Source organism: Leptodactylus fuscus, unplaced genomic scaffold, assembly GCF_031893055.1.
Source record: "Leptodactylus fuscus isolate aLepFus1 unplaced genomic scaffold, aLepFus1.hap2 HAP2_SCAFFOLD_389, whole genome shotgun sequence".
In the NCBI taxonomy this organism is placed as follows: Eukaryota; Metazoa; Chordata; class Amphibia; order Anura; family Leptodactylidae; genus Leptodactylus; species Leptodactylus fuscus.
The window spans coordinates 7,997-80,085 of NW_027440412.1; the positions used below are offsets into that span (position 1 = coordinate 7,997).

General features: G+C 50.4%; 2 protein-coding genes and 1 long non-coding RNA gene across 3 annotated transcripts in view; 1 reads left to right on the forward strand and 2 right to left on the reverse strand.

Moving 5' to 3' along the window:
• Window positions 1-14,335: 14,335 nt before the first annotated feature.
• Window positions 14,336-18,196, forward strand: LOC142188167 (uncharacterized). Its single transcript, XR_012712770.1, has 3 exons — window positions 14,336-14,469; window positions 16,482-16,591; window positions 18,163-18,196. It is a non-coding gene; the product is annotated as an uncharacterized LOC142188167 (long non-coding RNA).
• Window positions 18,197-27,073: 8,877 nt separating this feature from the next.
• Window positions 27,074-44,311, reverse strand: LOC142188170 (phospholipid scramblase 1-like; the record flags this gene model as incomplete). Its single annotated transcript, XM_075261781.1, has 5 exons — window positions 44,191-44,311; window positions 39,241-39,287; window positions 38,917-39,167; window positions 30,120-30,162; window positions 27,074-27,300 (listed from the first exon to the last, which is right to left on the reverse strand). Coding segments are annotated over exons 2-5 (534 nt in total), but the record flags the coding sequence as incomplete, so codon positions are not given.
• A 6,491-nt stretch (window positions 44,312-50,802) lies between these two features.
• LOC142188168 (placenta-specific gene 8 protein-like) overlaps window positions 50,803-72,089 on the reverse strand; it is a 29,874-nt gene continuing 8,587 nt past the window's right edge. Inside the window, exons 2-4 of the mRNA XM_075261778.1 lie at window positions 62,294-62,405; window positions 51,086-51,264; window positions 50,803-51,007 (exon numbers count right to left, since the gene is read on the reverse strand). Coding sequence (XP_075117879.1) covers window positions 50,831-51,007; window positions 51,086-51,264; window positions 62,294-62,405 — 468 coding nt within the window. The 3' untranslated portion in view covers window positions 50,803-50,830. The remainder of the gene's footprint in view (window positions 51,008-51,085; window positions 51,265-62,293; window positions 62,406-72,089) is intronic.

Here is a 72,089-nt window from a genome sequence, read left to right on the forward strand (position 1 = left end):
GCAGGATGGAGGTGTAGTGTAGGGTTGTATGGGAGGTCAGTGGGGGATGGAGGTGTAGTGTAGGGTTGTATGGGAGGTCAGTACAGGGATGGAGGTGTAGTGTAGGGTTATATGGGAGGTCAGTGCAGGATGGAGGTGTAGTGTAGGGTTGTATGGGAGGTCAGTACAGGGATGGAGGTGTAGTGTAGGGTTGTATGGGAGGTCAGTGCAGGGTGGAGGTGTAGTGTAGGGTTTTATGGGAGGTCAGTACAGGGTGGAGGTGTAGTGTAGGGTTGTATGGGAGGTCAGTACAGGGATGGAGGTGTAGTGTAGGGTTGTATGGGAGGTCAGTGGGGGATGGAGGTGTCGTGTAGGGTTGTATGGGAGGTCAGTGTGGGATGGAGGTGTAGTGTAGGGTTGTATGGGAGGTCAGTACAGGGTGGAGGTGTAGTGTAGGGTTGTATGGGAGGTCAGTACAGGGTGGAGGTGTAGTGTAGGGTTGTATGGGAGGTCAGTACAGGATGGAGGTGTAGTGTAGGGTTGTATGAGAGGTCAGTACAGGATGGAGGTGTAGTGTAGGGTTGTATGGGAGGTCAGTACAGGATGGAGGTGTAGTGTAGGGTTGTATGGGAGGTCAGTGCAGGATGGAGGTGTAGTGTAGGGTTGTATGGGAGGTCAGTACAGGATGGAGGTGTAGTGTAGGGTTGTATGGGAGGTCAGTACAGGGTGGAGGTGTAGTGTACGGTTGTATGGGAAGTCAGTGGGGGATGAAGGTGTAGTACAGGGTTGTATGGGAGGTCAGTGCAGGATGGAGGTGTAGTGTAGGGTTGTATGGGAGGTCAGTACAGGGTGGAGGTGTAGTGTAGGGTTGTATGGGAGGTCAGTACAGGATGGAGGTGTAGTGTAGGGTTGTATGGGAGGTCAGTGGGGGATGGAGGTGTAGTGTAGGGTTGTATGGGAGGTCAGTACAGGGATGGAGGTGTAGTGTAGGGTTGTATGGGAGGTCAGTGCAGGGTGGAGGTGTAGTGTAGGGTTTTATGGGAGGTCAGTACAGGGTGGAGGTGTAGAGTAGGGTTGTATGGGAGGTCAGTACAGGATGGAGGTGTAGTGTAGGGTTGTATGGGAGGTCAGTGCAGGATGGAGGTGTAGTGTAGGGTTGTATGGGAGGTCAGTACAGGATGGAGGTGTAGTGTAGGGTTGTATGGGAGGTCAGTACAGGATGGAGGTGTAGTGTAGGGTTGTATGTGAGGTCAGTGCAGGGTGGAGGTGTAGTGTAGGGTTGTATGGGAGGTCAGTGGGGGATGGAGGTGTAGTATAGGGTTGTATGGGAGGTCAGTACAGGGTGGAGGTGTAGTGTAGGGTTGTATAGGAGGTCAGTGGGGGATGGAGGTGTAGTGTAGGGTTGTGTGGGAGGTCAGTGGGGGATGGAGGTGTAGTGTAGGGTTTTATGGGAGGTCAGTACAGGGATGGAGGTGTAGTGTAGGGTTGTATGGGAGGTCAGTGGGGGATGGAGGTGTAGTGTAGGGTTGTATGGGAGGTCAGTGGGGGATAGAGGTGTAGTGTAGGGTTGTATGGGAGGTCAGTGCAGGGTGGAGGTGTAGTGTACGGTTGTATGGGAGGTCAGTGCAGGATGGAGGTGTAGTGTAGGGTTGTATGGCAGGTCAGTACAGGGTGGAGGTGTAGTGTAGGGTTGTATGGGAGGTCAGTACAGGATGGAGGTGTAGTGTAGGGTTGTATGGGAGGTCAGTGCAGGGTGGAGGTGTAGTGTAGGGTTGTATGGGAGGTCAGTGTGGGATGGAGGTGTAGTGTAGGGTTGTATGGGAGGTCAGTAAAGGGTGGAGGTGTAGTGTAGGTTGTATGGGAGGTCAGTGGGGGAGGGAGGTGTAGTGTAGGGTTGTATGGGAGGTCAGTACAGGGTGGAGGTGTAGTGTAGGGTTGTATGGGAGGTCAGTACAGGATGGAGGTGTAGTGTAGGGTTGTATGGGAGGTCAGTACAGGGTGGAGGTGTAGTGTAGGGTTGTATGGGAGGTCAGTACAGGATGGAGGTGTAGTATAGGGTTGTATGGGAGGTCAGTGCAGGATGGAGGTGTAGTGTACGGTTGTATGGGAGGTCAGTGGGGGATGGAGGTGTAGTGTAGGGTTGTATGGGAGGTCAGTGCAGGATGGAGGTGTAGTGTAGGGTTGTATAGGAGGTCAGTGGGGGATGGAGGTGTAGTGTAGGGTTGTATGGGAGGTCAGTACAGGGTGGAGGTGTAGTGTAGGGTTGTATGGGAGGTCAGTACAGGATGGAGGTGTAGTGTAGGGTTGTATGGGAGGTCAGTACAGGGTGGAGGTGTAGTGTAGGGTTATATGGGAGGTCAGTGGGGGATGGAGGTGTAGTGTAGGGTTGTATGGGAGGTCAGTGCAGGGTGGAGGTGTAGTGTAGGGTTGTATGGGAGGTCAGTGGGGGATGGAGGTGTAGTGTAGGGTTGTATGGGAGGTCAGTACAGGATGGAGGTGTAGTGTAGGGTTGTATAGGAGGTCAGTGGTGGATGGAGGTGTAGTGTAGGGTTGTATGGGAGGTCAGTACAGGGATGGAGGTGTAGTGTAGGGTTGTATGGGAGGTCAGTACAGGATGGAGGTGTAGTGTAGGGTTGTATAGGAGGTCAGTGGGGGATGGAGGTGTAGTGTAGGGTTGTATGGGAGGTCAGTACAGGGATGGAGGTGTAGTGTAGGGTTGTATGGGAGGTCAGTACAGGGATGGAGGTGTAGTGTAGGGTTGTATGGGAGGTCAGTGCAGGGTGGAGGTGTAGTGTAGGGTTGTATAGGAGGTCAGTGGGGGATGGAGGTGTAGTGTAGGGTTGTATGGGAGGTCAGTACAGGGATGGAGGTGTAGTGTAGGGTTGTATGGGAGGTCAGTGCAGGGTGGAGGTGTAGTGTAGGGTTGTATGGGAGGTCAGTGGGGGATGGAGGTGTAGTGTAGGGTTGTATGGGAGGTCAGTGCAGGATGGAGGTGTAATGTAGGGTTGTATGGGAGGTCAGTGCAGGATGGAGGTGTAGTGTAGGGTTGTATGGGAGGTCAGTGCAGGATGGAGGTGTAATGTAGGGTTGTATGGGAGGTCAGTACAGGGTGGAGGTGTAGTGTAGGGTTGTATGGGAGGTCAGTGCAGGATGGAGGTGTAGTGTAGGGTTGTATGGGAGGTCAGTGGGGGATGGAGGTGTAGTGTAGGGTTGTATGGGAGGTCAGTGGGGGGTGGAGGTGTAGTGTATGGTTGTATGGGAGGTCAGTGCAGGATGGAGGTGTAGTGTAGGGTTGTATGGGAGGTCAGTGGGGGATGCAGGTGTAGTGTAGGGTTGTATGGGAGGTCAGTACAGGGATGGAGGTGTAGTGTAGGGTTATATGGGAGGTCAGTGCAGGATGGAGGTGTAGTGTAGGGTTGTATGGGAGGTCAGTACAGGGATGGAGGTGTAGTGTAGGGTTGTATGGGAGGTCAGTGCAGGGTGGAGGTGTAGTGTAGGGTTTTATGGGAGGTCAGTACAGGGTGGAGGTGTAGTGTAGGGTTGTATGGGAGGTCAGTACAGGGATGGAGGTGTAGTGTAGGGTTGTATGGGAGGTCAGTGGGGGATGGAGGTGTCGTGTAGGGTTGTATGGGAGGTCAGTGTGGGATGGAGGTGTAGTGTAGGGTTGTATGGGAGGTCAGTACAGGGTGGAGGTGTAGTGTACGGTTGTATGGGAGGTCAGTGGGGGAGGGAGGTGTAGTGTAGGGTTGTATGGGAGGTCAGTACAGGGTGGAGGTGTAGTGTAGGGTTGTATGGGAGGTCAGTACAGGATGGAGGTGTAGTGTAGGGTTGTATGGGAGGTCAGTACAGGGTGGAGGTGTAGTGTAGGGTTGTATGGGAGGTCAGTGGGGGATGGAGGTGTAGTGTAGGGTTGTATGGGAGGTCAGTACAGGATGGAGGTGTAGTGTAGGGTTGTATGGGAGGTCAGTACAGGATGGAGGTGTAGTATAGGGTTGTATGGGAGGTCAGTGCAGGATGGAGGTGTAGTGTACGGTTGTATGGGAGGTCAGTGGGGGATGGAGGTGTAGTGTAGGGTTGTATGGGAGGTCAGTGCAGGATGGAGGTGTAGTGTAGGGTTGTATAGGAGGTCAGTGGGGGATGGAGGTGTAGTGTAGGGTTGTATGGGAGGTCAGTACAGGGTGGAGGTGTAGTGTAGGGTTGTATGGGAGGTCAGTACAGGATGGAGGTGTAGTGTAGGGTTGTATGGGAGGTCAGTACAGGATGGAGGTGTAGTGTAGGGTTGTATGGGAGGTCAGTGGGGGATGGAGGTGTAGTGTAGGGTTGTATGGGAGGTCAGTGGGGGATGGAGGTGTAGTGTAGGGTTGTATAGGAGGTCAGTGGTGGATGGAGGTGTAGTGTAGGGTTGTATGGGAGGTCAGTACAGGGATGGAGGTGTAGTGTAGGGTTGTATGGGAGGTCAGTACAGGATGGAGGTGTAGTGTAGGGTTGTATAGGAGGTCAGTGGGGGATGGAGGTGTAGTGTAGGGTTGTATGGGAGGTCAGTACAGGGATGGAGGTGTAGTGTAGGGTTGTATGGGAGGTCAGTACAGGGATGGAGGTGTAGTGTAGGGTTGTATGGGAGGTCAGTGCAGGGTGGAGGTGTAGTGTAGGGTTGTATAGGAGGTCAGTGGGGGATGGAGGTGTAGTGTAGGGTTGTATGGGAGGTCAGTACAGGGATGGAGGTGTAGTGTAGGGTTGTATGGGAGGTCAGTGCAGGGTGGGGGTGTAGTGTAGGGTTGTATGGGAGGTCAGTGGGGGATGGAGGTGTAGTGTAGGGTTGTATGGGAGGTCAGTGCAGGATGGAGGTGTAGTGTAGGGTTGTATGGGAGGTCAGTGCAGGATGGAGGTGTAATGTAGGGTTGTATGGGAGGTCAGTACAGGGTGGAGGTGTAGTATAGGGTTGTATGGGAGGTCAGTGCAGGATGGAGGTGTAGTGTAGGGTTGTATGGGAGGTCAGTGCAGGATGGAGGTTTAGTGTAGGGTTGTATGGGAGGTCAGTACAGGGATGGAGGTGTAGTGTAGGGTTGTATGGGAGGTCAGTGGGGGATGGAGGTGTAGTGTAGGGTTGTATGGGAGGTCAGTGGGGGATGGAGGTGTAGTGTAGGGTTGTATGGGAGGTCAGTGGGGGGTGGAGGTGTAGTGTATGGTTGTATGGGAGGTCAGTGCAGGATGGAGGTGTAGTGTAGGGTTGTATGGGAGGTCAGTGCAGGATGGAGGTGTAGTGTAGGGTTGTATGGGAGGTCAGTGGGGGGTGGAGGTGTAGTGTAGGGTTGTATGGGAGGTCAGTGGGGGATGGAGGTGTAGTGTAGGGTTGTATGGGAGGTCAGTGCAGGGTGGAGGTGTAGTGTAGGGTTGTATGGGAGGTCAGTGGGGGATGGAGGTGTAGTATAGGGTTGTATGGGAGGTCAGTGCAGGATGGAGGTGTAGTGTACGGTTGTATGGGAGGTCAGTGGGGGATGGAGGTGTAGTGTAGGGTTGTATGGGAGGTCAGTGCAGGGTGGAGGTGTAGTGTAGGGTTGTATGGGAGGTCAGTGCAGGATGGAGGTGTAGTGTAGGGTTGTATGGGAGGTCAGTGGGGGATGGAGGTGTAGTGTAGGGTTGTATGGGAGGTCAGTACAGGATGGAGGTGTAGTGTAGGGTTGTATGGGAGGTCAGTACAGGATGGAGGTGTAGTGTAGGGTTGTATGGGAGGTCAGTACAGGGTGGAGGTGTAGTGTAGGGTTGTATGGGAGGTCAGTACAGGATGGAGGTGTAGTGTACGGTTGTATGGGAGGTCAGTGGGGGATGGAGGTGTAGTGTAGGGTTGTATGGGAGGTCAGTACAGGGTGGAGGTGTAGTGTACGGTTGTATGGGAGGTCAGTGGGGGAGGGAGGTGTAGTGTAGTGTTGTATGGGAGGTCAGTGCAGGATGGAGGTGTAGTGTAGGGTTGTATGGGAGGTCAGTGGGGGATGGAGGTGTAGTGTAGGGTTGTATGGGAGGTCAGTACAGGGTGGAGGTGTAGTGTAGGGTTGTATGGGAGGTCAGTACAGGGTGGAGGTGTAGTGTAGGGTTGTATGGGAGGTCAGTACAGGGTGGAGGTGTAGTGTAGGGTTGTATGGGAGGTCAGTACAGGGTGGAGGTGTAGTGTACGGTTGTATGGGAGGTCAGTGGGGGAGGGAGGTGTAGTGTAGGGTTGTATGGGAGGTCAGTGGGGGATGGAGGTGTAGTGTTGGGTTGTATGGGAGGTCAGTACAGGGTGGAGGTGTAGTGTAGGGTTGTATGGGAGGTCAGTGGGGGATGGAGGTGTAGTGTAGGGTTGTATGGGAGGTCAGTGCAGGATGGAGGTGTAATGTAGGGTTGTATGGGAGGTCAGTGCAGGATGGAGGTGTAGTGTAGGGTTGTATGGGAGGTCAGTGGGGGATGGAGGTGTAGTGTACGGTTGTATGGGAGGTCAGTGGGGGATGGAGGTGTAGTGTACGGTTGTATGGGAGGTCAGTACAGGATGGAGGTGTAGTGTAGGGTTGTATGGGAGGTCAGTACAGGGTGGAGGTGTAGTGTAGGGTTGTATGGGAGGTCAGTACAGGGTGGAGGTGTAGTGTAGGGTTGTATGGGAGGTCAGTACAGGGTGGAGGTGTAGTGTAGGGTTGTATGGGAGGTCAGTACAGGATGGAGGTGTAGTGTAGGGTTGTATGAGAGGTCAGTACAGGATGGAGGTGTAGTGTAGGGTTGTATGGGAGGTCAGTACAGGATGGAGGTGTAGTGTAGGGTTGTATGGGAGGTCAGTGCAGGATGGAGGTGTAGTGTAGGGTTGTATGGGAGGTCAGTACAGGATGGAGGTGTAGTGTAGGGTTGTATGGGAGGTCAGTACAGGGTGGAGGTGTAGTGTACGGTTGTATGGGAAGTCAGTGGGGGATGAAGGTGTAGTACAGGGTTGTATGGGAGGTCAGTGCAGGATGGAGGTGTAGTGTAGGGTTGTATGGGAGGTCAGTACAGGGTGGAGGTGTAGTGTAGGGTTGTATGGGAGGTCAGTACAGGATGGAGGTATAGTGTAGGGTTGTATGGGAGGTCAGTGGGGGATGGAGGTGTAGTGTAGGGTTGTATGGGAGGTCAGTGCAGGGTGGAGGTGTAGTGTAGGGTTTTATGGGAGGTCAGTACAGGGTGGAGGTGTAGAGTAGGGTTGTATGGGAGGTCAGTACAGGATGGAGGTGTAGTGTAGGGTTGTATGGGAGGTCAGTACAGGATGGAGGTGTAGTGTAGGGTTGTATGTGAGGTCAGTGCAGGGTGGAGGTGTAGTGTAGGGTTGTATGGGAGGTCAGTGGGGGATGGAGGTGTAGTATAGGGTTGTATGGGAGGTCAGTACAGGGTGGAGGTGTAGTGTAGGGTTGTATAGGAGGTCAGTGGGGGATGGAGGTGTAGTGTAGGGTTGTATGGGAGGTCAGTGGGGGATGGAGGTGTAGTGTAGGGTTTTATGGGAGGTCAGTACAGGGATGGAGGTGTAGTGTAGGGTTGTATGGGAGGTCAGTGGGGGATGGAGGTGTAGTGTAGGGTTGTATGGGAGGTCAGTGGGGGATGGAGGTGTAGTGTAGGGTTGTATGGGAGGTCAGTGCAGGGTGGAGGTGTAGTGTACGGTTGTATGGGAGGTCAGTGCAGGATGGAGGTGTAGTGTAGGGTTGTATGGGAGGTCAGTACAGGGTGGAGGTGTAGTGTAGGGTTGTATGGGAGGTCAGTGCAGGGTGGAGGTGTAGTGTAGGGTTGTATGGGAGGTCAGTGTGGGATGGAGGTGTAGTGTAGGGTTGTATGGGAGGTCAGTACAGGGTGGAGGTGTAGTGTAGGTTGTATGGGAGGTCAGTGGGGGAGGGAGGTGTAGTGTAGGGTTGTATGGGAGGTCAGTACAGGGTGGAGGTGTAGTGTAGGGTTGTATGGGAGGTCAGTACAGGATGGAGGTGTAGTGTAGGGTTGTATGGGAGGTCAGTACAGGATGGAGGTGTAGTGTAGGGTTGTATGGGAGGTCAGTACAGGATGGAGGTGTAGTGTAGGGTTGTATGTGAGGTCAGTGCAGGGTGGAGGTGTAGTGTAGGGTTGTATGGGAGGTCAGTGGGGGATGGAGGTGTAGTATAGGGTTGTATGGGAGGTCAGTACAGGGTGGAGGTGTAGTGTAGGGTTGTATGGGAGGTCAGTGGGGGATGGAGGTGTAGTGTAGGGTTGTATGGGAGGTCAGTGGGGGATGGAGGTGTAGTGTAGGGTTTTATGGGAGGTCAGTACAGGGATGGAGGTGTAGTGTAGGGTTGTATGGGAGGTCAGTGGGGGATGGAGGTGTAGTGTAGGGTTGTATGGGAGGTCAGTGGGGGATGGAGGTGTAGTGTAGGGTTGTATGGGAGGTCAGTGCAGGGTGGAGGTGTAGTGTAGGGTTGTATGGGAGGTCAGTACAGGATGGAGGTGTAGTGTAGGGTTGTATGGGAGGTCAGTACAGGATGGAGGTGTAGTGTACGGTTGTATGGGAGGTCAGTGCAGGATGGAGGTGTAGTGTAGGGTTGTATGGGAGGTCAGTACAGGATGGAGGTGTAGTGTAGGGTTGTATGGGAGGTCAGTGCAGGGTGGAGGTGTAGTGTACGGTTGTATGGGAGGTCAGTGCAGGATGGAGGTGTAGTGTAGGGTTGTATGGGAGGTCAGTACAGGGTGGAGGTGTAGTGTAGGGTTGTATGGGAGGTCAGTACAGGATGGAGGTGTAGTGTAGGGTTGTATGGGAGGTCAGTGCAGGGTGGAGGTGTAGTGTAGGGTTGTATGGGAGGTCAGTGTGGGATGGAGGTGTAGTGTAGGGTTGTATGGGAGGTCAGTAAAGGGTGGAGGTGTAGTGTAGGTTGTATGGGAGGTCAGTGGGGGAGGGAGGTGTAGTGTAGGGTTGTATGGGAGGTCAGTACAGGGTGGAGGTGTAGTGTAGGGTTGTATGGGAGGTCAGTACAGGATGGAGGTGTAGTGTAGGGTTGTATGGGAGGTCAGTACAGGGTGGAGGTGTAGTGTAGGGTTGTATGGGAGGTCAGTACAGGATGGAGGTGTAGTATAGGGTTGTATGGGAGGTCAGTGCAGGATGGAGGTGTAGTGTACGGTTGTATGGGAGGTCAGTGGGGGATGGAGGTGTAGTGTAGGGTTGTATGGGAGGTCAGTGCAGGATGGAGGTGTAGTGTAGGGTTGTATAGGAGGTCAGTGGGGGATGGAGGTGTAGTGTAGGGTTGTATGGGAGGTCAGTACAGGGTGGAGGTGTAGTGTAGGGTTGTATGGGAGGTCAGTACAGGATGGAGGTGTAGTGTAGGGTTGTATGGGAGGTCAGTACAGGGTGGAGGTGTAGTGTAGGGTTATATGGGAGGTCAGTGGGGGATGGAGGTGTAGTGTAGGGTTGTATGGGAGGTCAGTGCAGGGTGGAGGTGTAGTGTAGGGTTGTATGGGAGGTCAGTGGGGGATGGAGGTGTAGTGTAGGGTTGTATGGGAGGTCAGTACAGGATGGAGGTGTAGTGTAGGGTTGTATAGGAGGTCAGTGGTGGATGGAGGTGTAGTGTAGGGTTGTATGGGAGGTCAGTACAGGGATGGAGGTGTAGTGTAGGGTTGTATGGGAGGTCAGTACAGGATGGAGGTGTAGTGTAGGGTTGTATAGGAGGTCAGTGGGGGATGGAGGTGTAGTGTAGGGTTGTATGGGAGGTCAGTACAGGGATAGAGGTGTAGTGTAGGGTTGTATGGGAGGTCAGTACAGGGATGGAGGTGTAGTGTAGGGTTGTATGGGAGGTCAGTGCAGGGTGGAGGTGTAGTGTAGGGTTGTATAGGAGGTCAGTGGGGGATGGAGGTGTAGTGTAGGGTTGTATGGGAGGTCAGTACAGGGATGGAGGTGTAGTGTAGGGTTGTATGGGAGGTCAGTGCAGGGTGGAGGTGTAGTGTAGGGTTGTATGGGAGGTCAGTGCAGGATGGAGGTGTAGTGTAGGGTTGTATGGGAGGTCAGTGGGGGTTGGAGGTGTAGTGTAGGGTTGTATGGGAGGTCAGTGCAGGATGGAGGTGTAGTGTAGGGTTGTATGGGAGGTCAGTGCAGGATGGAGGTGTAGTGTAGGGTTGTATGGGAGGTCAGTGGGGGTTGGAGGTGTAGTGTAGGGTTGTATGGGAGGTCAGTGCAGGATGGAGGTGTAATGTAGGGTTGTATGGGAGGTCAGTGCAGGATGGAGGTGTAGTGTAGGGTTGTATGGGAGGTCAGTGCAGGATGGAGGTGTAATGTAGGGTTGTATGGGAGGTCAGTACAGGGTGGAGGTGTAGTGTAGGGTTGTATGGGAGGTCAGTGCAGGATGGAGGTGTAGTGTAGGGTTGTATGGGAGGTCAGTGGGGGATGGAGGTGTAGTGTAGGGTTGTATGGGAGGTCAGTGGGGGATGGAGGTGTAGTGTAGGGTTGTATGGGAGGTCAGTGGGGGATGGAGGTGTAGTGTAGGGTTGTATGGGAGGTCAGTGGGGGGTGGAGGTGTAGTGTATGGTTGTATGGGAGGTCAGTGCAGGATGGAGGTGTAGTGTAGGGTTGTATGGGAGGTCAGTGGGGGATGGAGGTGTAGTGTAGGGTTGTATGGGAGGTCAGTACAGGGATGGAGGTGTAGTGTAGGGTTATATGGGAGGTCAGTGCAGGATGGAGGTGTAGTGTAGGGTTGTATGGGAGGTCAGTACAGGGATGGAGGTGTAGTGTAGGGTTGTATGGGAGGTCAGTGCAGGGTGGAGGTGTAGTGTAGGGTTTTATGGGAGGTCAGTACAGGGTGGAGGTGTAGTGTAGGGTTGTATGGGAGGTCAGTACAGGGATGGAGGTGTAGTGTAGGGTTGTATGGGAGGTCAGTGGGGGATGGAGGTGTCGTGTAGGGTTGTATGGGAGGTCAGTGTGGGATGGAGGTGTAGTGTAGGGTTGTATGGGAGGTCAGTACAGGGTGGAGGTGTAGTGTACGGTTGTATGGGAGGTCAGTGGGGGAGGGAGGTGTAGTGTAGGGTTGTATGGGAGGTCAGTACAGGGTGGAGGTGTAGTGTAGGGTTGTATGGGAGGTCAGTACAGGATGGAGGTGTAGTGTAGGGTTGTATGGGAGGTCAGTACAGGGTGGAGGTGTAGTGTAGGGTTGTATGGGAGGTCAGTACAGGATGGAGGTGTAGTATAGGGTTGTATGGGAGGTCAGTGCAGGATGGAGGTGTAGTGTACGGTTGTATGGGAGGTCAGTGGGGGATGGAGGTGTAGTGTAGGGTTGTATGGGAGGTCAGTGCAGGATGGAGGTGTAGTGTAGGGTTGTATAGGAGGTCAGTGGGGGATGGAGGTGTAGTGTAGGGTTGTATGGGAGGTCAGTGGGGGATGGAGGTGTAGTGTAGGGTTGTATAGGAGGTCAGTGGTGGATGGAGGTGTAGTGTAGGGTTGTATGGGAGGTCAGTACAGGGTGGAGGTGTAGTGTAGGGTTGTATGGGAGGTCAGTACAGGATGGAGGTGTAGTGTAGGGTTGTATGGGAGGTCAGTACAGGATGGAGGTGTAGTGTAGGGTTGTATGGGAGGTCAGTGGGGGATGGAGGTGTAGTGTAGGGTTGTATGGGAGGTCAGTGGGGGATGGAGGTGTAGTGTAGGGTTGTATAGGAGGTCAGTGGTGGATGGAGGTGTAGTGTAGGGTTGTATGGGAGGTCAGTACAGGGATGGAGGTGTAGTGTAGGGTTGTATGGGAGGTCAGTACAGGATGGAGGTGTAGTGTAGGGTTGTATAGGAGGTCAGTGGGGGATGGAGGTGTAGTGTAGGGTTGTATGGGAGGTCAGTACAGGGATGGAGGTGTAGTGTAGGGTTGTATGGGAGGTCAGTACAGGGATGGAGGTGTAGTGTAGGGTTGTATGGGAGGTCAGTGCAGGGTGGAGGTGTAGTGTAGGGTTGTATAGGAGGTCAGTGGGGGATGGAGGTGTAGTGTAGGGTTGTATGGGAGGTCAGTGGGGGATGGAGGTGTAGTGTAGGGTTGTATGGGAGGTCAGTGCAGGGTGGAGGTGTAGTGTAGGGTTGTATAGGAGGTCAGTGGGGGATGGAGGTGTAGTGTAGGGTTGTATGGGAGGTCAGTGGGGGATGGAGGTGTAGTGTAGGGTTGTATGGGAGGTCAGTACAGGGTGGAGGTGTAGTGTAGGGTTGTATGGGAGGTCAGTGCAGGATGGAGGTGTAGTGTAGGGTTGTATGGGAGGTCAGTACAGGGTGGAGGTGTAGTGTAGGGTTGTATGGGAGGTCAGTGGGGGATGGAGGTGTAGTGTAGGGTTGTATGGGAGGTCAGTACAGGGTGGAGGTGTAGTGTAGGGTTGTATGGGAGGTCAGTACAGGGTGGAGGTGTAGTGTAGGGTTGTATGGGAGGTCAGTACAGGGTGGAGGTGTAGTGTACGGTTGTATGGGAGGTCAGTGGGGGAGGGAGGTGTAGTGTAGGGTTGTATGGGAGGTCAGTGGGGGATGGAGGTGTAGTGTTGGGTTGTATGGGAGGTCAGTACAGGGTGGAGGTGTAGTGTAGGGTTGTATGGGAGGTCAGTGGGGGATGGAGGTGTAGTGTAGGGTTGTATGGGAGGTCAGTGCAGGATGGAGGTGTAATGTAGGGTTGTATGGGAGGTCAGTGCAGGATGGAGGTGTAGTGTAGGGTTGTATGGGAGGTCAGTGGGGGATGGAGGTGTAGTGTACGGTTGTATGGGAGGTCAGTGGGGGATGGAGGTGTAGTGTACGGTTGTATGGGAGGTCAGTACAGGATGGAGGTGTAGTGTAGGGTTGTATGGGAGGTCAGTACAGGGTGGAGGTGTAGTGTAGGGTTGTATGGGAGGTCAGTACAGGGTGGAGGTGTAGTGTAGGGTTGTATGGGAGGTCAGTACAGGGTGGAGGTGTAGTGTAGGGTTGTATGGGAGGTCAGTGCAGGGTGGAGGTGTAGTGTACGGTTGTATGGGAGGTCAGTACAGGGTGGAGGTGTAGTGTAGGGTTGTATGGGAGGTCAGTACAGGGTGGAGGTGTAGTGTAGGGTTGTATGGGAGGTCAGTACAGGATGGAGGTGTAGTGTAGGGTTGTATGAGAGGTCAGTACAGGATGGAGGTGTAGTGTAGGGTTGTATGGGAGGTCAGTACAGGATGGAGGTGTAGTGTAGGGTTGTATGGGAGGTCAGTGCAGGATGGAGGTGTAGTGTAGGGTTGTATGGGAGGTCAGTACAGGATGGAGGTGTAGTGTAGGGTTGTATGGGAGGTCAGTACAGGGTGGAGGTGTAGTGTACGGTTGTATGGGAAGTCAGTGGGGGATGAAGGTGTAGTACAGGGTTGTATGGGAGGTCAGTGCAGGATGGAGGTGTAGTGTAGGGTTGTATGGGAGGTCAGTACAGGGTGGAGGTGTAGTGTAGGGTTGTATGGGAGGTCAGTACAGGATGGAGGTGTAGTGTAGGGTTGTATGGGAGGTCAGTGGGGGATGGAGGTGTAGTGTAGGGTTGTATGGGAGGTCAGTGCAGGGTGGAGGTGTAGTGTAGGGTTTTATGGGAGGTCAGTACAGGGTGGAGGTGTAGAGTAGGGTTGTATGGGAGGTCAGTACAGGATGGAGGTGTAGTGTAGGGTTGTATGGGAGGTCAGTACAGGATGGAGGTGTAGTGTAGGGTTGTATGTGAGGTCAGTGCAGGGTGGAGGTGTAGTGTAGGGTTGTATGGGAGGTCAGTGGGGGATGGAGGTGTAGTATAGGGTTGTATGGGAGGTCAGTACAGGGTGGAGGTGTAGTGTAGGGTTGTATAGGAGGTCAGTGGGGGATGGAGGTGTAGTGTAGGGTTGTATGGGAGGTCAGTGGGGGATGGAGGTGTAGTGTAGGGTTTTATGGGAGGTCAGTACAGGGATGGAGGTGTAGTGTAGGGTTGTATGGGAGGTCAGTGGGGGATGGAGGTGTAGTGTAGGGTTGTATGGGAGGTCAGTGGGGGATGGAGGTGTAGTGTAGGGTTGTATGGGAGGTCAGTGCAGGGTGGAGGTGTAGTGTACGGTTGTATGGGAGGTCAGTGCAGGATGGAGGTGTAGTGTAGGGTTGTATGGGAGGTCAGTACAGGGTGGAGGTGTAGTGTAGGGTTGTATGGGAGGTCAGTGCAGGGTGGAGGTGTAGTGTAGGGTTGTATGGGAGGTCAGTGTGGGATGGAGGTGTAGTGTAGGGTTGTATGGGAGGTCAGTACAGGGTGGAGGTGTAGTGTAGGTTGTATGGGAGGTCAGTGGGGGAGGGAGGTGTAGTGTAGGGTTGTATGGGAGGTCAGTACAGGGTGGAGGTGTAGTGTAGGGTTGTATGGGAGGTCAGTACAGGATGGAGGTGTAGTGTAGGGTTGTATGGGAGGTCAGTACAGGGTGGAGGTGTAGTGTAGGGTTGTATGGGAGGTCAGTACAGGATGGAGGTGTAGTATAGGGTTGTATGGGAGGTCAGTGCAGGATGGAGGTGTAGTGTACGGTTGTATGGGAGGTCAGTGGGGGGTGGAGGTGTAGTGTATGGTTGTATGGGAGGTCAGTCCAGGATGGAGGTGTAGTGTAGGGTTGTATAGGAGGTCAGTGGGGGATGGAGGTGTAGTGTAGGGTTGTATGGGAGGTCAGTACAGGATGGAGGTGTAGTGTAGGGTTGTATGGGAGGTCAGTACAGGATGGAGGTGTAGTGTAGGGTTGTATGGGAGGTCAGTACAGGGTGGAGGTGTAGTGTAGGGTTGTATGGGAGGTCAGTACAGGATGGAGGTGTAGTGTAGGGTTGTATGGGAGGTCAGTACAGGGTGGAGGTGTAGTGTAGGGTTATATGGGAGGTCAGTGGGGGATGGAGGTGTAGTGTAGGGTTGTATGGGAGGTCAGTGCAGGGTGGAGGTGTAGTGTAGGGTTGTATGGGAGGTCAGTGGGGGATGGAGGTGTAGTGTAGGGTTGTATGGGAGGTCAGTACAGGATGGAGGTGTAGTGTAGGGTTGTATAGGAGGTCAGTGGTGGATGGAGGTGTAGTGTAGGGTTGTATGGGAGGTCAGTACAGGGATGGAGGTGTAGTGTAGGGTTGTATGGGAGGTCAGTACAGGGTGGAGGTGTAGTGTAGGGTTGTATGGGAGGTCAGTACAGGGTGGAGGTGTAGTGTAGGGTTGTATAGGAGGTCAGTGGGGGATGGAGGTGTAGTGTAGGGTTGTATGGGAGGTCAGTGCAGGGTGGAGGTGTAGTGTAGGGTTGTATGGGAGGTCAGTGTGGGATGGAGGTGTAGTGTAGGGTTGTATGGGAGGTCAGTACAGGGTGGAGGTGTAGTGTAGGTTGTATGGGAGGTCAGTGGGGGAGGGAGGTGTAGTGTAGGGTTGTATGGGAGGTCAGTACAGGGTGGAGGTGTAGTGTAGGGTTGTATGGGAGGTCAGTACAGGATGGAGGTGTAGTGTAGGGTTGTATGGGAGGTCAGTACAGGGTGGAGGTGTAGTGTAGGGTTGTATGGGAGGTCAGTACAGGATGGAGGTGTAGTATAGGGTTGTATGGGAGGTCAGTGCAGGATGGAGGTGTAGTGTATGGTTGTATGGGAGGTCAGTGCAGGATGGAGGTGTAGTGTAGGGTTGTATAGGAGGTCAGTGGGGGATGGAGGTGTAGTGTAGGGTTGTATGGGAGGTCAGTACAGGGTGGAGGTGTAGTGTAGGGTTGTATGGGAGGTCAGTACAGGATGGAGGTGTAGTGTAGGGTTGTATGGGAGGTCAGTACAGGGTGGAGGTGTAGTGTAGGGTTATATGGGAGGTCAGTGGGGGATGGAGGTGTAGTGTAGGGTTGTATGGGAGGTCAGTGCAGGGTGGAGGTGTAGTGTAGGGTTGTATGGGAGGTCAGTGGGGGATGGAGGTGTAGTGTAGGGTTGTATGGGAGGTCAGTACAGGATGGAGGTGTAGTGTAGGGTTGTATAGGAGGTCAGTGGTGGATGGAGGTGTAGTGTAGGGTTGTATGGGAGGTCAGTACAGGGATGGAGGTGTAGTGTCGGGTTGTATGGGAGGTCAGTACAGGATGGAGGTGTAGTGTAGGGTTGTATAGGAGGTCAGTGGGGGATGGAGGTGTAGTGTAGGGTTGTATGGGAGGTCAGTACAGGGATGGAGGTGTAGTGTAGGGTTGTATGGGAGGTCAGTGGGGGATGGAGGTGTAGTGTAGGGTTGTATGGGAGGTCAGTACAGGGATGGAGGTGTAGTGTAGGGTTGTATGGGAGGTCAGTGCAGGGTGGAGGTGTAGTGTAGGGTTGTATGGGAGGTCAGTGGGGGATGGAGGTGTAGTGTAGGGTTGTATGGGAGGTCAGTGCAGGATGGAGGTGTAATGTAGGGTTGTATGGGAGGTCAGTGCAGGATGGAGGTGTAGTGTAGGGTTGTATGGGAGGTCAGTGCAGGATGGAGGTGTAATGTAGGGTTGTATGGGAGGTCAGTACAGGGTGGAGGTGTAGTGTAGGGTTGTATGGGAGGTCAGTGCAGGATGGAGGTGTAGTGTAGGGTTGTATGGGAGGTCAGTGGGGGATGGAGGTGTAGTGTAGGGTTGTATGGGAGGTCAGTGGGGGGTGGAGGTGTAGTGTATGGTTGTATGGGAGGTCAGTGCAGGATGGAGGTGTAGTGTAGGGTTGTATGGGAGGTCAGTGGGGGATGGAGGTGTAGTGTAGGGTTGTATGGGAGGTCAGTACAGGGATGGAGGTGTAGTGTAGGGTTATATGGGAGGTCAGTGCAGGATGGAGGTGTAGTGTAGGGTTGTATGGGAGGTCAGTACAGGGTGGAGGTGTAGTGTAGGGTTGTATAGGAGGTCAGTGGGGGATGGAGGTGTCGTGTAGGGTTGTATGGGAGGTCAGTACAGGATGGAGGTGTAGTATAGGGTTGTATGGGAGGTCAGTACAGGGATGGAGGTGTAGTGTAGGGTTGTATGGGAGGTCAGTGCAGGGTGGAGGTGTAGTGTAGGGTTTTATGGGAGGTCAGTACAGGGTGGAGGTGTAGTGTAGGGTTGTATGGGAGGTCAGTACAGGGATGGAGGTGTAGTGTAGGGTTGTATGGGAGGTCAGTGGGGGATGGAGGTGTAGTGTAGGGTTGTATGGGAGGTCAGTGCAGGATGGAGGTGTAGTGTAGGGTTGTATGGGAGGTCAGTGCAGGATGGAGGTGTAGTGTAGGGTTGTATGGGAGGTCAGTGCAGGATGGAGGTGTAATGTAGGGTTGTATGGGAGGTCAGTGCAGGGTGGAGGTGTAGTGTACGGTTGTATGGGAGGTCAGTGGGGGATGGAGGTGTAGTGTAGGGTTGTATGGGAGGTCAGTGCAGGATGGAGGTGTAGTGTAGGGTTGTATGGGAGGTCAGTGCAGGATGGAGGTGTAATGTAGGGTTGTATGGGAGGTCAGTGCAGGGTGGAGGTGTAGTGTACGGTTGTATGGGAGGTCAGTGGGGGATGGAGGTGTAGTGTAGGGTTGTATGGGAGGTCAGTGCAGGATGGAGGTGTAGTGTAGGGTTGTATGGGAGGTCAGTACAGGATGGAGGTGTAGTGTAGGGTTGTATGGGAGGTCAGTGGGGGATGGAGGTGTAGTGTAGGGTTGTATGGGAGGTCAGTACAGGGTGGAGGTGTAGTGTAGGGTTGTATGGGAGGTCAGTACAGGATGGAGGTGTAGTGTAGGGTTGTATGGGAGGTCAGTGGGGGATGGAGGTGTAGTGTAGGGTTGTATGGGAGGTCAGTACAGGATGGAGGTGTAGTGTAGGGTTGTATGGGAGGTCAGTGGGGGATGGAGGTGTAGTGTAGGGTTGTATGGGAGGTCAGTGGGGGATGGAGGTGTAGTGTAGGGTTGTATAGGAGGTCAGTGGTGGATGGAGGTGTAGTGTAGGGTTGTATGGGAGGTCAGTACAGGGATGGAGGTGTAGTGTAGGGTTGTATGGGAGGTCAGTACAGGATGGAGGTGTAGTGTAGGGTTGTATAGGAGGTCAGTGGGGGATGGAGGTGTAGTGTAGGGTTGTATGGGAGGTCAGTACAGGGATGGAGGTGTAGTGTAGGGTTGTATGGGAGGTCAGTACAGGGATGGAGGTGTAGTGTAGGGTTGTATGGGAGGTCAGTGCAGGGTGGAGGTGTAGTGTAGGGTTGTATAGGAGGTCAGTGGGGGATGGAGGTGTAGTGTAGGGTTGTATGGGAGGTCAGTACAGGGATGGAGGTGTAGTGTAGGGTTGTATGGGAGGTCAGTGCAGGGTGGGGGTGTAGTGTAGGGTTGTATGGGAGGTCAGTGGGGGATGGAGGTGTAGTGTAGGGTTGTATGGGAGGTCAGTGCAGGATGGAGGTGTAATGTAGGGTTGTATGGGAGGTCAGTGCAGGATGGAGGTGTAGTGTAGGGTTGTATGGGAGGTCAGTGGGGGATGGAGGTGTAGTGTAGGGTTGTATGGGAGGTCAGTACAGGGTGGAGGTGTAGTGTAGGGTTGTATGGGAGGTCAGTGCAGGATGGAGGTGTAATGTAGGGTTGTATGGGAGGTCAGTACAGGGTGGAGGTGTAGTGTAGGGTTGTATGGGAGGTCAGTGCAGGATGGAGGTGTAGTGTAGGGTTGTATGGGAGGTCAGTACAGGATGGAGGTGTAGTGTAGGGTTGTATGGGAGGTCAGTGGGGGATGGAGGTGTAGTGTAGGGTTGTATGGGAGGTCAGTACAGGGATGGAGGTGTAGTGTAGGGTTGTATGGGAGGTCAGTGGGGGATGGAGGTGTAGTGTAGGGTTGTATGGGAGGTCAGTACAGGATGGAGGTGTAGTGTAGGGTTGTATGGGAGGTCAGTACAGGATGGAGGTGTAGTGTAGGGTTGTATGGGAGGTCAGTGGGGGATGGAGGTGTAGTGTAGGGTTGTATGGGAGGTCAGTACAGGGATGGAGGTGTAGTGTAGGGTTGTATGGGAGGTCAGTGGGGGATGGAGGTGTAGTGTAGGGTTGTATGGGAGGTCAGTGCAGGATGGAGGTTTAGTGTAGGGTTGTATGGGAGGTCAGTACAGGGATGGAGGTGTAGTGTAGGGTTGTATGGGAGGTCAGTGGGGGATGGAGGTGTAGTGTAGGGTTGTATGGGAGGTCAGTGGGGGATGGAGGTGTAGTGTAGGGTTGTATGGGAGGTCAGTGGGGGTGGAGGTGTAGTGTATGGTTGTATGGGAGGTCAGTGCAGGATGGAGGTGTAGTGTAGGGTTGTATGGGAGGTCAGTACAGGATGGAGGTGTAGTGTAGGGTTGTATAGGAGGTCAGTGCAGGATGGAGGTTTAGTGTAGGGTTGTATGGGAGGTCAGTACAGGGTGGAGGTGTAGTGTAGGGTTGTATGGGAGGTCAGTGGGGGATGGAGGTGTAGTGTTGGGTTGTATGGGAGGTCAGTGCAGGATGGAGGTGTAGTGTAGGGTTGTATGGGAGGTCAGTGGGGGATGGAGGTGTAGTGTAGGGTTGTATGGGAGGTCAGTACAGGGTGGAGGTGTAGTGTAGGGTTGTATGGGAGGTCAGTGCAGGATGGAGGTTTAGTGTAGGGTTGTATGGGAGGTCAGTACAGGGATGGAGGTGTAGTGTAGGGTTGTATGGGAGGTCAGTGGGGGATGGAGGTGTAGTGTAGGGTTGTATGGGAGGTCAGTGCAGGATGGAGGTGTAGTGTAGGGTTGTATGGGAGGTCAGTGGGGGGTGGAGGTGTAGTGTATGGTTGTATGGGAGGTCAGTGCAGGATGGAGGTGTAGTGTAGGGTTGTATGGGAGGTCAGTGGGGGATGGAGGTGTAGTGTAGGGTTGTATGGGAGGTCAGTACAGGATGCAGGTGTAGTGTAGGGTTGTATGAGAGGTCAGTACAGGGTGGAGGTGTAGTGTAGGGTTGTATGGGAGGTCAGTACAGGATGGAGGTGTAGTGTAGGGTTGTATGAGAGGTCAGTACAGGGTGGAGGTGTAGTGTAGGGTTGTATGGGAGGTCAGTACAGGATGGAGGTGTAGTGTTGGGTTGTATGGGAGGTCAGTACAGGGATGGAGGTGTAGTGTAGGGTTGTATGGGAGGTCAGTGCAGGGTGGAGGTGTAGTGTAGGGTTGTATGTGAGGTCAGTGGGGGATGGAGGTGTAGTGTAGGGTTATATGGGAGGTCAGTACAGGATGGAGGTGTAGTGTAGGGTTGTATGGGAAGTCAGTGGGGGATGGAGGTGTAGTGTAGGGTTGTATGGGAGGTCAGTGCAGGATGGAGGTGTAGTGTAGGGTTGTATGGGAGGTCAGTACAGGGATGGAGGTGTAGTGTAGGGTTTTATGGGAGGTCAGTACAGGGTGGAGGTGTAGAGTAGGGTTGTATGTGAGATCAGTGGGGGATGGAGGTGTAGTGTAGGGTTATATGGGAGGTCAGTGGGGGATGGAGGTGTAGTGTAGGGTTGTATGGGAGGTCAGTGCAGGATGGAGGTGTAGTGTAGGGTTGTATGGGAGGTCAGTGGGGGATGGAGGTGTAGTGTAGGGTTGTATGGGAGGTCAGTACAGGGATGGAGGTGTAGTGTAGGGTTGTATGGGAGGTCAGTGCAGGGATGGAGGTGTAGTGTAGGGTTGTATGGGAGGTCAGTGTGGGATGGAGGTGTAGTGTAGGGTTGTATGGGAGGTCAGTGGGGGATGGAGGTGTAGTGTAGGGTTGTATGGGAGGTCAGTACAGGGATGGAGGTGTAGTGTAGGGTTGTATGGGAGGTCAGTGGGGGATGGAGGTGTAGTATAGGGTTGTATGGGAGGTCAGTACAGGGTGGAGGTGTAGTGTAGGGTTGTATGGGAGGTCAGTGGGGGATGGAGGTGTAGTGTAGGGTTGTATGGGAGGTCAGTGCAGGATGGAGGTGTAGTGTAGGGTTGTATGGGAGGTCAGTGGGGGATGGAGGTGTAGTGTAGGGTTGTATGGGAGGTCAGTGCAGGATGGAGGTGTAATGTAGGGTTGTATGGGAGGTCAGTGCAGGATGGAGGTGTAGTGTAGGGTTGTATGGGAGGTCAGTGCAGGATGGAGGTGTAATGTAGGGTTGTATGGGAGGTCAGTACAGGGTGGAGGTGTAGTGTAGGGTTGTATGGGAGGTCAGTGCAGGATGGAGGTGTAGTGTAGGGTTGTATGGGAGGTCAGTGCAGGATGGAGGTTTAGTGTAGGGTTGTATGGGAGGTCAGTACAGGGATGGAGGTGTAGTGTAGGGTTGTATGGGAGGTCAGTGCAGGGTGGAGGTGTAGTGTAGGGTTGTATGGGAGGTCAGTGGGGGATGGAGGTGTAGTGTAGGGTTGTATGGGAGGTCAGTGGGGGATGGAGGTGTAGTGTAGGGTTGTATGGGAGGTCAGTGGGGGTGGAGGTGTAGTGTATGGTTGTATGGGAGGTCAGTGCAGGATGGAGGTGTAGTGTAGGGTTGTATGGGAGGTCAGTACAGGATGGAGGTTTAGTGTAGGGTTGTATGGGAGGTCAGTACAGGGTGGAGGTGTAGTGTAGGGTTGTATGGGAGGTCAGTGGGGGATGGAGGTGTAGTGTTGGGTTGTATGGGAGGTCAGTACAGGGTGGAGGTGTAGTGTAGGGTTGTATGGGAGGTCAGTGGGGGATGGAGGTGTAGTGTTGGGTTGTATGGGAGGTCAGTGCAGGATGGAGGTGTAGTGTAGGGTTGTATGGGAGGTCAGTGGGGGATGGAGGTGTAGTGTAGGGTTGTATGGGAGGTCAGTACAGGGTGGAGGTGTAGTGTAGGGTTGTATGGGAGGTCAGTGCAGGATGGAGGTTTAGTGTAGGGTTGTATGGGAGGTCAGTACAGGGATGGAGGTGTAGTGTAGGGTTGTATGGGAGGTCAGTGGGGGATGGAGGTGTAGTGTAGGGTTGTATGGGAGGTCAGTGCAGGATGGAGGTGTAGTGTAGGGTTGTATGGGAGGTCAGTGGGGGGTGGAGGTGTAGTGTATGGTTGTATGGGAGGTCAGTGCAGGATGGAGGTGTAGTGTAGGGTTGTATGGGAGGTCAGTGGGGGATGGAGGTGTAGTGTAGGGTTGTATGGGAGGTCAGTACAGGGTGGAGGTGTAGTGTAGGGTTGTATGTGAGGTCAGTGGGGGATGGAGGTGTAGTGTAGGGTTATATGGGAGGTCAGTGGGGGATGGAGGTGTAGTGTAGGGTTGTATGGGAGGTCAGTGCAGGATGGAGGTGTAGTGTAGGGTTGTATGGGAGGTCAGTACAGGGATGGAGGTGTAGTGTAGGGTTTTATGGGAGGTCAGTACAGGGTGGAGGTGTAGAGTAGGGTTGTATGGGAGGTCAGTACAGGATGGAGGTGTAGTGTAGGGTTGTATGTGAGATCAGTGGGGGATGGAGGTGTAGTGTAGGGTTATATGGGAGGTCAGTGGGGGATGGAGGTGTAGTGTAGGGTTGTATGGGAGGTCAGTGCAGGATGGAGGTGTAGTGTAGGGTTGTATGGGAGGTCAGTGGGGGATGGAGGTGTAGTGTAGGGTTGTATGGGAGGTCAGTACAGGGATGGAGGTGTAGTGTAGGGTTGTATGGGAGGTCAGTGCAGGGATGGAGGTGTAGTGTAGGGTTGTATGGGAGGTCAGTGTGGGATGGAGGTGTAGTGTAGGGTTGTATGGGAGGTCAGTGGGGGATGGAGGTGTAGTGTAGGGTTGTATGGGAGGTCAGTACAGGGATGGAGGTGTAGTGTAGGGTTGTATGGGAGGTCAGTGGGGGATGGAGGTGTAGTATAGGGTTGTATGGGAGGTCAGTACAGGGTGGAGGTGTAGTGTAGGGTTGTATGGGAGGTCAGTGGGGGATGGAGGTGTAGTGTAGGGTTGTATGGGAGGTCAGTGGGGGATGGAGGTGTAGTGTAGGGTTGTATGGGAGGTCAGTGCAGGGTGGAGGTGTAGTGTAGGGTTGTATGGGAGGTCAGTACAGGGTGGAGGTGTAGTGTAGGGTTGTATGGGAGGTCAGTGGGGGATGGAGGTGTAGTATAGGGTTGTATGGGAGGTCAGTACAGGGTGGAGGTGTAGTGTAGGGTTGTATGGGAGGTCAGTGGGGGATGGAGGTGTAGTGTAGGGTTGTATGGGAGGTCAGTGCAGGGTGGAGGTGTAGTGTAGGGTTGTATGGGAGGTCAGTACAGGGATGGAGGTGTAGTGTAGGGTTATATGGGAGGTCAGTGGGGGATGGAGGTGTAGAGTAGGGTTGTATGGGAGGTCAGTGGGGGATGGAGGTGTAGTGTAGGGTTATATGGGAGGTCAGTGGGGGATGGAGGTGTAGTGTAGGGTTGTATGGGAGGTCAGTGCAGGGTGGAGGTGTAGTGTAGGGTTGTATGGGAGGTCAGTGGGGGATGGAGGTGTAGTATAGGGTTGTATGGGAGGTCAGTACAGGGATGGAGGTGTAGTGTAGGGTTGTATGGGAGGTCAGTGCAGGGTGGAGGTGTAGTGTAGGGTTGTATGGGAGGTCAGTACAGGGTGGAGGTGTAGTGTAGGGTTGTATGGGAGGTCAGTGGGGGATGGAGGTGTAGTGTAGGGTTGTATGGGAGGTCAGTGCAGGGTGGAGGTGTAGTGTAGGGTTGTATGGGAGGTCAGTACAGGGATGGAGGTGTAGTGTAGGGTTATATGGGAGGTCAGTGGGGGATGGAGGTGTAGAGTAGGGTTGTATGGGAGGTCAGTGGGGGATGGAGGTGTAGTGTAGGGTTATATGGGAGGTCAGTGGGGGATGGAGGTGTAGTGTAGGGTTGTATGGGAGGTCAGTGCAGGGTGGAGGTGTAGTGTAGGGTTGTATGGGAGGTCAGTACAGGGATGGAGGTGTAGTGTAGGGTTATATGGGAGGTCAGTGGGGGATGGAGGTGTAGAGTAGGGTTGTATGGGAGGTCAGTGGGGGATGGAGGTGTAGTGTAGGGTTATATGGGAGGTCAGTGGGGGATGGAGGTGTAGTGTAGGGTTGTATGGGAGGTCAGTGCAGGGTGGAGGTGTAGTGTAGGGTTGTATGGGAGGTCAGTGGGGGATGGAGGTGTAGTATAGGGTTGTATGGGAGGTCAGTACAGGGATGGAGGTGTAGTGTAGGGTTGTATGGGAGGTCAGTGCAGGGTGGAGGTGTAGTGTAGGGTTGTATGGGAGGTCAGTACAGGGTGGAGGTGTAGTGTAGGGTTGTATGGGAGGTCAGTGGGGGATGGAGGTGTAGTGTAGGGTTGTATGGGAGGTCAGTGCAGGGTGGAGGTGTAGTGTAGGGTTGTATGGGAGGTCAGTACAGGGATGGAGGTGTAGTGTAGGGTTATATGGGAGGTCAGTGGGGGATGGAGGTGTAGTGTAGGGTTATATGGGAGGTCAGTGGGGGATGGAGGTGTAGTGTAGGGTTGTATGGGAGGTCAGTGGGGGATGGAGGTGTAGTGTAGGGTTGTATGGGAGGTCAGTGCAGGATGGAGGTGTAGTGTAGGGTTGTATGGGAGGTCAGTACAGGGTGGAGGTGCAGTGTAGGGTTGTATGGGAGGTCAGTACAGGGATGGAGGTGTAGTGTAGGGTTGTATGGGAGGTCAGTGGGGGATGGAGGTGTAGTGTAGGGTTGTATGAGAGGTCAGTACAGGATGGAGGTGTAGTGTAGGGTTGTATGGGAGGTCAGTACAGGATGGAGGTGTAGTGTAGGGTTGTATGGGAGGTCAGTACAGGGATGGAGGTGTAGTGTACGGTTGTATGGGAGGTCAGTGCAGGATGGAGGTGTAGTGTACGGTTGTATGGGAGGTCAGTGGGGGATGGAGGTGTAGTGTACGGTTGTATGGGAGGTCAGTGGGGGATGGAGGTGTAGTGTAGGGTTGTATGGGAGGTCAGTGCAGGATGGAGGTGTAGTGTAGGGTTGTATGGGAGGTCAGTGGGGGATGGAGGTGTAGTGTAGGGTTGTATGGGAGGTCAGTACAGGGTGGAGGTGTAGTGTTGGGTTGTATGGGAGGTCAGTGCAGGGTGGAGGTGTAGTGTACGGTTGTATGGGAGGTCAGTGGGGGATGGAGGTGTAGTGTAGGGTTGTATGGGAGGTCAGTGGGGGATGGAGGTGTAGTGTAGGGTTGTATGGGAGGTCAGTGCAGGATGGAGGTGTAGTGTAGGGTTGTATGGGAGGTCAGTACAGGGATGGAGGTGTAGTGTAGGGTTGTATGGGAGGTCAGTACAGGGTGGAGGTGTAGTGTAGGGTTGTATGGGAGGTCAGTGCAGGATGGAGGTGTAGTGTAGGGTTGTATGGGAGGTCAGTACAGGGTGGAGGTGTAGTGTAGGGTTGTATGGGAGGTCAGTACAGGGTGGAGGTGTAGTGTAGGGTTGTATGGGAGGTCAGTACAGGATGGAGGTGTAGTGTAGGGTTATATGGGAGGTCAGTGGGGGATGGAGGTGTAGTGTAGGGTTGTATGGGAGGTCAGTACAGGATGGAGGTGTAGTGTAGGGTTGTATGGGAGGTCAGTACAGGATGGAGGTGTAGTGTAGGGTTGTATAGGAGGTCAGTGGGGGATGGAGGTGTAGTGTAGGGTTGTATGGGAGGTCAGTACAGGGTGGAGGTGTAGTGTAGGGTTGTATGGGAGGTCAGTACAGGGATGGAGGTGTAGTGTAGGGTTGTATGGGAGGTCAGTACAGGGTGGAGGTGTAGTGTAGGGTTGTATGGGAGGTCAGTACAGGATGGAGGTGTAGTGTAGGGTTGTATGGGAGGTCAGTACAGGGTGGAGGTGTAGTGTAGGGTTGTATGGGAGGTCAGTACAGGGATGGAGGTGTAGTGTAGGGTTGTATGGGAGGTCAGTACAGGATGGAGGTGTAGTGTAGGGTTGTATGGGAGGTCAGTACAGGATGGAGGTGTAGTGTAGGGTTGTATGGGAGGTCAGTACAGGGTGGAGGTGTAGTGTAGGGTTGTATGGGAGGTCAGTGCAGGGTGGAGGTGTAGTGTAGGGTTGTCTGGGAGGTCAGTGCAGGATGGAGGTGTAGTGTAGGGTTGTATGGGAGGTCAGTGGGGGATGGAGGTGTAGTGTAGGGTTGTATGGGAGGTCAGTGGGGGATGGAGGTGTAGTGTTGGGTTGTATGGGAGGTCAGTACAGGGTGGAGGTGTAGTGTAGGGTTGTATGGGAGGTCAGTGCAGGATGGAGGTGTAGTGTACGGTTGTATGGGAGGTCAGTGGGGGAGGGAGGTGTAGTGTAGGGGTGTATGGGAGGTCAGTGGGGGAGGGAGGTGTAGTGTAGGGTTGTATGGGAGGTCAGTACAGGATGGAGGTGTAGTGTAGGGTTGTATGGGAGGTCAGTACAGGATGGAGGTGTAGTGTAGGGTTGTATGGGAGGTCAGTACAGGATGGAGGTGTAGTGTAGGGTTGTATGGGAGGTCAGTACAGGGTGGAGGTGTAGTGTAGGGTTGTATGGGAGGTCAGTGGGGGATGGAGGTGTAGTGTAGGGTTGTATGGGAGGTCAGTGGGGGATGGAGGTGTAGTGTAGGGTTGTATGGGAGGTCAGTGGGGGATGGAGGTGTAGTGTAGGGTTGTATGGGAGGTCAGTACAGGGTGGAGGTGTAGTGTAGGGTTGTATGGGAGGTCAGTGCAGGGTGGAGGTGTAGTGTAGGGTTGTATGGGAGGTCAGTGGGGGATGGAGGTGTAGTGTAGGGTTGTATGGGAGGTCAGTGCAGGGTGGAGGTGTAGTGTAGGGTTGTATGGGAGGTCAGTGCAGGGTGGAGGTGTAGTGTAGGGTTGTATGGGAGGTCAGTGCAGGGTATAGGTGTAGTGTAGGGTTGTATGGGAGGTCAGTACAAGGTGGAGGTGTAGTGTAGGGTTGTATGGGAGGTCAGTACAGGGTGGAGGTGTAGTGTAGGGTTGTATGGGAGGTCAGTACAGGATGGAGGTGTAGTGTAGGGTTGTTTGGGAGGTCAGTGGGGGATGGAGGTGTAGTGTAGGGTTGTATGGGAGGTCAGTGCAGGGTGGAGGTGTAGTGTAGGGTTGTATGGGAGGTCAGTGCAGGATGGAGGTGTAGTGTAGGGTTGTATGGGAGGTCAGTGGGGGATGGAGGTGTAGTGTAGGGTTGTATGGGAGGTCAGTTCAGGGTGGAGGTGTAGTGTAGGGTTGTATGGGAGGTCAGTGCAGGGTGGAGGTGTAGTGTAGGGTTGTATGGGAGGTCAGTGGGGGATGGAGGTGTAGTGTAGGGTTGTATGGGAGGTCAGTGGGGGATGGAGGTGTAGTGTACTGTTATGGGGATACTTTACCTCCTGTAAACAGCAGGGGAAGCAGCAGCTGGTACATTTCAGGGGGCGGATGAAGTGGATGACCTCTCGTCCAGTGTAGTCACATATTTGTAGAGATAGGGGGCGGAGTGACCCGCAGCACCATCGGGCGCACACTGTACTCCTCTCCTGCGCAGTGAATATCCGCTGACCCATAATGTTTCGTAACTCATACTGATTGCAAGTCTCAAAACCCGTAACAGCTGAGAGAGGAAAAGGAGATGTATAATTGGTATATATCACATATCACCACATATATGAGGGTTAGGGAATATATCAGATATGGGGATTGGGGGATATATCAGATATGAGGATTAGGGGATATATCAGATATGAGGATTAGGGGGATATATCAGATATGAGGATTAGGGGGATATATCAGATATGGGGATTAGGGGGATATATCAAATATGGGGATTAGAGGATATATCAGATATGGGGATATATCAGATATGGGGATTAGGGGATATATCAGATATGGGGATTAGGGGGATATATCAGATATGGGGATTAGGGGGATATATCAGATATGGGGATTAGGGGGATATATCAGATATGGGGATTAGGGGGATATATCGGATATGGGCATTAGGGGGATATATCAAATATGAGGATTAGGGGGATATATCAGATATGAGGATTAGGGGGATATATCAGATATGGGGATTAGGGGGTATATCAGATATGAGGATTAGAGGGATATATCAGATATGGGGATTAGGGGGATATATCAGATATGGGGATTAGGGGGATATATCAGATATGAGGATTAGGGGGATATATCAGATATGGAGATTAGGGGATATATCAGATATGGGGATTAGGGGGATATATCAGATATGGGGATTAGGGGGATATATCAGATATGAGGATTAGGGGGATATATCAGATATGGAGATTAGGGGATATATCAGATATGGGGATTAGGGGGATATATCAGATATGGGGATTAGGGGGATATTTCAGATATGAGGATTAGAGGGATATATCAGATATGGAGATTAGGGGATATATCAGATATGGGGATTAGGGGGATATATCAGATATGGGGATTAGGGGGATATATCAGATATGAGGATTAGGGGGATGTATCAGATATGGGGATTAGGGGATATATCAGATATGGGGATTAGGGGGATATATCAGATATGGGGATTAGGGGGATATATCAGATATGAGGATTAGGGGGATATATCAGATATGGAGATTAGGGGATATATCAGATATGGGGATTAGGGGGATATATCAGATATGGGGATTAGGGGGATATATCAGATATGAGGATTAGAGGGATATATCAGATATGGAGATTAGGGGATATATCAGATATGGGGATTAGGGGGATATATCAGATATGGGGATTAGGGGGATATATCAGATATGAGGATTAGGGGGATGTATCAGATATGGGGATTAGGGGGATATATCAGATATGGGGATTAGGGGGATATATCAGATATGGGGATTAGGGGGATATATCAGATATGAGGATTAGGGGGATATATCAGATATGGGGATTAGGGGGATATATCAGATATGGGGATTTGGGGGATATATCAGATATGGGGATTAGGGGGACATATCAGATATGGGGATTAGGGGGATATATCAAATATGGGGATTAGAGGATATATCAGATATGGGGATATATCAGATATGGGGATTAGGGGATATATCAGATATGGGGATTAGGGGGATATATCAGATATGGGGATTTGGGGGATATATCAGATATGGGGATTAGGGGGATATATCAGATATGGGGATTAGGAGATATATCAGATATGGGGATTAGGGGGATATATCAGATATGGGGATTAGGGGGATATATCAGATATGGGGATTAGGGGGATATATCAGATATGGGGATTAGGGGATATATCAGATATGGGGATTAGGGGGATATATCAGATATGGGGATTAGGGGGATATATCAGATATGGGGATTAGGGGATATATCAGATATGGGGATTAGGGGGATATATCAGATATGGGGATTAGGGGATATATCAGATATGGGGATTAGGGGGATATATCAGATATGGGGATTAGGGGGATATATCAGATATGGGGATTAGGGGGATATATCAGATATGAGGATTAGGGGATATATCAGATATGAGGATTAGGGGGATATATCAGATATGGGGATTAGGGGGATATATCAGATATGGGGATTAGGGGGATATATCAGATATGGGGATTAGGGGGATATATCAGATATGGGGATTAGGGGGATATATCAGATATGAGGATTAGGGGATATATCAGATATGGGGATTAGGGGATATATCAGATATGGGGATTAGGGGATATATCAGATATGGGGATTTGGGGGATATATCAGATATGAGGATTAGGGGGATATATCAGATATGGGGATTAGGGGGATATATCAGATATGGGGTTTAGGGGGATATATCAGATATGGGGATTAGGGGGATATATCAGATATGGGGATTAGGGGGATATATCAGATATGGGGATTAGGGGGACATATCAGATATGGGGATTAGGGGGATATATCAAATATGGGGATTAGAGGATATATCAGATATGGGGATATATCAGATATGGGGATTAGGGGATATATCAGATATGGGGATTAGGGGATATATCAGATATGGGGATTAGGGGATATATCAGATATGGGGATTAGGGGATATATCAGATATGGGGATTAGGGGATATATCAGATATGGGGATTAGGGGATATATCAGATATGAGGATTAGGGGATATATCAGATATGGGGATTAGGGGGATATATCAGATATGAGGATTAGGGGATATATCAGATATGAGGATTAGGGGATATATCAGATATGGGGATTAGGGGATATATCAGATATGGGGATTAGGGGATATATCAGATATGAGGATTAGGGGATATATCAGATATGAGGATTAGGGGATATATCAGATATGGGGATTAGGGGATATATCAGATATGGGGATTAGGGGATATATCAGATATGGGGATTAGGGGATATATCAGATATGGGGATTAGGGGGTCACTTACCTTCTAGCAGTTCTGTCTTTTGGTGGATTAATATTTGGTCTATCTAAATAAAGAGAGAAGATCAGGAGGAGGCGACAGCAGATAATATATATATATAATATAATGGTCACATGACTAGAGTATGTCCACAGTGCTAGCCGTCTACAGTCACATGGGGGGGGGGGGTGTCAGTGACTAGTGAGTGACCACAGTGCTAGCCGTCTACAGTCACATGGGGGGGGGGGGGGTCAGTGACCAGTGAGTGACCAAGTCGTGGGCTCAGCTGCTCCATAGCTGAGGATTGGCGGCTTCTGTACAATCTGGGTGAGGACGCCATTATTGAGGGTCCCCAGCTCCTGGCACTGCCCTCTGTCCCTATGACAACTCTGCTGGGCTCAGTACAGGAGATCAGTGACTGCTCTTTGTTCTCTGCAGCTTCCCCTCCTCCGCCCACAGACGCTCCTCAGCTGACTCTTGTGCTTGGAATGTCCCCTCCCCCAATAATAAACCGCAGTGAAATCTGAGAGGAGGAAGTGGTCACCGCACAACTATACACATCACAACGTGCCGCACAACTGTACACATCACAACGTGCCGCACAACTGTACACATCACAACGTGCCGCACAACTGTACACATCACAACGTGCCGCACAACTGTACACATCACAACGTGCCGCACAACTGTACACATCACAACGTGCCGCACAACTGTACACATCACAACGTGCCGCACAACTGTACACATCACAACGTGCCGCACAACTGTACACATCACAACGTGCCGCACAACTGTACACATCACAACGTGCCGCACAACTGTACACATCACAACGTGCCGCACAACTGTACACATCACAACGTGCCGCACAGTGTAATATATACACATAACACACACACAAAATTCATTCAGGTACATAACGTAGAGCCCCCCATAATAGTGACAGCCACAGCCCCCCATAATAGTGACAGCCACAGCCCCCATAATAGTGACAGCCGGAGCCCCCATAATAGTGACAGCCACAGCCCCCATAATAGTGACAGCCGGAGCCCCCATAATAGTGACAGCCACAGCCCCCATAATAGTGACAGACACAGCCCCCATAATAGTGACAGCCGGAGCCCCCATAATAGTGACAGCCACAGCCCCCATAATAGTGACAGCCACAGCCCCCATAATAGTGACAGCCGGAGCCCCCATAATAGTGACAGCCACAGCCCCCCATAATAGTGACAGCCGGAGCCCCCATAATAGTGACAGCCACAGCCCCCCATAATAGTGACAGCCACAGCCCCCCATAATAGTGACAGCCACAACCCCCATAATAGTGACAGCCACAGCCCCCATAATAGTGACAGCCACAACCCCCATAATAGTGACAGCCGGAGCCCCCATAATAGTGACAGCCAGAACCCCCATAATAGTGACAGCCGGAGCCCCCATAATAGTGACAGCCACAGCCCCCATAATAGTGACAGCCACAGCCCCCATAATAGTGACAGCCACAGCCCCCATAATAGTGACAGCCACAGCCCCCCATAATAGTGACAGCCACAGCCCCCATAATAGTGACAGCCGGAGCCCCCATAATAGTGACAGCCACAGCCCCCCATAATAGTGACAGCCGGAGCCCCCATAATAGTGACAGCCACAGCACCCCCATAATAGTGACAGCCAGAACCCCCATAATAGTGACAGCCACAACCCCCATAATAGTGACAGCCGGAGCCCCCATAATAGTGACAGCCACAGCCCCCATAATAGTGACAGCCACAGCCTCCCATAATAGTGACAGCCACAGCCCCCCATAATAGTGACAGCCACAGCCCCCCATAATAGTGACAGCCACAGCCCCCCATAATAGTGACAGCCACAGCCCCCATAATAGTGACAGCCACAGCCCCCATAATAGTGACAGCCACAGCCCCCATAATAGTGACAGCCAGAGCCCCCCATAATAGTGACAGCCAGAGCCCCCATAATAGTGACAGCCACAACCCCCATAATAGTGACAGCCACAGCCCCCCATAATAGTGACAGCCAGAGCCCCCATAATAGTGACAGCCACAACCCCCATAATAGTGACAGCCACAGCCTCCCATAATAGTGACAGCCACAGCCCCCCATAATAGTGACAGCCACAGCCCCCATAATAGTGACAGCCACAGCCCCCATAATAGTGACAGCCACAGCCCCCATAATAGTGACAGCCAGAGCCCCCCATAATAGTGACAGCCAGAGCCCCCCATAATAGTGACAGCCACAGCCCCCCATAATAGTGACAGCCACAGCCCCCCATAATAGTGACAGCCACAGCCTCCCATAATAGTGACAGCCACAGCCCCCATAATAGTGACAGCCGGAGCCCCCATAATAGTGACAGCCGGAGCCCCCATAATAGTGACAGCCACAGCCCCCCATAATAGTGACAGCCACAGCCCCCCATAATAGTGACAGCCACAGCCCCCATAATAGTGACAGCCGGAGCCCCCATAATAGTGACAGCCACAGCCCCCATAATAGTGACAGCCACAGCCCCCATAATAGTGACAGCCACAGCCCCCATAATAGTGACAGCCACAGCCCCCCATAATAGTGACAGCCACAGCCCCCCATAATAGTGACAGCCGGAGCCCCCATAATAGTGACAGCCACAGCCCCCATAATAGTGACAGACACAGCCCCCATAATAGTGACAGCCGGAGCCCCCATAATAGTGACAGCCACAGCCCCCATAATAGTGACAGCCACAGCCCCCATAATAGTGACAGCCGGAGCCCCCATAATAGTGACAGCCACAGCCCCCCATAATAGTGACAGCCGGAGCCCCCATAATAGTGACAGCCACAGCCCCCCATAATAGTGACAGCCACAGCCCCCATAATAGTGACAGCCACAACCCCCATAATAGTGACAGCCACAGCCCCCATAATAGTGACAGCCACAACCCCCATAATAGTGACAGCCGGAGCCCCCATAATAGTGACAGCCAGAACCCCCATAATAGTGACAGCCGGAGCCCCCATAATAGTGGCAGCCACAGCCCCCATAATAGTGACAGCCACAGCCCCCATAATAGTGACAGCCACAGCCCCCATAATAGTGACAGCCACAGCCCCCCATAATAGTGACAGCCACAGCCCCCATAATAGTGACAGCCACAGCCCCCCATAATAGTGACAGCCACAGCCCCCATAATAGTGACAGCCGGAGCCCCCATAATAGTGACAGCCACAGCCCCCCATAATAGTGACAGCCGGAGCCCCCATAATAGTGACAGCCACAGCACCCCCATAATAGTGACAGCCAGAACCCCCATAATAGTGACAGCCACAACCCCCATAATAGTGACAGCCGGAGCCCCCATAATAGTGACAGCCACAGCCCCCATAATAGTGACAGCCACAGCCTCCCATAATAGTGACAGCCACAGCCCCCCATAATAGTGACAGCCACAGCCCCCCATAATAGTGACAGCCACAGCCCCCCATAATAGTGACAGCCACAGCCCCCATAATAGTGACAGCCACAGCCTCCCATAATAGTGACAGCCACAGCCCCCATAATAGTGACAGTCACAGCCCCCATAATAGTGACAGCCACAGCCCCCATAATAGTGTCAGCCACAGCCCCCATAATAGTGACAGCCAGAGCCCCCCATAATAGTGACAGCCAGAGCCCCCATAATAGTGACAGCCACAACCCCCATAATAGTGACAGCCACAGCCCCCCATAATAGTGACAGCCAGAGCCCCCATAATAGTGACAGCCACAACCCCCATAATAGTGACAGCCACAGCCTCCCATAATAGTGACAGCCACAGCCCCCCATAATAGTGACAGCCACAGCCCCCATAATAGTGACAGCCACAGCCCCCATAATAGTGACAGCCACAGCCCCCATAATAGTGACAGCCAGAGCCCCCCATAATAGTGACAGCCAGAGCCCCCCATAATAGTGACAGCCACAGCCCCCCATAATAGTGACAGCCACAGCCCCCCATAATAGTGACAGCCACAGCCTCCCATAATAGTGACAGCCACAGCCCCCATAATAAAGACAGCCGGAGCCCCCATAATAGTGACAGCCGGAGCCCCCATAATAGTGACAGTCACAGCCCCATAATAGTGACAGCCACAGCCCCCCATAATAGTGACAGCCGGAGCCCCCATAATAGTGACAGCCACAGCCCCCCATAATAGTGACAGCCACAGCCCCCCATAATAGTGACAGCCACAGCCCCCCATAATAGTGACAGCCACAGCCTCCCATAATAGTGACAGCCACAGCCCCCCATAATAGTGACAGCCACAGCCCCCATAATAGTGACAGCCGGAGCCCCCATAATAGTGACAGTCACAGCCCCATAATAGTGACAGCCACAGCCCCCCATAATAGTGACAGCCACAGCCCCCCATAATAGTGACAGCCACAGCCCCCCATAATAGTGTCAGCCACAGCCCCCATAATAGTGACAGCCACAGCCTCCCATAATAGTGACAGCCACAGCCCTCCATAATAGTGACAGCCACAGCCCCCCATAATAGTGACAGCCACAGCCCCCCATAATAGTGACAGCCGGAGCCCCCATAATAGTGACAGACACAGCCCCCATAATAGTGACAGCCACAGCCCCCCATAATAGTGACAGCCACAGCCCCCCATAATAGTGACAGCCACAGCCCCCATAATAGTGACAGCCACAGCCCCCCATAATAGTGACAGCCACAGCCCCCATAATAGTGACAGCCACAGCCCCCATAATAGTGACAGCCACATCCCCCATAATAGTGACAGCCAGAGCCTCCCATAATAGTGACAGCCACAGCCCCCATAATAGTGACAGCCACAGCCCCCCATAATAGTGACAGCCACAGCCCCCATAATAGTGACAGACACAGCCCCCATAATAGTGACAGCCACAGCCCCCCATAATAGTGACAGCCACAGCCCCCATAATAGTGACAGCCAGAGCCCCCCATAATAGTGACAGCCGGAGCCCCCATAATAGTGACAGTCACAGCCCCCCATAATAGTGACAGCCACAGCCCCCATAATAGTGACAGCCACAGCCCCCCATAATAGTGACAGCCCCAGCCCCATAATAGTGACAGTCACAGCCCCCCATAATAGTGACAGCCACAGCCCCCATAATAGTGATAGCCACAGCCCCCATAATAGTGACAGCCACAGCCTCCCATAATAGTGACAGCCACAGCCCCCATAATAGTGACAGCCACAGCCCCCATAATAGTGACAGCCACAGCCTCCCATAATAGTGACAGCCACAGCCCCCCATAATAGTGACAGCCACAGCCCCCATAATAGTGACAGCCACAGCCCCCATAATAGTGACAGCCACAGCCCCCATAATAGTGACAGCCCCAGCCCCATAATAGTGACAGTCACAGCCCCCCATAATAGTGACAGCCACAGCCCCCATAATAGTGACAGCCACAGCCCCCATAATAGTGACAGCCACAGCCTCCCATAATAGTGACAGCCAGAGCCCCCATAATAGTGACAGCCACAGCCTCCCATAATAGTGACAGCCACAGCCTCCCATAATAGTGACAGCCACAGCCCCCATAATAGTGACAGCCACAGCCCCCATAATAGTGACAGCCAGAGCCCCCATAATAGTGACAGCCAGAGCCCCCATAATAGTGACAGCCACAACCCCCATAATAGTGACAGCCACAGCCCCCCATAATAGTGACAGACACAGCCCCCATAATAGTGACAGCCGGAGCCCCCATAATAGTGACAGCCACAGCCCCCATAATAGTGACAGACACAGCCCCCATAATAGTGACAGCCACAGCCCCCCATAATAGTGACAGCCACAGCCCCCATAATAGTGACAGCCACAACCCCCATAATAGTGACAGCCACAGCCCCCATAATAGTGACAGCCACAGCCCCCCATAATAGTGACAGCCGGAGCCCCCCATAATAGTGACAGCCACAGCCCCCATAATAGTGACAGCCACAGCCCCCCATAATAGTGACAGCCACAGCCCCCATAATAGTGACAGCCACAGCCCCCATAATAGTGACAGACACAGCCCCCATAATAGTGACAGCCACAGCCCCCCATAATAGTGACAGCCACAGCCCCCATAATAGTGACAGCCACAACCCCCATAATAGTGACAGCCACAGCCCCCATAATAGTGACAGCCACAGCCCCCCATAATAGTGACAGCCGGAGCCCCCCATAATAGTGACAGCCAGAGCCCCCATAATAGTGACAGCCACAGCCCCCCATAATAGTGACAGCCACAGCCTCCCATAATAGTGACAGCCACAGCCCCCCATAATAGTGACAGCCACAGCCCCCCATAATAGTGACAGCCACAGCCCCCATAATAGTGACAGCCACAGCCCCCCATAATAGTGACAGCCACAGCCTCCCATAATAGTGACAGCCACAGCCTCCCATAATAGTGACAGACACAGCCCCCATAATAGTGACAGCCAGAGCCCCCCATAATAGTGACAGCCAGAGCCCCCCATAATAGTGACAGACACAGCCCCCATAATAGTGACAGCCACAGCCCCCCATAATAGTGACAGCCACAGCCCCCCATAATAGTGACAGACACAGCCCCCATAATAGTGACAGACACAGCCCCCATAATAGTGACAGCCACAGCCCCCCATAATAGTGACAGCCACAGCCCCCCATAATAGTGACAGCCACAGCCTCCCATAATAGTGACAGCCACAGCCCCCCATAATAGTGACAGCCACAGCCTCCCATAATAGTGACAGCCACAGCCCCCATAATAGTGACAGCCACAGCCCCCATAATAGTGACAGCCACAACCCCCATAATAGTGACAGCCGGAGCCCCCATAATAGTGACAGCCACAGCCCCCATAATAGTGACAGCCACAGCCCCCCATAATAGTGACAGCCACAGCCCCCATAATAGTGACAGCCACAGCCCCCATAATAGTGACAGCCACAACCCCCATAATAGTGACAGCCGGAGCCCCCATAATAGTGACAGCCACAGCCCCCATAATAGTGACAGCCACAGCCCCCATAATAGTGACAGTCAGAGCCCCCATAATAGTGACAGCCACAGCCCCCCATAATAGTGACAGCCACAGCCCCCATAATAGTGACAGCCACAGCCCCCATAACAGTGACAGCCACATCCCCCATAATAGTGACAGCCAGAGCCTCCCATAATAGTGACAGCCACAGCCCCCATAATAGTGACAGCCACAGCCCCCCATAATAGTGACAGCCACAGCCCCCATAATAGTGACAGACACAGCCCCCATAATAGTGACAGCCACAGCCCCCCATAATAGTGACAGCCACAGCCCCCCATAATAGTGACAGTCACAGCCCCCATAATAGTGACAGCCACAGCCCCCATAATAGTGACAACCACAGCCCCCATAATAGTGACAGCCACAGCCCCCATAATAGTGACAGCCACAGCCCCCCATAATAGTGACAGCCACAGCCCCCCATAATAGTGACAGCCACAGCCCCCCATAATAGTGACAGTCACAGCCCCCATAATAGTGACAGCCACAGCCCCCATAATAGTGACAGCCACAGCCCCCATAATAGTGACAGCCACAGCCCCCATAATAGTGACAGCCACAGCCCCCCATAATAGTGACAGCCACAGCCCCCATAATAGTGACAGCCGGAGCCCCCATAATAGTGACAGCCACAACCCCCATAATAGTGACAGCCGGAGCCCCCATAATAGTGACAGCCACAGCCCCCATAATAGTGACAGCCACAGCCCCCATAATAGTGACAGTCAGAGCCCCCATAATAGTGACAGCCACAGCCCCCCATAATAGTGACAGCCACAGCCCCCATAATAGTGACAGCCACAGCCCCCATAATAGTGACAGCCACATCCCCCATAATAGTGACAGCCAGAGCCTCCCATAATAGTGACAGCCACAGCCCCCATAATAGTGACAGCCACAGCCCCCCATAATAGTGACAGCCACAGCCCCCATAATAGTGACAGACACAGCCCCCATAATAGTGACAGCCACAGCCCCCCATAATAGTGACAGCCACAGCCCCCCATAATAGTGACAGTCACAGCCCCCATAATAGTGACAGCCACAGCCCCCATAATAGTGACAGCCACAGCCCCCATAATAGTGACAGCCACAGCCCCCATAATAGTGACAGCCACAGCCCCCCATAATAGTGACAGCCACAGCCCCCATAATAGTGACAGCCAGAGCCCCCCATAATAGTGACAGCCGGAGCCCCCATAATAGTGACAGCCACAGCCCCCCACAATAGTGACAGCCAAAGCCCCCATAATAGTGACAGCCAGAACCCCCATAATAGTGACAGCCACAGCCCCCATAATAGTGACAGCCACAGCCCCCCATAATAGTGACAGCCAGAACCCCCATAATAGTGACAGCCAGAGCCCCCCATAATAGTGACAGCCGGAGCCCCCATAATAGTGACAGCCACAGCCCCCCATAATAGTGACAGCCAAAGCCCCCATAATAGTGACAGCCAGAACCCCCATAATAGTGACAGCCACAGCCCCCATAATAGTGACAGCCACAGCCCCCCATAATAGTGACAGCCAGAACCCCCATAATAGTGACAGCCACAGCCCCCATAATAGTGACAGCCACAGCCCCCCATAATAGTGACAGCCAGAACCCCCATAATAGTGACAGCCTCTCTGGGGTCAGTATTTTTGTATCTATGTCACCCTGGACCCTCCCCTACAATACCCCTCATGGTGCTCGTCCCGCACACACAGTACATGATGGGAGTAGTTGTTGGGGTGCTACCTACCTGGCTGAGGTACTCCAGTGCACTGGGGGCGCCCCCGCTGCTCACTGGCATATATGGGGCTCCCCCTGGTGGAGGGTCCGGCAGGGGGTGAGGAGCGGGGTGCATGTGGTGCTGAGGGGGGATGCTGCAGCCGGGCCCCGGGTATTCATGGAAGCCAGGAGTGGGTGGTGGAGGAGGAGCAGAAGGACTGGTGGGATAGGGCGCAGATGGATAGGGTGGGCTCGGGTAGCCTGCGGCCGGTGAGGGGTAACCTGGGTGAGAAGAAACACATCCTGAGTCACCACAACCCACAGAGGGGCCCCCCACAAACCCAGCGAGGCCTACCTGGAGCCGCCATGTTTAGTCCTCGGCTACCTGATGCATCCGCTGACCTGTGAGAGAAGAGAGAAGGTCATGACTGTGCTGGGGGCCACTGGGGTCCCTCGGGGGGCGCTGCCTAGTGGTGAGAGCTGGTATGACGCTTACACTCCCCAACCTGGGACACTCCAGCTGTCAGAACTACAACTCCCAGCATGCCCTGACCTGCTCCACCTGTCACCTAATCTCTGCCCTCCACCCTAAGGTGGTCACAACCGGTCCGACCACATTTCACTCCATCAGGTGGCAGATCAGAGGCCGCCGCCGCCGCTCTAGAGATGGGGTGTAGTGTTAACCCTGGGACTGCTGGAGGGACCCGTCACCACCTGGTAGATGTGAATATGGGGTGTGAGGAGCAGAGCATGTCGGGGTGCACCATGTGGTGGGGTACAGTCAGTCTTAGGGAGTGCAAAGAGTTCTGGGCTATATGTACCATGTCGGAGATGGGTGGACGGTGAGGATCGTGTCGTGGAGTACGGGCTGTGTCAGGCGGTGAGGACCGTGTAGTGGAGTACGGGCTGTGTCAGGCGGTGAGGACCATGTAGTGGAGTACGGGCTGTGTTAGGCGGTGAGGACCACGTAGTGGAGTACGGGCTGTGTTAGGCGGTGAGGACCACGTAGTGGAGTACGGGCTGTGTTAGGCGGTGAGGACCACGTAGTGGAGTACGGGCTGTGTTAGGCGGTGAGGACCACGTAGTGGAGTACGGGCTGTGTTAGGCGGTGAGGACCACGTAGTGGAGTACGGGCTGTGTTAGGCGGTGAGGACCGTGTAGTGGAGTACGGGCTGTGTTAGGCGGTGAGGACCACGTAGTGGAGTACGGGCTGTGTTAGGCGCTGAGGACCACGTAGTGGAGTACGGGCTGTGTTAGGCGGTGAGGACCACGTAGTGGAGTACGGGCTGTGTTAGGCGGTGAGGACCACGTAGTGGAGTACGGGCTGTGTTAGGCGCTGAGGACCACGTAGTGGAGTACGGGCCGTGTTAGGCGGTGAGGACCGTGTAGTGGAGTACGGGCCGTGTTAGGCGGTGAGGACCGTGTAGTGGAGTACGGGCCGTGTTAGGCGGTGAGGACCGTGTCGTGGAGTACGGGCCGTGTTAGGCGGTGAGGACCACGTAGTGGAGTACGGGCTGTGTTAGGCGGTGAGGACCGTGTAGTGGAGTACGGGCTGTGTTAGGCGGTGAGGACCGTGTAGTGGAGTACGGGCTGTGTTAGGCGGTGAGGACCACGTAGTGGAGTACGGGCTGTGTTAGGCGGTGAGGACCACGTAGTGGAGTACGGGCTGTGTCAGGCGGTGAGGACCACGTAGTGGAGTACGGGCTGTGTTAGGCGGTGAGGACCACGTAGTGGAGTACGGGCTGTGTTAGGCGGTGAGGACCACGTAGTGGAGTACGGGCTGTGTTAGGCGGTGAGGACCACGTAGTGGAGTACGGGCTGTGTTAGGCGGTGAGGACCGTGTAGTGGAGTACGGGCTGTGTTAGGCGGTGAGGACCGTGTAGTGGAGTACGGGCTGTGTTAGGCGGTGAGGACCGTGTAGTGGAGTACGGGCTGTGTTAGGCGGTGAGGACCGTGTAGTGGAGTACGGGCTGTGTTAGGCGGTGAGGACCACGTAGTGGAGTACGGGCTGTGTTAGGCGCTGAGGACCACGTAGTGGAGTACGGGCTGTGTTAGGCGGTGAGGACCACGTAGTGGAGTACGGGCTGTGTTAGGCGCTGAGGACCACGTAGTGGAGTACGGGCTGTGTTAGGCGGTGAGGACCACGTAGTGGAGTACGGGCTGTGTTAGGCGGTGAGGACCACGTAGTGGAGTACGGGCTGTGTTAGGCGCTGAGGACCACGTAGTGGAGTACGGGCCGTGTTAGGCGGTGAGGACCGTGTAGTGGAGTACGGGCCGTGTTAGGCGGTGAGGACCGTGTCGTGGAGTACGGGCCGTGTTAGGCGGTGAGGACCACGTAGTGGAGTATGGGCTGTGTTAGGCGGTGAGGACCGTGTAGTGGAGTACGGGCTGTGTTAGGCGGTGAGGACCGTGTCGTGGAGTACGGGCCGTGTTAGGCGGTGAGGACCGTGTCGTGGAGTACAGGCTGTGTTAGGCGGTGAGGACCACGTAGTGGAGTACGGGCTGTGTTAGGCGGTGAGGACCACGTAGTGGAGTACGGGCTGTGTTAGGCGGTGAGGACCGTGTAGTGGAGTACGGGCTGTGTTAGGCGGTGAGGACCGTGTAGTGGAGTACGGGCCGTGTTAGGCGGTGAGGACCGTGTCGTGGAGTACGGGCCGTGTTAGGCGGTGAGGACCGTGTCGTGGAGTACAGGCTGTGTTAGGCGGTGAGGACCACGTAGTGGAGTACGGGCTGTGTTAGGCGGTGAGGACCACGTAGTGGAGTACGGGCTGTGTTAGGCGGTGAGGACCGTGTAGTGGAGTACGGGCTGTGTTAGGCGGTGAGGACCGTGTAGTGGAGTACGGGCCGTGTTAGGCGGTGAGGACCGTGTAGTGGAGTACGGGCTGTGTTAGGCGGTGAGGACCACGTAGTGGAGTACGGGCTGTGTTAGGCGGTGAGGACCACGTAGTGGAGTACGGGCTGTGTTAGGCGGTGAGGACCGTGTAGTGGAGTACGGGCTGTGTTAGGCGGTGAGGACCGTGTAGTGGAGTACGGGCTGTGTTAGGCGGTGAGGACCACGTAGTGGAGTACGGGCTGTGTCAGGCGGTGAGGACCACGTAGTGGAGTACGGGCTGTGTTAGGCGGTGAGGACCACGTAGTGGAGTACGGGCTGTGTTAGGCGCTGAGGACCACGTAGTGGAGTACGGGCTGTGTTAGGCGCTGAGGACCACGTAGTGGAGTACGGGCTGTGTTAGGCGCTGAGGACCACGTAGTGGAGTACGGGCTGTGTTAGGCGGTGAGGACCACGTAGTGGAGTACGGGCTGTGTTAGGCGGTGAGGACCACGTAGTGGAGTACGGGCTGTGTTAGGCGGTGAGGACCACGTAGTGGAGTACGGGCTGTGTTAGGCGGTGAGGACCACGTAGTGGAGTACGGGCTGTGTTAGGCGGTGAGGACCGTGTAGTGGAGTACGGGCTGTGTTAGGTGGTGAGGACCGTGTAGTGGAGTACGGGCTGTGTTAGGCGGTGAGGACCACGTAGTGGAGTACGGGCTGTGTTAGGCGGTGAGGACCACGTAGTGGAGTACGGGCTGTGTCAGGCGGTGAGGACCACGTAGTGGAGTACGGGCTGTGTTAGGTGGTGAGGACCACGTAGTGGAGTACGGGCTGTGTTAGGCGCTGAGGACCACGTAGTGGTGTACGGGCTGTGTTAGGCGCTGAGGACCACGTAGTGGAGTACGGGCTGTGTTAGGCGGTGAGGACCGTGTAGTGGAGTACGGGCTGTGTTAGGTGGTGAGGACCGTGTAGTGGAGTACGGGCTGTGTTAGGCGGTGAGGACCACGTAGTGGAGTACGGGCTGTGTTAGGCGGTGAGGACCACGTAGTGGAGTACGGGCTGTGTTAGGCGGTGAGGACCACGTAGTGGAGTACGGGCTGTGTTAGGCGGTGAGGACCACGTAGTGGAGTACGGGCTGTGTTAGGCGGTGAGGACCACGTAGTGGAGTACGGGCTGTGTCAGGCGGTGAGGACCACGTAGTGGAGTACGGGCTGTGTTAGGCGGTGAGGACCACGTAGTGGAGTACGGGCTGTGTTAGGCGCTGAGGACCACGTAGTGGTGTACGGGCTGTGTTAGGCGCTGAGGACCACGTAGTGGAGTACGGGCTGTGTTAGGCGGTGAGGACCGTGTAGTGGAGTACGGGCTGTGTTAGGTGGTGAGGACCGTGTAGTGGAGTACGGGCTGTGTTAGGCGGTGAGGACCACGTAGTGGAGTACGGGCTGTGTTAGGCGGTGAGGACCACGTAGTGGAGTACGGGCTGTGTTAGGCGGTGAGGACCACGTAGTGGAGTACGGGCTGTGTTAGGTGGTGAGGACCACGTAGTGGAGTACGGGCTGTGTTGGGCGGTGAGGACCACGTGATACCTGCTATAGCAGATGATGGGAGTTGTCTCTACTGAGTGATAACAGGATGGATGATGTCAGTCATTGTCTAGAGGGGAGGGAGGAGAACATGGCGCCCAAAACAAAGGAAACCTAGAGACAGACACCCACGTGGAAAAGAGACCTCCCTGGAGACCGCGAGGAAAAGAGACATACCGAGGGAAAAAGTGACATCGCAAGAGACCACAAGGAAGAGAGACCTACTGGGAGAGCGGGGGGAAAAGAGACATACTGGGAGACCGGGGGGGGAAAGTGACATACCGGGAGACCGGGGGGAAAAGAGACATACCGGGAGACCGGGGGAAAAGAGACATACTGGGAGACCGGGGGGAAAAAGTGACATAGCGGGAGACTGGGGGGGAAAAGTGACATCGCAAGAGACCACAAGGAAAAGAGACCTACTGGGAGACTGGGGGGTAAAAGAGACATACTGGGAGACTGGGGGGGGGGGAGAAGAGACATACTGGGAGACCGGGGGGGAAAGAGACATACTGGGAGATCGGGGGGGAAAAGAGACATACTGGGAGACCGGGGGGGAAAGAGAGACACAAAAAAGACAAGGCGTGACAGAGAGACATCTAGAAAAGACTTCCAGTAATGATAAGACCTCGGAAATGACACACAGATTTGAGAGCGCTCCTCCGAGACATCACAGAGACTGAGCAGCGGGGGAGCAGAGGTGAGTATGTGCGATAGGGGGGCCCGGGAACATCAGGAGACCGGGGGAGACTGGGGGCAACTGGGGTGACCTGGGGGGATCTGGGGAGAAGTGGAAATAGTGTGTGTGGGGGGGGGGGGTAGAAGTTTGTAGAGATCTGGGGGTATTGAGGGTCATGTAGATGGGACGGGGGGCAGGGACAGAATCAGATTTGGGTCAGGGGTACATGTCCTACCTTGTTGCCCTCCCCCCAGGGTGCAGCTGTCGGGGTCCCCCCCTCTGTCGGTCTCTTGCGCTCTCTTTCCTGGTCTCTCTCTTGGTGTCAGTCTATTTTTGCCAATTAGGGGAGGGGCCAAGGGAGGGAGAAGGAGGGATCGGGGCGGACCCCCCCTCAGGGACAGGGTGTAGAGACTGCAGGTAGGGCGAGACAGGGAGGAGGGCAATGGAAACATGAGGGGGGAGGGGAGGGGGGCACTGCTTATACAAGGTCTCCCCCCACTGGTCACTGATGTGAAAGACAGGACATGTACAGTATAACAGTATATATATATATACAATACAATAGCAGAGGTGCCATGTACAGTATAACAGTATATATAATCAAATCAAAAAAGCTTTATTGGCACGTCCGAATAGGTATTTGGCATTGCCAAAGCTAGTAAAGTGGGCGGGGGGGGGGGGGGGGGGGAGTTGGATTCAGGTGGGTGAGTGGTGGGTATAGGGGGGTGGGGGGGTGGTTTGGGTTATAACAGTCCGTGGAGTCTCATCTTCCTCTTCGTTGGTGACCGCTATATGGGGGGGTGGGGGTGGGGCGGGTGTATTGGGATAAATATAACAGTCCGTGGAGTCTCATCTTCCTCTTCCTTGGTGACTGCTATATGGGGAGGTGGGGGTGGGGTGGGGCGGGTGTATTGGGATAAATATAACAGTCCGTGGAGTCTCATCTTCCTCTTCGTTGGTGGCCGCTATATGGGGAGGTGGGGGTGGGGTGGGTGTATTGGGATAAATATAACAGTCCATGGAGTCTCATCTTCCTCTTAGTTGGTGACCGCTATATGGGGAGGTGGGGGTGGGTGGGGCGGGTGTATTGGGATAAATATAACAGTCCATGGAGTCTCATCTTCCTCTTAGTTGGTGACCGCTATATGGGGAGGTGGGGGTGGGTGGGGCGGGTGTATTGGGATAAATATAACAGTCCATGGAGTCTCATCTTCCTCTTAGTTGGTGACCGCTATATGGGGAGGTGGGGGTGGGCGGGGCGGGTGTATTGGGATAAATATAACAGTCCGTGGAGTCTCATCTTCCTCTGGTTTGGTGACAGCTGGACACGTATTGGGCAGCGATCTCCACAGTGGCCTCTTCTTCTCCCAGTAGGATGTAGAGTTTCCTCTTCTCCCAGTCTGGGATGTGGGCAGAGAGTCTTTGGTAGTAGACGGCCCTCACAGCTGAGTATTTGGTGCAGTGTAGCAGGAAGTGGGTCTGGTCTTCTAGGGCCCCCTGGTCACAGTGCTGGCACAGTCTCTTCTCCCGTGGCTTGTACGTCTGTCTGTATCGCCCCGTCTCTATCTCTAGGTTGTGGGCGCTCAGTCTGTACCGGCTCAGGGTGTGTCTGTGCTTGGGGTGGCGTATTCTCTCCAGGTAGGTGGCCATGGTGTAGTCCCTTTGTAGGGATTGGTACACATTGGTGAGTTTCTTGGAGTTATTTATTTGGTTTCTCCATTCTTCAATGTACCGCTCTCTGTTTGCCTCTGTGGTCGCCTTTATTTCGGCCTTGGTTATCATCTGTTGGTGTTTTTGGTTTGGTGGTTGGCTGCTGTTTGGTTGGTGAATGTCTGGTTTGCTCAGGTGGCTTAGCCAGGCTTGGTGGTGGTAGGAGTCGCTCCCCTGGATGTGTGCCTGGAAAGCTAGCGCCCTCTTCTGTATGGTGAGCCATAGGGGGAGTCTGCCTAGCTCTGCCCTGCAGGCCATGTTGGTGGTGTTGCGATGGACATGTAGCAGGTATTTGCAGAACTCCAGGTGGAAGTTCTCTGTTGGGCTGGAATCCCACTGTGACTGGTCTGGGTAGGTGGCTGGGCCCCAAACCTCACTGCCATAGAGAAGGATCGGGGTGATGACAGCGTCAAATATCTTCAGCCAGACCCTCACCGGTGGTTTGAGGTGGTACAGTTGTCTTCTGATGGCGTAGAAGGTTCTGCAGGCTTTTGCTTTCAGGGTTTCTATTGCTGCTTTGAAGCTTCCTGATTGGCTGAGCTCCAGCCCCAGGTTGGTGTAGCTGTTGGTTTTCTCCAGTGTGGAGCCGTTCAGTGTGAATTGTGGGGTGGTGGAGGCTTTATTGTGGCCCTTCTTCTGAAATACCATGATTTTGGTCTTCTTCTGGTTGATGGGTAGGGCCCATGTGGTGCTGAATTTTTCCAGCACTGACAGGCTTTCTTGGAGGTCTTTCTCGGTGGGGGCCAGGAGTAGGAGGTCATCGGCGTATAGCAGGAACTTCACCTCTCGATTGTTCAGGGTGAGGCCTGGGGTTGGTGAGGCCTCCAGGGCTGTAGCCAGTTCATTGATATAGATGTTGAAGAGCGTTGGGCTCAGGCTACAGCCTTGTCTGACCCCTCGGGCCTGTTGGAAGTATGCGGTCCTTTTCCCATTCACCTTCACACTGCACTGGTTTCCGGTGTAGGAGCTCTTGATGACGTCGTACGTTCTTCCTCCTATTCCACTCTCTAGGAGTTTTAGGAGTAGGCCTGGGTGCCATACTGAATCAAACGCCTTCTTAAAGTCCACGAAGCAGGTGAATATCTTGCCTCTTCTGGTGTTGTGGACGTGCGTCTTGATGAGGCTGTGCAGGGTGTAGATATGGTCTGTGGTGCGGTGGTTTGGCATGAACCCTGCTTGGCTCTTGCTGAGGACCTCGTGTTGTGTGAGGAAGGTGAGGATTCTGTTATTGATGATGCTGTTGTACAGTTTCCCCAGCTATGTGCTGCTGACGCAGATCCCTCTGTAGTTGTTGGGGTCATATTGGTCCCCATTCTTGTAGATGGGGGTTATGAGCCCTTTGTTTCAGTCTTCGGGGAAGTGTCCAGCATTGAGCACGAGGGTGAATAGCTTTGCCAGTGCCGCGTGTATTGCTGGAGGGCTGTATTTGATCATCTCTGGTAGGATGCCGTCAGGGCCACTGGCCTTTTTGCCTTTCAGCAGGACAATTCTTTCCTGTATATCTTTTATGGTGATTGGCGAGTCCAGAGGGTTCTGGAAGTCTTTGATGACTTTCTCCATGTCCCTCAGTTTGGTGATTATCTGTTGCTGTTCTGGAGTTAGTTCTTCTTCTGGGATGTTTTTGTAGAGACCTCTGAAGTAGTTGAGCCAGATATTGCCATTTTGGATGTGGAGAGAGTTTTTCTTGGGCTTTGTGCCCATGTGGTGCCAGGTCTCCCAGAATGAGCTGTCCTGGAGGGAGTCCTCTAGTTGCTGTATTTTGTGGGAGAGGTATCTCTGTTTCTTCTCTCTGAGGGTGCCCTTGTATTGCTTGCATAGATTGCTGTAGGCTTCCCTCACCTCCTTGTTGTTGGGGTCCCTGTGTTTTTGGTTGGAGGCTCTTCTTAGGGTATGGCGTAGTGCTCTGCAGTCGCTGTCCAACCATTTGTGGCGGCCTAGTTTGGAGGTCTTGTTTTTCTGGGCGGGCATGGAGAATTCCTTGTAGCCCTTTGGCATTACAGACGTGGTGCCAGAGCTGGGGGGGCAGGAAGGTCTAGCAGTAGTAGCCATGATGATAGGAGTTGTAGTTACCCGTCTGATCAGCAGGGGGTGAGTGCGGGGGATGCAGATGAGTTACATACAGGGTGAGGCCTATAGGGGACCTGATAATGTCACTTATATCCCCGGACCAGACACAGAAGAGAATAGCAGAGGAACTGGGAGAGGGGGCAATAAAGGAGGGTGACATTATACTGTGGGGGCACAAAGAGAAATGGGTAGGAATGGGTTAAAGTACAAGTGGGTGGGACTTAATTTGCTGCAGCACAAAGCTGTCCCTCTTTCTGTCCTTTGAAAGTAGGAAAGTAATAAGAGTAGTAGTAGATGTGAGAGAAGACGTAATATGGAATGTGATGGTGAACCGGGCTACAGGACATAATATGGTGGAGCAGGCGGCAGGACGTGATATGGCGGAGCAGGCGGCAGGACGTGATATGGCGGAGCAGGCGGCAGGACGTGATATGGCGGAGCAGGCGGCAGGACGTGATATGGCGGAGCAGGCGGCAGGACGTGATATGGCGGAGCAGGCGGCAGGACGTGATATGGCGGAGCAGGCGGCAGGACGTGATATGGCGGAGCAGGCGGCAGGACGTGATATGGTGGCATGAAATGGTCCAGTGAAGAGGATCCAGAGGAGAATGAGTCTGGTCAGTATTAGCTCCAGACCTGGCTGTCTGCGACCACTCCTGCTGAAAACATTGACCCAGTGGGCACACATTCCTTTATGGATGATGACTGATGTAGGCATGGAGATGATGATGGCCACCATGTATGAGGTGTGGGTGTGACCTGTCTACAAAGGCCATCATCGGGGGAAGTACTTGGAGAGTATGGAGAGGCCTAGCTCCTACATGTGGGCCTGCACGCCCATGGCTAATGATCACACATCTTAGTACAGGAGATGACTGCACAAATCCAGCAGCACAGACATGTCTGCAATCACCACCACCACCCAGGCTTGACTTAGGTCTGCCCCGGGTAGATGTTTTTGATGTTGGGGCCACATTTCTGCTGAGGTCACCCGGACCCACTATCTGGCTCTTATCTGGAACAGAATCATTGTCAGCCATGTCACCGTCTTCCCCTTCGCTTTTTTTCCAACACTTCACGGGATTCTTGCATCTCCACCAGTCACGTCTTCCACCTCTGCAGCCTCCACATTAAAAATCTGACTGTTCACATCCAGAAGAAGAAGAAAACTAGCACTAGGAGGAATATTTTTGTCAGGAGGAGGCGGCACAACATCGCTCCTAGGGATCAGTGAAGAAGACATGGATGACAGAACAGAAAGGGTGCTCAGTAAATGAAGTGCTGCGACAGCAGAGGAGGAATACAAAGAACCTCGACTCAAAGTAACTGGATGATAGGTCATACCCTGCCGAGACGAAGAGTCACGTCAAGACAACGAAAATGTAATTCTCAGGAAGCACAAACCCCCTGTGGCTCGTGGAAGCGCTGCTGAGACCAGAAGTAGTGTTGCTGTTGCCGCTCACATTAGAATAGTTACTTGCAGTGATGGATGACATGACCGCAGCTGGAGAGTTTCCTTCTTCTCCTTTACCCTGCCCGGTTTTTTTCTAGACAATTCTCTAGGCATGAATGAATTGTATCCGAACTCTGGGGGTAACTGCGACCTGCACGACCTCCCTGGAAGAAGACGAAAGATCTGGGACACTATGCTGAACTCTGTGGCCTACACTGGTCTAAGGTCCCAAATTCTTATTACTTACTCCATGTATTCCATGGGCCTACAGGTTACTCCCTCTGCACAATCCTGACCAGGGACTTATCAGGGTCCCGTTACTTAGATTTGGGGATTATCAGACTCTTAATCCCAGGAATTCTCTGAATCTTCACCTTTGCCCCAGAATAACCAGCATTGTCCCTTACTGCGCGCCATCACACTCTGCCTGCTCATTCCCCCACGGTTCGGCCTCCTCTCTGCTACTCAGAGGCCATCTTACTTTTTAGATTTCATCCCATTTTCTCTTCTTTTTGGGGAACAATCCCTAGAAGCTTCAGCACAGCATCACATGGGCAGCTAGAGCCAGGACCATCTGTACCTGCTGGGAGGGCCGCGTTATCATTCCTTCTGAGAGGCCACCACAGCCTGTGACCAGAGCGGCCATACACAGTTAGGAGTCTGAGCCATTATAACTGTGTGATAGGGTGTCCCCCCTGTAAAGAGCCATGTTGGTACAATCCATCGACTCCTTACATGGTAAGTTCTGGTAGTGCGCTGCTCTCCTCATACTTATTAGTTACATGTCCTGGATTACTATTTCCCTCTCAGGTTATTTCTAGGCATTGTTGTTGCTGCCATCTGCTGGCCAGAATTTGAATGCTGCATGCCCTTGTTCTTGTTAATAAAGCTTTTCTCTCTGGGCGTGGTTTTAGGCGAGCCCTGGTCCATGTCACTCCCTGCAGCCACTTTAGTTTTTCATAGCTGTGTGACAGGACTTGCTATTACTTGGGCTTAGCCTCAGGAGAGACACCAACAGGCCGCCATCAATCCCACGACTACCGCGGCCATTACAGTATCAGGTTATCGCTGTTCTGGGGTCAGATAAACCCACGTTAGTGCATCACATCATCGTGTCTACGTGTGAGTCCATCTGTCCTGAGCTCCTGCCGATCCGGTCGGCTCCGATACGAAGGTCACACGGCCGCTATTAGTTACACCTTCCATCGCCTTCATGTGCGGACAGAACAGGAAGACACGTCATTTCCCCAAGATCACATGACCCGGCGAGGCGTCCATGAGTGTCCAGACGGAACGCAATAGCTGAATGGGGGGAGGGGAGAACTAGAGAATGATAGATGTGGTGTCACTGTACAACATGGAGTAAAGTGGTCTCCCATCTATGGAGGGTTGTCTGGAGTATAATACCTTACGGTATGGGATCAGAGAGATGGCCCCCGATGAGCGATACACAGCAGCCAGCTCCATACACTGCCTAGTGGCCATGCTGGGTACTGCAGCCTCGCTCCTGGAGAGACTATGGCCCATTCTATTGCCGCCTTTCTGTAACACAATCAATCACAATTTCTAGAATATTCCATTTATTTAATAGAAGATAGCGGGCAGTCCGTATGATGGACGCCGATTGGCTGCGAGAGGACGGGGTCTAACACTCCACCAGGGGGGTGTAGCCCTGGGCCATGATGGGGCCACTGCTGACGACGGTGGTCTGGGCGGTGCGGATGGTGGAGCTCTGGCTTCTGTACTTGATCTCCCGCGCCATCTGACACCAGGTGCAGGAATAGCAGCAGCAGGAGCGGGCGCAGTCATCGCAGATGGACCCCTAGAAGAAGACACAAATCCTGTTACAAGGAGAGACCCTGCGGACCCCCCACCCCGAAAGCCGAAAACTGCAACACACCTGAATCCGGTACCTCTCCCGAACCGCTGCCCTCATCGCCATGGTGACAGGAGGACAAACGCCACTACAGCCCACATATCCCATAAGGCAGGGGTCCAAGAGGGGAAGGGCGCAGCACTCCCCAAAATCACTGACCGTGTCACACTGCAAGCAAGGAAAGCACCACAAGGCGCAGCAACCTGAGGAGGAGACGAGAATCACACACCGCAACACCCCGCAGGACGGGCCACGGTCACACAAATCCTACAGGACCCCCCAATATACAACCTGTCCTCTCCGGCAGTCCCATGTAACACCACAGATAACACAGTGATAACTCTCTATATACAGGTAATGTAGTAGATGTCACCGGCAGTCCTATGTAATGTAGTAGATGTCACTGGCAGTCCTATGTAATGTAGTAGATGTCACCGGCAGTCCTATGTAATGTAGTAGATGTCACCGGCAGTCCTATGTAATGTAGTAGATGTCACTGGCAGTCCTATGTAACACCACAGATAACACAGTGATAGCTCTCTATATACAGGTAATGTAGTAGATGTCACCGGCAGTCCTATGTAATGTAGTAGATGTCACTGGCAGTCCTATGTAATGTAGTAGATGTCACTGGCAGTCCTATGTAATGTAGTAGATGTCACCGGCAGTCCTATGTAATGTAGTAGATGTCACTGGCAGTCCTATGTAACACCACAGATAACACAGTGATAGCTCTCTATATACAGGTAATGTAGTAGATGTCACCGGCAGTCCTATGTAACACCACAGATAACACAGTTGTCACGGGATGGTTAGAGTCTATACTATAGGCAATGTGTAATATATATTTCATGTGGAATGTATTCTCTAACCTGTTATATACATCAGTGTGTAGTTGGCTGATTGGGGTCTAGTGTGTTAGCACATTGTATGCAAATACCTCTAACTAGTGAGGACCAGTGAGGACAATGGGTGGAGATAATCTGATCAGTGTCTCCAAGAAGATGTTGGACGGTGCATTGTCCATAGTAGACAGGGAGTCTGCTCTCCTTGGTATAGGTGAGGGGGGAAGGATCTGTGACTCAGCCCTTCCCACCCACAGATATAGGTGTAACAGTCTTAGTATATAGTATATAGCTAGCAGTTAGTATGTGTTAGCCGGCCTGTGCACAGCTCTGCAGAGAGCCAGGATTTAGTTACAGGACCAAGGAACCAAAGTTATCATTGGATTGTGACTTCTGTGGACTTATTGTTATTACGGTTGATGTGACCGCCGCCGGCTACTAACTTTGTGGATTACAATAAATTGCTGTTGTCTCCCGACCTCTTGCGTCCGTGTTGATTCAAAAGACCATCCGGAGGAAGACGTATACCTTTGCTCCGTGACAACTGGTTGGCAGCGGTGGGATCAACAGCGGACAGCGAGATGGACTACAGCAGCCCAGCGATTAATGGAGCCACAACCTCAGAATACAGGAACTGGACTATGGCAAGTCTACAAGTAAGGGCCCGGGAACTAAACCTGAGTTACCAGGGAAGAACGAAAGAGCAACTGATCGAGGCACTGGAGGAGATGACCCTGCAAAGCGACCATGAGGAGGGCTGCCCCCAGGAGACTGGAGAGATACGAGAGTGGCAGGTACAGACCCAAAAGAGCAGATGGGTTGTTTTGTATGAGGAGGAATTGGCAGTGCTGGGGCTAGGAGCAACTGCAGAGCAAAGGAGTAGAGCATTACAGAGGGCTCAGGAAACGGAGAAGGAGGAACAGAGAATGGCGCATGAAAAGGAAAGAATGGCGCATGAAATGCGAATGGCTGAGATAACTACGCGGAATTATAATCAAACGTCGACCCCCAGCCCAACAGTGAGAGAACCACCATATGTCTCCCATAAACACTTCAAGACCTTTGATGAAGCGGCTGGGGATGTTGATGGATATTTTCAGGACTTCGAACACCAGTGCCGCCTGATGGAAGTCCCAGAGAAGGATTGGGTCCGGTATCTGGTGGGGCACCTACGAGATGGGGCTGCGGAAGCTCTCAGAGCCATGGACCCTAGTGATCAGCGGGACTATGAGGCCATTAAAAGAGCGGTGCAGAAGTATTATGCAGTCACTCCAGAATCCTACCGAGTTCAGTTCCGCTCTTTGTCTTACAATGGGGGAAGCTCCTTCCACATGTTCGCCCACAAGTTGAAGCAAGCATGCAAGCGCTGGCTAGAAGGAGAGGAGGCTGTCACAGTCGATAAGATCCTCCAAGTCATACTTAAGGAACAGTTCTTTTCCCAGTGCCCCGCTGAGATCCGTGAGTGGGTGCTGGAACGGAACCCAGCCACAGTTGAGCAAGCTGCTTCTCTTGCAGATGAGGGCCTGACCATCAAGCCGCAGTGGAAGAGGTTGTTTGCAGAGGAGCGGAAAACTACCACCGTCCCCCAGACACCCTTCATCCAGCCACCCACCTTTCGTGCCCGGCCTCAGGATTACAATTCCCCCTCTACCCCTGCCCCAGCCCATCGGCCTCCAGCTATGAACAACCCTGTCCCTAGACAACGACCTACTGGAAGAATGCTAGAGCGCAGATGTTTTGGGTGCGGGCGGCCTGGACATTTGCAAGCTAGTTGCCCTGTTAACATGGGGGCACGGGCCACCGTGGCATCCCGGCCTATTCACTACCTGGGAACCACCCCTAGGACTGAAAGTTTGGCCCCATTTCCAGATGACTCCATGAATGACCCATCTGTTCCACCTCCAGGGGTCTATGGGATTCAGCCTTCCGCCACACATCCCGCAAACCTTCAGCGGAAGCACTTGCAGGAGGTCCTACTGGATGGCCGAACAGTTGTTGGATTCCGGGACTCGGGAGCTTTCCTAACGGTAGCGGACCCCCGAGTGGTTCGACCCGAGGCCCTAGAGGAGGGCCTGGCCTTTCTATCAAGTTGGCAGGAGGTACTCGGAGACGTATTCCTAAAGCTACCGTGGAACTCGACTATGGTTATGGACCAAAACGATGCACAATTGGTGTGATGAGCGGGCTGCCGGCCGATGTTCTGTTAGGCAACGATGTTGGAAATCTACAGTGCCACTTTGTGGGAGCAGTGACCCGAAGCCAAGCTCAGAGAGACGCCAACATGGATCCACCGGATTTTCTGCCAGATGCCAGCCCTTCAACCCTACAACTTTACCATTCAGTACCGCCGAGGGAACCAACACCAGAACGCAGATGGGTTATCCCGGCAGGAGGACATATGAGCTATAGAGACTGATGTGCATTCCCCAATTTACCTGTGTAGGCCAATTGTGTCATGCACATGTTTTGAGATGGGGAGGGGTTGTCACGGGATGGTTAGAGTCTATACTATAGGCAATGTGTAATATATATTTCATGTGGAATGTATTCTCTAACCTGTTATATACATCAATGTGTAGTTGGCTGATTAGGGTCTAGTGTGTTAGCACATTGTATGCAAATACCTCTAACTAGTGAGGACAATGGGTGGAGATAATCTGATCAGTGTCTCCAAGAAGATGTTGGATGGTGCATTGTCCATAGTAGACAGGGAGTCTGCTCTCCTTGGTATAGGTGAGGGGGGAAGGATCTGTGACTCAGCCCTTCCCCCCCACAGATATAGGTGTAACAGTCTTAGTATATAGTATATAGCTAGCAGTTAGTATGTGTTAGCCGGCCTGTGCACAGCTCTGCAGAGAGCCAGGATTTAGTTACAGGACCAAGGAGCCAAAGCTATCATTGGATTGTGACTTCTGTGGACTTATTGTTATTACGGTTGATGTGACCGCCACCGGCTACTAACTTTGTGGATTACAATAAATTGCTGTTGTCTCCCGACCTCTTGCGTCCGTGTTGATTCAAAAGACCTTCCGGAGGAAGACGTATACCTTTGCTCCGTGACAACAGTGATAACTCTCTATATACAGGTAATGTAGTAGATGTCACCGGCAGTCCTATGTAACACACAGATAACACAGTGATAACTCTCTATATACAGGTAATGTAGTAGATGTCACCGGCAGTCCTATGTAATGTAGTAGATGTCACCGGCAGTCCTATGTAACACACAGATAACACAGTGATAACTCTCTATATACAGGTAATGTAGTAGATGTCACCGGCAGTCCTATGTAATGTAGTAGATGTCACCGGCAGTCCTATGTAACACCACAGATAACACAGTGATAACTCTCTATATACAGGTAATGTAGTAGATGTCACCGGCAGTCCTATGTAACACCACAGATAACACAGTGATAGCTCTCTATATACAGGTAATGTAGTAGATGTCACCGGCAGTCCTATGTAACACCACAGATAACACATTGATAACTCTCTATATACAGGTAATGTAGTAGATGTCACCGGCAGTCCTATGTAACACCACAGATAACACAGTGATAACTCTCTATATACAGGTAATGTAGTAGATGTCACCGGCAGTCCTATGTAACACCACAGATAACACAGTGATAACTCTCTATATACAGGTAATGTAGTAGATGTCACCGGCAGTCCCATGTAACACCACAGATAACACAGTGATAACTCTCTATATACAGGTAATGTAGTAGATGTCACCGGCAGTCCTATGTAACACCACAGATAACACAGTGATAACTCTCTATATACAGGTAATGTAGTAGATGTCACCGGCAGTCCCATGTAACACCACAGATAACACAGTGATAACTCTCTATATACAGGTAATGTAGTAGATGTCACCGGCAGTCCTATGTAACACCACAGATAACACAGTGATAACTCTCTATATACAGGTAATGTAGTAGATGTCACCGGCAGTCCTATGTAACACCACAGATAACACAGTGATAACTCTCTATATACAGGTAATGTAGTAGATGTCACCGGCAGTCCCATGTAACACCACAGATAACACAGTGATAACTCTCTATATACAGGTAATGTAGTAGATGTCACCGGCAGTCCCATGTAACACCACAGATAACACAGTGATAACTCTCTATATACAGGTAATGTAGTAGATGTCACCGGCAGTCCTATGTAACACCACAGATAACACATTGATAACTCTCTATATACAGGTAATGTAGTAGATGTCACCGGCAGTCCCATGTAACACCACAGGTAACACAGTGATAACTCTCTATATACAGGTAATGTAGTCAATGTCACCGGCAGTCCTATGTAACACCACAGATAACACAGTGATAACTCTCTATATACAGGTAATGTAGTAGATGTCACCGGCAGTCCTATGTAACACCACAGATAACACAGTGATAACTCTCTATATACAGGTAATGTAGTAGATGTCACCGGCAGTCCCATGTAACACACAGATAACACAGTGATAACTCTCTATATACAGGTAATGTAGTAGATGTCACCGGCAGTCCTATGTAACACCACAGATAACACAGTGATAACTCTCTATATACAGGTAATGTAGTAGATGTCACCGGCAGTCCTATGTAACAGCACAGATAACACAGTGATAACTCTCTATATACAGGTAATGTAGTAGATGTCACCGGCAGTCCTATGTAACACCACAGATAACACAGTGATAACTCTCTATATACAGGTAATGTAGTAGATGTCACCGGCAGTCCTATGTAACACCACAGATAACACAGTGATAACTCTCTATATACAGGTAATGTAGTAGATGTCACCGGCAGTCCTATGTAACACCACAGATAACACAGTGATAACTCTCTATATACAGGTAATGTAGTAGATGTCACCGGCAGTCCCATGTAACACCACAGATAACACAGTGATAACTCTCTATATACAGGTAATGTAGTAGATGTCACCGGCAGTCCTATGTAACACCACAGATAACACAGTGATAACTCTCTATATACAGGTAATGTAGTAGATGTCACCGGCAGTCCTATGTAACACCACAGATAACACAGTGATAACTCTCTATATACAGGTAATGTAGTCAATGTCACCGGCAGTCCTATGTAACACCACAGATAACACAGTGATAACTCTCTATATACAGGTAATGTAGTAGATGTCACCGGCAGTCCTATGTAACACCACAGATAACACAGTGATAACTCTCTATATACAGGTAATGTAGTAGATGTCACCGGCAGTCCTATGTAACACCACAGATAACACAGTGATAACTCTCTATATACAGGTAATGTAGTAGATGTCACCGGCAGTCCCATGTAACACCACAGATAACACAGTGATAACTCTCTATATACAGGTAATGTAGTAGATGTCACCGGCAGTCCTATGTAACACCACAGATAACACAGTGATAACTCTCTATATACAGGTAATGTAGTCAATGTCACCGGCAGTCCTATGTAACACCACAGATAACACAGTGATAACTCTCTATATACAGGTAATGTAGTAGATGTCACCGGCAGTCCTATGTAACACTACAGATAACACTGTGATAACTCTCTATATACAGGTAATGTAGTACATGTCACCGGCAGTCCTATGTAACACCACAGATAACACAGTGATAACTCTCTATATACAGGTAATGTAGTAGATGTCACCGGCAGTCCTATGTAACACTACAGATAACACAGTGATAACTCTCTATATACAGGTAATGTAGTAGATGTCACCGGCAGTCCTATGTAACACCACAGATAACAGTGATAACTCTCTATATACAGGTAATGTAGTAGATGTCACCGGCAGTCCTATGTAACACCACAGATAACACAGTGATAACTCTCTATATACAGGTAATGTAGTAGATGTCACCGGCAGTCCTATGTAACACTACAGATAACACAGTGATAACTCTCTATATACAGGTAATGTAGTAGATGTCACCGGCAGTCCTATGTAACACCACAGATAACACAGTGATAACTCTCTATATACAGGTAATGTAGTAGATGTCACCGGCAGTCCTATGTAACACACAGATAACACAGTGATAACTCTCTATATACAGGTAATGTAGGAGATGTCACCGGCAGTCCTATGTAACACCACAGATAACACAGTGATAACTCTCTATATACAGGTAATGTAGTAGATGTCACCGGCAGTCCTATGTAACACTACAGATAACACAGTGATAACTCTCTATATACAGGTAATGTAGTAGATGTCACCGGCAGTCCTATGTAACACACAGATAACACAGTGATAACTCTCTATATACAGGTAATGTAGTAGATGTCACCGGCAGTCCTATGTAATGTAGTAGATGTCACCGGCAGTCCTATGTAACACCACAGATCTCCACCATTGTACAGCAGACCTGGTTGGTCACATGACTGGGGATCGGTCAGGCTTCCTTTATATATCTTGCAGGTTCCTTCAGCCAATCATGGGGCTGTTGGGTCAGAGGTCAGTGATGATGTCATATCCAGTATATAAGGGCAGGCGGCAGCCATGTTGTGGGGGAGGGGTATCTGATGTGTCTGGAAGCTTAGAAGGGATTTTCTGTCCGTCACAGTCAGACATCGCCGCGCTCTGTTTGTGTTCTGGTGCTGACAATTGAAAGCTGATTTGTGATTGGCTGCTATGTTCTGTGGTTGCTATGAGCAGTGATTGGTCTCTATAGACCTCATTGTAATCTATCTGCCCCATAGACTTCCTCTCTGACCTCTTGTATAGTGTCCTCTCCTCTCTGTAGTCATACCTCCCAACCGTCCCGATTTCCGCGGGACAGTCACGATTTGGGTGACATGTCCCGCGGTCCCGGTTGGAGGGAGGTATGTCCCGATCCAGAGGACGCAGATCTGAGTTGAACACATATGCGGCTGAAGGAAGGAGCTGACACAGGTCAGCTCCTCGCTTCGCCGCTGCCGCCGGCTCCTGGCTTGTAGACGCGATGTATAAGCCAGGAGCCGGCGGAAGCAGCGAAGCGAGGAGCTGACACAGGTCAGCTCCTTGCTTCAGCCACATGTGTCAGCGAGAGAGGCGGGCAGAGAGCGGCGAGGGAGCGGAGGAGAAGGTAAGTGTAATGTGGAGGTGGGGTGGAGACGGCAGATGGAGATGGAGGAGGACGGCATGACACTGGGGGCAGAGATGGAGAGGACATGAATCTGGGGGCAGAGATGGAGGTGACATGAATCTGGGAGCAGAGATGTGGGGACATGAATCTGGGGGCAGAGATGGGGGGACATGAATCTGGGGGCAGAGATGGGGGGACATGAATCTGGAGGCAGAGATGGAGGGACATGAATCTGGGGGCAGAGATGGAGGGACATGAATCTGGGGGCAGAGATGGGGGGGGGACATGAATCTGGGGGCAGAGATGGGGGACATGAATCTGGGGGCAGACGTGGAGGGACATGAATCTGGGGGCAGAGATGGAGGGACATGAATCTGGGGGCAGAGATGGAGGGGACATGAATCTGGGGGCAGAGATGGAGGGGGACATGAATCTGGGGGCAGAGATGGGGGACATGAATCTGGGGGCAGAGACGGAGGAGACATGAATCTGGGGGCAGAGATGGAGAGGACATGAATCTGAGGGCAGAGATGGAGGGACATGAATCTGGGGGCAGAGATGTGGGGACATGAATCTGGGGGCAGAGATGGAGGGGACATGAATCTGGGGGCAGAGATGGAGGGGGGACATGAATCTGGGGGCAGAGATGGAGGAAACATGAATCTGGAGGCAGAGATGGAGGGGACATGAATCTGGGGGCAGAGATGGAGGGGACATGAATCTGGGGGCAGAGATGGAGGGGGGACATGAATCTGGGGGCAGAGATGGAGGGGACATGAATCTGGGGGCAGAGATGGAGGGGACATGAATCTGGGGGCAGAGATGGAGGGGGGACATGAATCTGGGGGCAGAGATGGAGGGGACATGAATCTGGGGGCAGAGATGGAGGGGGGGACATGAATCTGGGGGCAGAGATGGGAGGACATGAATCTGAGGGCAGAGATGGAGGGACATGAATCTGGGGGCAGAGATGGGGGACATGAATCTGGGGGCAGAGATGGAGGGGACATGAATCTGGGGGCAGAGATGGAGGGGGGACATGAATCTGGGGGCAGAGATGGAGGGGATATGAATCTGGGGGCAGAGATGGAGGGGACATGAATCTGGGGGCAGACGTGGAGGGACATGAATCTGGGGGCAGAGATGGAGGGGACATGAATCTGGGGGCAGAGATGTGGGGACATGAATCTGGGGGCAGAGATGTGGGGACATGAATCTGGGGGCAGAGATGGAGGGGACATGAATCTGGGGGCAGAGATGTGGGGACATGAATCTGGGGGCAGAGATGGAGGGGACATGAATCTGGGGGCAGAGATGTGGGGGACATGAATCTGGGGGCACAGATGGAGGGGACATGAATCTGGGGGCAGAGATGTGGGGACATGAATCTGGGGGCAGAGATGGAGAGGGGACATGAATCTGGGGGCAGAGATGGAGGGACATGAATCTGGGGGCAGAGATGGAGGGGACATGAATCTGGGGGCAGAGATGGAGGGGACATGAATCTGGGGGCAGAGATGGAGGGGACATGAATCTGGGGGCACAGATGGAGGGGACATGAATCTGGGGGCAGAGATGGAGAGGACATGAATCTGGGGGCAGAGATGGAGGGGACATGAATCTGGGGGCAGAGATGGAGGGGACATGAATCTGGGGGCAGAGATGGAGGGGACATGAATCTGGGGGCACAGATGGAGGGGACATGAATCTGGGGGCACAGATGGAGAGGACATGAATCTGGGGGCAGAGATGGAGAGGACATGAATCTGGGGGCAGAGATGGAAGAGGGACATGAAACTGGGGGCAGAGATGGAGGGGGGACATGAATCTGGGGGCAGAGATGGAGGGGACATGAATCTGGGGGCAGAGATGTGGGGACATGAATCTGGGGGCAGAGATGGAGGGACATGAATCTGAGGGCAGAGATGGAGGGGACATGAATCTGAGGGCAGAGATGGAGGGGACATGAATCTGGGGGCAGAGATGTGGGGACATGAATATGGGGGCAGAGATGGAAGGGGGACATGAATCTGGGGGCAGAGATGTGGGGACATGAAACTGGGGGCAGATGAAGGGTGTATATGAAACTGGGGGAGAGATAGAGGGGGGACATATAATTTACGGGTGACTGTAGGAGGATTATACTGTGTGCGGGCACATGAAAAATTAACGAGTGGGCGGAGTCAACACAAAAGTGGGCGGGGCTAAATTTACCCTCTTTCGGTTCTTCAAAAGTTGGGAGGTATGCTGTAGTGAGTATGTGGTTGGGGTCTCCTGCAGTCCCATGTAAGGCAGTATCCGGCAGCGGCACCGTCCCCCTCCTGCAGTCCCATGTAAGGCAGTATCTGGCAGCGGCACCATCCTCCTTCCTGCAGTCCCATGTAAGGCAGTATCCGGCAGCGGCACCTTCCCCCTCCTGCAGTCCCATGTAAGGCAGTATCTAGCAGCGGCACCGTCCCCCCTCCTGCAGTCCCATGTAAGGCAGTATCCGGCAGCGGCACCGTCCCCCCTCCTGCAGTCCCATGTAAGGCAGTATCTGGCAGCGGCACCATCCCCCTTCCTGCAGTCCCATGTAAGGCAGTATCCGGCAGCGGCACCGTCCCCCCTCCTGCAGTCCCATGTAAGGCAGTATCTGGCAGTGGCACCATCCCCCTTCCTGCAGTCCCATGTAAGGCAGTATCCGGCAGCGGCACCATCCCCCTTCCTGCAGTCCCATGTAAGGCAGTATCCGGCAGCGGCACCGTCCCCCCTCCTGCAGTCCCATGTAAGGCAGTATCTGGCAGCGGCACCATCCCCCTTCCTGCAGTCCCATGTAAGGCAGTATCCGGCAGCGGCACCATCCCCCTTCCTGCAGTCCCATGTAAGGCAGTATCCGGCAGCGGCACCGTCCCCCCTCCTGCAGTCCCATGTAAGGCAGTATCTGGCAGCGGCACCATCCCCCTTCCTGCAGTCCCATGTAAGGCAGTATCCGGCAGCGGCACCATCCAGTCCCATGTAAGGCAGTATCCGGCAGCGGCACCATCCCCCTTCCTGCAGTCCCATGTAAGGCAGTATCCGGCAGCGGCACCATCCCCCTTCCTGCAGTCCCATGTAAGGCAGTATCCGGCAGCGGCACCATCCCCCTTCCTGCAGTCCCATGTAAGGCAGTATCCGGCAGCGGCACCGCCCCCCCCCCCTCCTGCAGTCCCTGTATACTCTCTCCTGTCCCTGTGCTGGCTCTGCAGATCCGGTCATGATGGTGGAGGATGGACAATCCCTTTAAGTGGTCAGAGCTGTACTCACATATCCCGCAGTCCTCACAGCAGTCACACAGGCCGCTGCTCCAGAGCAGACTCTGCGTTACGGTCACGGTCTGCGTGGTGATGACCCCGGGCTGAGAGGTGATGGTCGCCATCTGTGGATAGAGACATGGACAGAGGGTGAACTAGCCATTGTGACCCCAAACTGTACGGTTATCTTCCCCAATATCTATCAGCTGCCCACCCCCAAACAGCCTGAGCTCTGACACCCAAAAAGGGGGCTGTAATCTGTACCAAGACGCCTGCCCTGTATATATCTGGATCATATATGTATATATCCTCCAGTCTGTATCCTATTATTATATATATCCTCCAGTCTGTATATCATATTATTATATATATCCTCCGCTCTGTATCATATTATTATATATATCCTCCGCTCTGTATATCATATTATTATATATATCCTCCAGTCTGTATATCATATTGTTATATATATCCTCCGCTCTGTATATCATATTATTATATATATCCTCCAGTCTGTATATCATATTGTTATATATATCCTCCGCTCTGTACCATATTATTATATATATCCTCCACTCTGTATCATATTATTATATATATCCTCCGCTCTGTATCCTATTTTTATATATATCCTCCGCTCTGTATATCATATTATTATATATATCCTCTGCTCTGTATATCATATTATTATATATATCCTCCGCTCTGTATATCATATTATTATATATATCCTCCAGTCTGTATATCATATTATTATATATATCCTCTGCTCTGTATCATATTATTATATATATCCTCCGCTCTGTATATCATATTATTATATATATCCTCTGCTCTGTATATCATATTATTATATATATCCTCCGCTCTGTATATCATATTATTATATATATCCTCCGCTCTGTATATCATATTATTATATATATCCTCTGCTCTGTATCATATTATTATATATATCCTCCGCTCTGTATATCATATTATTATATATATCCTCTGCTCTGTATATCATATTATTATATATATCCTCCGCTCTGTATATCATATTATTATATATATCCTCCAGTCTGTATATCATATTATTATATATATCCTCCGCTCTGTATATCATATTATTATATATATCCTCCGCTCTGTATCCTATTTTTATATATATCCTCCGCTCTGTATCATATTATTATATATATCCTCCGCTCTGTATCCTATTTTTATATATATCCTCCGCTCTGTATCATATTATTATATATATCCTCCGCTCTGTATCCTATTTTTATATATATCCTCCGCTCTGTATATCATATTATTATATATATCCTCCGCTCTGTATATCATATTATTATATATATCCTCAGCTCTGTATATCATATTATTATATATATCCTCCGCTCTGTATCATATTATTATATATATCCTCCGCTCTGTATATCATATTATTATATATATCCTCCAGTCTGTATATCATATTGTTATATATATATCCTCTGCTCTGTATCATATTATTATATATATCCTCCGCTCTGTATATTATATTATTATATATATCCTCCAGTCTGTATCATATTATTATATATATCCTCTGCTCTGTATCATATTATTATATATATCCTCCGCTCTGTATCATATTATTATATATATCCTCCACTCTGTATATCATATTATTATATATATCCTCCGCTCTGTATCATATTATTATATATATCCTCCGCTCTGTATCCTATTTTTATATATATCCTCCGCTCTGTATATCATATTATTATATATATCCTCTGCTCTGTATATCATATTATTATATATATCCTCCGCTCTGTATATCATATTCTTATATATATCCTCCGCTCTGTATCATATTATTATATATATCCTCCACTCTGTATATCATATTATTATATATATCCTCCGCTCTGTATCATATTATTATATATATCCTCCGCTCTGTATCCTATTTTTATATATATCCTCCGCTCTGTATATCATATTATTATATATATCCTCTGCTCTGTATATCATATTATTATATATATCCTCCGCTCTGTATATCATATTCTTATATATATCCTCCGCTCTGTATCATATTATTATATATATCCTCCGCTCTGTATCCTATTTTTATATATATCCTCCGCTCTGTATATCATATTATTATATATATCCTCCGCTCTGTATATCATATTATTATATATATCCTCTGCTCTGTATATCATATTATTATATATATCCTCCGCTCTGTATATCATATTATTATATATATCCTCCAGTCTGTATATCATATTGTTATATATATCCTCCAGTCTGTATCATATTATTATATATATCCTCTGCTCTGTATCATATTATTATATATATCCTCTGCTCTGTATCATATTATTATATATATCCTCCGCTCTGTATCCTATTTTTATATATATCCTCTGCTCTGTATATCATATTATTATATATATCCTCCGCTCTGTATATCATATTATTATATATATCCTCCAGTCTGTATCATATTATTATATATATCCTCCGCTCTGTATCATATTATTATATATATCCTCTGCTCTGTATCATATTATTATATATCCTCCAGTCTGTATATCATATTATTATATATATCCTCCAGTCTGTATATCATATTATTATATATATCCTCCGCTCTGTATCATATTATTATATATATCCTCCGCTCTGTATATCATATTATTATATATATCCTCCAGTCTGTATATCATATTGTTATATATATATCCTCTGCTCTGTATCATATTATTATATATATCCTCCGCTCTGTATATTATATTATTATATATATCCTCCAGTCTGTATCATATTATTATATATATCCTCTGCTCTGTATCATATTATTATATATATCCTCCGCTCTGTATCATATTATTATATATATCCTCCACTCTGTATATCATATTATTATATATATCCTCCGCTCTGTATCATATTATTATATATATCCTCCGCTCTGTATCCTATTTTTATATATATCCTCCGCTCTGTATATCATATTATTATATATATCCTCTGCTCTGTATATCATATTATTATATATATCCTCCGCTCTGTATATCATATTCTTATATATATCCTCCGCTCTGTATCATATTATTATATATATCCTCCACTCTGTATATCATATTATTATATATATCCTCCGCTCTGTATCATATTATTATATATATCCTCCGCTCTGTATCCTATTTTTATATATATCCTCCGCTCTGTATATCATATTATTATATATATCCTCTGCTCTGTATATCATATTATTATATATATCCTCCGCTCTGTATATCATATTCTTATATATATCCTCCGCTCTGTATCATATTATTATATATATCCTCCGCTCTGTATCCTATTTTTATATATATCCTCCGCTCTGTATATCATATTATTATATATATCCTCCGCTCTGTATATCATATTATTATATATATCCTCTGCTCTGTATATCATATTATTATATATATCCTCCGCTCTGTATATCATATTATTATATATATCCTCCAGTCTGTATATCATATTGTTATATATATCCTCCAGTCTGTATCATATTATTATATATATCCTCTGCTCTGTATCATATTATTATATATATCCTCTGCTCTGTATCATATTATTATATATATCCTCCGCTCTGTATCCTATTTTTATATATATCCTCTGCTCTGTATATCATATTATTATATATATCCTCCGCTCTGTATATCATATTATTATATATATCCTCCAGTCTGTATCATATTATTATATATATCCTCCGCTCTGTACCATATTATTATATATATCCTCTGCTCTGTATCATATTATTATATATCCTCTGCTCTGTATCATATTTTTATATATATCCTCCGCTCTGTATATCATATTATTATATATATGGTTTGGGGTGGCTTTGCTGCCTCTGGCACTGGACTGCTTGACCGTGTGCATGGCATTATGAAGTCTGAAGACGACCAACACATTGTGCAGCATCATGTAGGGCCCAGTGTGAGAAAGCGGGGTCTCCCTCAGAGGTCAGGGCTCTTCCAGCAGGACAAGGACCCAAAACACACTTCAGGTCAGCACTAGAAAATGGTGGTGAGAGAAAGCCCTGGAGACTTGTAAAGTGGCAGCAATGAGTCCAGCCCTGAATCCCATAGAGCACCTGTGGGGGAGGGGGAGAGATCTCTTGGTGGCAGTTTGGAGAAGGCCCCCTTCACATCTCAGGGGGGACCTGGAGCAGGAGCCAAAGAAGAAGGGTCTAAGATTCCAGCAGAGCCTTGTAAGAAACTCATTGCTGGTTAGCGGAAGCGGTTGTGCGCAGTTATTGTGTCTAAAGGTTGTGCGACCAAGTATTAGGCTGAGGGCGCCAATACTTCTGTCCGCACCAGTTCTGGAGTTTTGTGTAAAATGATCAATGATGTGACTTTTTTTTCATTCTCTTTTGTGTTTTTTCATTGCAAACAAAATAACTGAAGATATTACCAAAGAGTTTGTGCCTGTAATCATTATCTGGGGGACAGCGAGGATTATCTGACAGGACTGCAGGGGGCGATACTTATACTGTATATACCCTGTGTCACTTATATACTATATAAGAGTCTGTGCTGTGTAATCATTATCTGGGGGACAGCGAGGATTATCTGACAGGACTGCAGGGGGCGATACTTATACTGTATATACCCTGTGTCACTTATATACTATATAAGAGTCTGTGCTGTGTAATCATTATCTGGGGGACAGCGAGGATTATCTGACAGGACTGCAGGGGGCGATACTTATACTGTATATACCCTGTGTCACTTATATACTATATAAGGGGTTGTGCTGTGTAATCATTATCTGGGGGACAGCGAGGATTATCTGACAGGACTGCAGGGGGCGATACTTATACTGTATATACCCTGTGTCACTTATATACTATATAAGAGTCTGTGCTGTGTAATCATTATCTGGGGGACAGCGAGGATTATCTGTCAGGACTGCAGGGGGCAATACTTATACTGTATATACCCTGTGTCACTTATATACTATATAAGAGTCTGTGCTGTGTAATCATTATCTGGGGGACACCGGGGATTATCTGACAGGACTGCAGGGGGTGATACTTATACTGTATATACCCTGTGTCACTTATATACTATATAAGAGTTTGTGCTGTGTAATCATTATCTGGGGGACACCGAGGATTATCTGTCAGGACTGCAGGGGGCGATACTTATACTGTATATACCCTGTGTCACTTATATACTATATAAGAGTCTGTGCTGTGTAATCATTATCTGGGGGACACCGGGGATTATCTGACAGGACTGCAGGGGGTGATACTTATACTGTATATACCCTGTGTCACTTATATACTATATAAGAGTTTGTGCTGTGTAATCATTATCTGGGGGACACCGAGGATTATCTGTCAGGACTGCAGGGGGCGATACTTATACTGTATATACCCTGTGTCACTTATATACTATATAAGAGTCTGTGCTGTGTAATCATTATCTGGGGGACACCGGGGATTATCTGACAGGACTGCAGGGGGTGATACTTATACTGTATATACCCTGTGTCACTTATATACTATATAAGAGTTTGTGCTGTGTAATCATTATCTGGGGGACACCGAGGATTATCTGTCAGGACTGCAGGGGGCGATACTTATACTGTATATACCCTGTGTCACTTATATACTATATAAGAGTCTGTGCTGTGTAATCATTATCTGGGGGACAGTGAGGATTATCTGACAGGACTGCAGGGGGCGATACTTATACTGTATATACCCTCTGTCACTTATATACTATATAAGAGTCTGTGCTGTGTAATCATTATCTGGGGGACACCGAGGATTATCTGACAGGACTGCAGGGGGCGATACTTATACTGTATATACCCTGTGTCACTTATATACTATATAAGAGTCTGTGCTGTGTAATCATTATCTGGGGGACACCGGGGATTATCTGACAGGACTGCAGGGGGTGATACTTATACTGTATATACCCTGTGTCACTTATATACTATATAAGAGTTTGTGCTGTGTAATCATTATCTGGGGGACACCGAGGATTATCTGTCAGGACTGCAGGGGGCGATACTTATACTGTATATACCCTGTGTCACTTATATACTATATAAGAGTCTGTGCTGTGTAATCATTATCTGGGGGACAGTGAGGATTATCTGACAGGACTGCAGGGGGCGATACTTATACTGTATATACCCTCTGTCACTTATATACTATATAAGAGTCTGTGCTGTGTAATCATTATCTGGGGGACACCGAGGATTATCTGACAGGACTGCAGGGGGCGATACTTATACTGTATATACCCTGTGTCACTTATATACTATATAAGAGTTTGTGCTGTGTAATCATTATCTGGGGACAGCGAGGATTATCTGACAGGACTGCAGGGGGCGATACTTATACTGTATATACCCTGTGTCACTTATATACTATATAAGAGTTTGTGCTGTGTAATCATTATCTGGGGACAGCGAGGATTATCTGACAGGACTGCAGGGGGGTGATACTTATACTGTATATACCCTGTGTCACTTATATACTATATAAGAGTCTGTGCTGTGTAATCATTATCTGGGGGACAGCGAGGATTATCTGACAGGACTGCAGGGGGCGATACTTATACTGTATATACCCTGTGTCACTTATATACTATATAAGAGTCTGTGCTGTGTAATCATTATCTGGGGGACAGCGAGGATTATCTGACAGGACTGCAGGGGGCGATACTTATACTGTATATACCCTGTGTCACTTATATACTATATAAGAGTCTGTGCTGTGTAATCATTATCTGGGGGACAGCGAGGATTATCTGACAGGACTGCAGGGGGCGATACTTATACTGTATATACCCTGTGTCACTTATATACTATATAAGAGTTTGTGCTGTGTAATCATTATCTGGAGACCCCGAGGGTTATCTGACAGAACTGTAGGGGGCGATACTTTTGGCCAGCACTGTATATCCTCCGGTCTCTATATCATATTATATATATATATATATATATATATCCTTCACTGATGTTTAGTGAGCAGACAATGCAGTATGGGGGTTGGGTGGTTTCTTAGGGGGGGCTGGGGATTATTGTGGTCTGCGGCCCCCGCATTGCTCATATTCTCACTTCTTGGCCTTGGGCTCTCTTGTTTTCTCTCTAGACACTAAAAACACAGCGAGGAAGAGGAGGAGACGGCGGAGAAACGAAACTCAGAGACTGAATCTAACAAGGCAGGAAACGCAGAGAGGAGGAGGAGGCCCAGAATGTGATGATATAACCTCGATATATACTGTATATACACAATCTCTAGAAATAGATATGTGATGGATAATGTTCTGCATCTATGTGTGTGTGTGTATATATATCTGTGAATGACACTATTGCCAGTTGCTGTACAAAGAGACATTCTCAAATAAGTGTGAAATATAAGTAATATAATAATATATTGTATAATATGACACAATACAGGGTGTAATATAACAGTGTAGTGTGTAATATGACATGTACAGGGTGTAATATAACAGTGTAGTGTATGTGACATATCACAGGGTGTAATATAACAGTGTAGTGTATAATGTGACATATCACATGGTGTAATATAACAGTATAGTGTATAATATGGCATATCACAGGGTGTAATATAACAGTATAGTGTATAATGTGACATATCACAGGGTGTAATATAACAGTGTAGTGTATAATATGACATGTACAGGGTGTAATATAACAGTGTAGTGTATAATATGACATATCACAGGGTGTAATATAACAGTATAGTGCATAATGTGACATATCACAGGGTGTAATATAACAGTATAGTGTATAATGTGACATATCACAGGGCGTAATATAACAGTGTAGTGTATAATATGACATATCACAGGGTGTAATATAACAGTATAGTGCATAATGTGACATATCACAGGGTGTAATATAACAGTATAGTGTATAATGTGACATATCACAGGGTGTAATATAACAGTGTAGTGTATAATATGACATATCACAGGGTGTAATATAACAGTATAGTGCATAATGTGACATATCACAGGGTGTAATATAACAGTATAGTGTATAATGTGACATATCACAGGGCGTAATATAACAGTGTAGTGTATAATATGGCATATCACAGGGTGTAATATAACAGTATAGTGTATAATGTGACATGTACAGGGTGTAATATAACAGTATAGTGTATAATGTGACATATCACAGGGTGTAATATAACAGTGTAGTGTATAATATGACACAATACAGGGTGTAATATAACAGTGTAGTGTGTAATATGACATGTACAGGGTGTAATATAACAGTGTAGTGTATGTGACATATCACAGGGTGTAATATAACAGTGTAGTGTATAATGTGACATATCACATGGTGTAATATAACAGTATAGTGTATAATATGGCATATCACAGGGTGTAATATAACAGTATAGTGTATAATGTGACATATCACAGGGTGTAATATAACAGTGTAGTGTATAATATGACATATCACAGGGTGTAATATAACAGTATAGTGCATAATGTGACATATCACAGGGTGTAATATAACAGTATAGTGTATAATGTGACATATCACAGGGCGTAATATAACAGTGTAGTGTATAATATGACATATCACAGGGTGTAATATAACAGTATAGTGCATAATGTGACATATCACAGGGTGTAATATAACAGTATAGTGTATAATGTGACATATCACAGGGTGTAATATAACAGTGTAGTGTATAATATGACATATCACAGGGTGTAATATAACAGTATAGTGCATAATGTGACATATCACAGGGTGTAATATAACAGTATAGTGTATAATGTGACATATCACAGGGCGTAATATAACAGTGTAGTGTATAATATGGCATATCACAGGGTGTAATATAACAGTATAGTGTATAATGTGACATATCACAGGGTGTAATATAACAGTGTAGTGTATAATATGACATATCACAGGGTGTAATATAACAGTATAGTGTATAATGTGACATATCACATGGTGTAATATAACAGTATAGTGTATAATATGACATATCACAGGGTGTAATATAACAGTGTAGTGTATAGTATGACATATCACAGGGTGTAATATAACAGTGTAGTGTATAGTATGACATATCACAGGGTGTAATATAACAGTGTAGTGTATAATATGACATATCACATGGTGTAATATAACAGTATAGTGTATAGTATGACATATCACAGGGTGTAATATAACAGTGTAGTGTATAATATGACATATCACATGGTGTAATATAACAGTATAGTGTATAATGTGACATATCACAGGGTGTAATATAACAGTGTAGTGTATAGTATGACATATCACAGGGTGTAATATAACAGTGTCGTGTATAATGTGACATATCACAGGGCGTAATATAACAGTGTAGTGTATAATATGACATGTACAGGGTGTAATATAACAGTGTCGTGTATAATGTGACATATCACAGGGCGTAATATAACAGTGTAGTGTATAGTATGACATATCACAGGGTGTAATATAACAGTGTAGTGTATAATATGACATATCACATGGTGTAATATAACAGTATAGTGTATAGTATGACATATCACAGGGTGTAATATAACAGTGTAGTGTATAATATGACATATCACATGGTGTAATATAACAGTATAGTGTATAATGTGACATATCACAGGGTGTAATATAACAGTGTAGTGTATAGTATGACATATCACAGGGTGTAATATAACAGTGTCGTGTATAATGTGACATATCACAGGGCGTAATATAACAGTGTAGTGTATAATATGACATGTACAGGGCGT